We start from the raw sequence: 72,089 nt of genomic DNA, 5'->3' as shown, positions 1-72,089 counted from the left end.
CCCATAGACTTTGCTCTATCCAGTGCGCTCAGCCATTTCTTGATATCACGTGGCGTGAATCAAAGACTGGCTGCTGTGATGGAGGAGGCCGATATGGATCATCCACTCGGCACTTCTGGCAAACGCTTCAGTCTTGTCTTTTGCACTCACATGCTGGGCTCCTCCATCATTGAGTATGGGATATTCATAGAGCCTCCTCCTCCCATTAGTTGTTTAATGTTCCACCACCATTCACCCCTGGACGTGGCAGGACTGCAGAGGTTTGATCTGATCCGTTGATTGTGGGATCGCTTAGTCCTGTCTGTAGTATGCTGCTTTTGCATTTTTTCATGCATGTAGTCCTGTGTTGCAGCTTCTCTTGGTTGGCACCTCAATTTCAGGTACACCTGCTGCTGTTCTTGGCTTGCTCTTCTACACTCCTTATTGAACCAGGGCTTGTCCCCTGGCTTGATGGTAATGGTAGACTGAGGGATATAGCGGACCATGAGGTTACAGATTGTGTTGGAATACAATTCTGCTGCTGCTGATGGCCCACAGCACTTCTTGGATGCCCAGTTTTGAGCTGCTAGATCTGTTCTGAATCAATTCCATTTAGCACGGTAGTAGTGCCACACAACACTATGGAGGGTGCCCTCAGTGTGAAGACAGGACTTCAAATCCACAATGACTGTGCGGTGGTCACTGCTACCAATAATGTCATGGATAGATGCATCTGCGACAGGTAGATTGGTGAGGATGAGGTCAAGTATGTTTTTCCCCCCTGTTGGTTCTCTCACCAACTGTCGCAGGCCCAGACTGGCAGTTATGTCCTTCAGAACTCTGCCAGCTCGGTCACTAATAATGTTACCGAGCCACTCTTGGTGATGGACATTAAAGTCGCCCACCCAGGGAACATTCTGGGCCCTTGCTACTCTCAGTGCTTCTTTCAAGTGGTGTTCAACAGGATGGAGTGCTTATTCATCAGGTCATGGAGGGCGGTAGGTGGGCAGGACATACCCAGGAATGGTAATGGATGAGTTTGAGATATTGGCTGAAAGGTATGTTTCTGTAAGAATGATTATATCAGGCTGTTGCTTGACTAGTCTGTGGGACAGTTCTTCAAATGTTGGCGCAGGTCACCAGATGTTGGTGAGGAAGGCTTTGCAGGGTTGTCTGGGCTGGGTGTGCCATTGCTATGTCCTTAGCCGCTGCCGAGGTCGATGCCAGGTGGTACGTCCAGTTTCAGTTTTATTATTTTGTTTCGTAGCAGTTTTTTATACAACTCAGTGGCTTGCTATGCCATTTCATAGGTCAGTTAAGATTCAGCCACAATGCTGTGCGGCTGTAGTCACATATAGGCCCGACCAGGTTAAAACGACAGATTTCCTTACCTAAAGGACATTAGTGAAGCAGTTGTTTTTTTTACGACAATCTGATAGTTTCATGGTTAGCATTACTTATACTAGCATTTTATTCCAGATTTATTTAATAAGCTGAATTTATATTCCCCAGCTGCCGTGGTGGGATTTTAACTTACGTCTCTGGAGCATTAGTCCAGGGCTCTGGATTACTGGATTGACGTCATGGTACCACCAAACATAGACACAAAATAGCTTCGGGAAATTTGAAGTTGTTAACATGGTTTTAACCTTATCCCCAGGAGCTTCAGCCAATTGAAGGGCGCAATTTTTGGTCTAATTATATTTTTCCTCCCTAATCCTTGCTAAGTTTGTCCTTTGGGACCAGAAACACAGATGACTGGATTGACTCTATGGGCAGCGATCTCCTGTTGCAGTCACTTTGATCTGTCAGCAAATGAGGGAGTTAAATTCAACCTTAGTGGGGGCGCAGAATGGGCGGTGGTAGATCGCCCACCTATTATACAGCCTGTACGATTTGCCTTATTGGAGAAACTGAAACTCTACCCCAGTTACGTATTGTGGTATAAATTCGGCTTGTGGCGCTGCGCAAAATGGGCGATAATGAATTGACATTCCGTTTTGCAGTCCACCCGATTATTATTCCATTGAAGTAAATGCAAAGGGAAATCGGGCATCCGTCGTGCTGTTGACAGTTTATCCGCCTCTTGACTTCACAGCAGTGAGCACAAGGGGATCCCCATTCACTTCCGTTCATTTGAATTGGAGGTCTGAAGACCCGAAATTCTCGACACAGGGATCGCTAGATCTTTGTGCTAAGTATACTTTGGGAAGAGCAGCGAACGCCTTCACTTTGCTGCTGACGGCAAATTAAGGGCCATTTTGTCCTGACTCTGATTTCTGGCTGCATTTGCATTTTAGCTGCAGCGTCCAAGTCGCTACAAGTGCAGTATAAATGCACAATGAGAGGTGAATTTGGATAGTCTGGGCAACAAATTTGGGATGGGAGTGTAAAGTTATTCCACAGTTCTGGTAAGGGCCGTGCCTTTCCCTTTATTTAGAAGCTGTCTTATGTGAATTTGACTATCAGCTGGAACCTCTGAAAGCATCACTTGGAGTGGTTACCAGAAGATGGTAACAGCATAGGAAAACAAAACACAAAATGTTCCATTTTTAATCATACTGATTATTGTCTCGAGTACATTGTGGTTTGTTTATTTCGGAGAAATGGCACCACATCTAATTCATTAAACACTAACGGACTCTCCATGGCGTTACTCACTGAATCAGATATTCTCTAAGAAAAGGTGTCTAATGGAAGTTTTGTAGTTATAGATTCAGCGGCATTCAGGCAGTCCTGGAATCTAAGAGCATCTGGAATATCAGCGTTTCAAAATTATTTGGATGGTGTCTTGCTGTATTTTGAGGATCTCAGAGTCTGACAGCATTGAGAGAGAGCCCAATTATTTCAGAAACACGAGACAGCATCTGGCAATATTGGTGCAGAACCTATCATACAGTGATCACTGTGAGATGGATTTTGGGTTTCACTCAAATGGGGGCGTTTCAAGGATCAGGGAGAGTTCAAAATCTGTTTGCAGGTTCTGGGAGCAGTGAGAGTGGGTCTCAATATCTTAGAGTGTGGTCAGACGCCCCGACCAATTAAATACATACTTTGGTTCTGTCTTCACAAAGGAGTACACAAATAACCTCCCAGAGAAGTCGGGGAACATAGGGTCTAATGAAAGGGAGGAACTGATAGAAATCAGTATTTGTAGGGAAATGGTGTTGAATGGAAATTGACGGGATTGAAGGCCGATAAATCCCCAGGGCCTGATAATCTACATCCTAGGATAGTTAAGGAAGTGGCCCTAGAAATAGTAGATGAATTGCTAGCCATCTTCCAAAATTCTATGGACTCTGTAAAAGTACCCATGGATTGGCAGGTAGCTAATGTTACCCCACTATTCAAAAAAGTTGGTAGAGAGAAAACGGGGAATTACAGACCGGTAAGCCTGACATCGGTAGTGGGGGAAATGCTAGAGTCCATGATAAAAGATGTAATAGCAGAGCACTTGGAAAGCAGTGACCAGATCGGAAAAGTCAAAATGGATTTACAAAAGGTAAATTGTGCTTGACTAATCTACTGGAATTTTTTGAGGTTGTAACTTGTAAAATAGATAAGGGAGAACTAGTGGATGTGGTGTATTTGGAGTTTCAAAAGGCTTTCGATAAGGTCCCACATAAGAGATTAGCGTGTAAAGTTAAGGCACATGGGATTGGGGCCAAGGTATTGACTTGGATAGAGAACTGGTTGGCAAGCAGAAAGCAAAGAGTTGGAATAAACGGCTCTTTTTCGAAGTGGCAGGCAGTGAGTAGTGGGGTACCGGAGGGATTGGTCCTTGGACCCCAGCTATTCACAATATATATTAATGATCTGGACGAGGGAACTAGATGTAATATCTCCAAGTTTGCAGATAACACGAAGCTGGGTGGGCGTGTGTGCTGTGAGGAGGATGCCGAGAAACTCTAGTATGATTTGGACAGGTTGGGTGATTGTGCAGAAGCATGGCAGATGCAATATAAAGTGGATAAATGCGAGGTTATCCAATTTGGTGCAAAAACAGGAAGGCAGATTATTATCTGAATGGCAATAGATTGGGAGAAGGGGAAGTGCACCGAGTCCTGGGCGTTCTTGTGCACCAGTCGCTGAACGTATATATGCAGGGGCAGCAGGTGGTTAAGAATGCAAATGTTGGCCTTCGTAGCGAGAGGGTTTGAATACAGGAACAAGGATGTCTTGCTGCAGTTGTACAGGGCCTTGGTGAGACCGCATCTTGAGTATTGTGTGCAGTTTTGGTCGCCTTATCTGAGGAAGGATGATCTTGCCATGGAATGAGTGCAGCGAAGATTCACTAGGCTGATACCTGGGATGGCAGGAATGACGTATGAGGAGGGATTGGGTCGATTGGGCTTGTACTCGCTGTAGTTTAGCAGAATGAGAGGGGATCTCATTGAAACTTATACAATTTTAACAGGACTAGACAGACTAAATGCAGGTAGGATGTTCCTGATGGTCGGGGAGTCCAGAACCAGGGGTCACAGTCTAAGGATAAGGGGTAAGCCATTTAGGATAGAGATGAGGAGGAATTTCTTCACCCAGAGAGTGGTGAACCTGTGGAATTCTCTACAAAAGATGGCACTAGAGGCCAATTCATTAACTTTTTAAAAAAGGAGTTAGATATATTTCTTAAGGCTAAATGGATCAAGGGATATGGAGAGAAGGCAGGAACAGGGTACTGAATTTGTATGATCAGCCATGATCTCATTGAATGGCGGAGCAGTCTCGAGAGGCCGAATGGCCTGCTCCTGCTCCTATCTTCTATCTTTCTATGTTAATGGGGAACCGTAAGCTCCAGCAGAGGTTTGGGAGCATTGGAGGAACAGACCTGGGCATTATTGGATGCTTTTGAGAGCTGGCAGCAATATGGAGCAAGTTCTAGCAGCCGTGTAGGAGATGGGGGCCCAGAGGAATAGGACCTAAACTGCCCTTGTTCCATTTCAAACCAACATATTACAACTTACCACTATCGTTCTGGCTTTTAGTCTGCTCTATCAACAAAACTACATGGGCTAGATTTTCAGTTGCTTGCGCCAGCAGTTAGCGCCTTAAGAGAAGTGATTTTCGGGCGCTATTCGTGTAGCGCCCGGGCGCAGCGCAGTTTGCGCCCCGCCCCAAATTAAGTTGCCCGTTAGCGCCGGTGCAAAGTTTAGCGGCCGCCCGGATGCGCGCGCAGAAAATGACGTCACATCCTCGTGCAACGCCCTTTGGCCGCCCCGAATCCAAACTTCAGTCGGACTGCCCCATTCTGCGGCTGGCGTCCAGAGCGCTTGTAAAATGGAACGCAACACACCCTGGGGAGCGCAAATTAAAGGGCACTCCTCCTGCACTATAAACGGCAGTCTGCATGTGTTGTGTGCAAGGATCCAGTGTGTTGTTGTGAACGGTGTATTTATGTTTCCGTCCTCCTCCTCCTCCTCCTCCTCCTCCTCCTCCTCCTCCTCCTCCTCCTCCTCCTCCTCCTAAAAAAACACATGCACCCTTCCCCTTTAAGAGCTCACTGGCACCAGAGTGTCTGCCGTGCGCTGCGCCCGAGCTCGGGCACTGCGCTCTGCACCGTCGGCTTAGCGCCTAAAGATAGTAGTGGAACGCCTCTTTTAGCGCTCCACCAACCTCTTAGGGCGAAGCCACTGAATTTCCGGCAACGGGGCGCTACTTTGGGGCGGGCGCTAAGGTTAGCGCCCCAAAACTGTCTATACTGAAAATCTAGCCCCATGTCTTTGCGTATCCTTAGTTACCCAGTACCATTTTCCCTGTTGTAAGCCGGTATCTGCCTTAAAGCATCTAAATATACCTTTTCTGCTTCTTACAAGGCACCATGAAACAGAGGTGCACAATTTCACATGATTCTCTCTTAGCCTATGCCCGAAGCAAAAGCGTGAAAAGTTTTTCCTTTAGTGTATATGCCAATTTACAAGCAATGAAATTTCACTTCGATTGTCCCAGTCTTTCAGCCATTTAACACCATTTCTCTAAGCTTTTTGCCAGGCTATTGCAGAAACAAGATCGGAGGTGGATGAAAGGAGGGCCCGAGAGCGAGAGAGCTGAGTTAAGCGAGATGGGAGACATTTAAAAGGAGGACTCGAGAGCGAGATAGCTGAGCTAAGCACAGGCAGAAACTCGAAAGTGGTGTCACAGGTAGGTACTTGGTTGGTGAGCCTTACCTTTGTCTTTTCCTCTCTAAGTTAGGGGAGTGGATTAAAATAAGAAGTTTAGTTATTGGTCTAATAAAGACTTGCATGACAGGGCACTTCAGTTCCATCCAACCTGGATAAGAGATTAATAAGCAGGACCTCAAATGTTGTAATCTTCTTATTACTCCTGCTGCCACACAGTAGTGAGTACAGAAATAGAAGGATAGAGCAGATGAATGTGTGGCAGGTGAAATGGTGCAGGTTGGAGTGATTTAGATTCTTGAAGCATTGGGGCCAGTTCTGGCATGTTTAGGACCTGTACAAGCCAGATGAGTTGCAGCTCATCAGGGTTGGGACCAATATACATGCGAGGTTTGGGGGTGGGGTGTGGGGGTGTTGCTCATGCTGTTGGGGAGGTTTCAACTTGCCTTGCAAAAGGCTGGGAACCTGATCATAGATTCAGAAGGGAGAGAAGCAAAGCTGGAAACGGCTGGCTGAAAAAATAGTAAGTGAGTTTCGGATGCAGAGGAATCAAAAGCTAAAAAATAGAGAACAAGGGAGTTCGGCCTAATGGTATATACTTCAATGCAAGGAGTGTAGCGAATACGGGAGATGAGTTGAGGGCACAGTTCAAAGTGGAAGTGGAATTTAGATATCATAGCTATTCCTGAAACATGACTTAATGGAGGGCAGGAATGGCAGCTCAACATTCCTGATTACAGCGTGTTCAGATGAGATAGAGAGGGGGATAAAAAAGGAGGGGGGGTTTGCAATATTGGATAAACAAACAATTACAGCTGTGAGGCGGGCTGATATGTTAGAAGTATCATTAAATGGGTAGAACTGAAGAACAAAAGAGGGGCAATCACACTGCTGGTAGTGTACTATAGACCCCCAAACAGTCAGAGGGTGATAGAAGAGCAAATGTGTAGGCACATTTCTGAGAAATGCAAGAAACATAGGGCAGTGATAGAACGTTATTTGTAACACCCAATTATATCCACTAAGATAGAATCAATGTAAAAAGGTTTGGAGGACGTAGGATTCTTAAAATGCATTCATGCGAAGTTTTCTTAGGCAGTACGTAGCAAGCACAACAAGAGAGGAGGCAATTCTGGATGTCGTTTTAGGGAATGAAGCTGGGCAGGTGGAAGGGGTATCAGTGGGAGAAGGTTTTGGTGTAATGATCATAATTTAGTTAGACTTAGCGTAGTGATGAAAAAGGACAAAGGTAGACCAGGAGTAAGAATTCTCAATTGGAGAAACGCCAATTTTCTAAGCTGAGATGTGATTTAGCAAAAGTGGGCTGGAAACAACTACTTGTAGGTAAATCAATGTCAGAACAGTGGGATGCACGCAAGGAGGAGGTATTTCAGAGCAAATATGTTCCCACAAAGATAAAGGATGTGACTCCCAAATCTAGAGACCCCTGGATGTCAAGGGGCAAACAGGGTAGGATAAGGAAAAAAGGGAAGCTTTGTCAGCTCCAAGAGCTCAGTACTGCAGAAAGCTTAGAGGAGTACAGAAAGTGCAGGGGTGAAATTAAAAGCCAAATTAGGAAAGCAAATAGGGCATGAAAAAATATTGGCAATTAAAATCAAGGTAAATCCAAAGATGTTTTATAAATACATAAGGAGCCACTGGATAACTAAGGAAAGAGTAGCGCTTTTTAGAGACCAAAGAGGTACCTGTGTGTGGAGGCACAAGACATGGTTATGGTTCTCAATGAATACCTTGTGTCTGTTTTCACAAAAGAGAGGGATGATGCAGATATTAGAGTTAAGGATGAAGAGTGTGAAATATTAGATGTGATAAACAGAGTGAGAGAGAAAATATTAATCGTTTAGCATCTTTGAAAGTAGATAAATCGCCAGGCCCGGATGAAATATATCCCAGTTTATAAGAGAAGCAAGAGAGGAAATGGGAAGGCTCTGACCATCATTTTCCAACCCTGTCTGGCTACAGCTGTGGTACTGGAGCACTGGATGACTGGTAAAATTGTACCATTGTTTAAAAAGGGAGAAAGGAATAGACCGAGAAATTACAGATCAGTCAGCCTAACCTCAGTGTTGGACAAATTATTGGAACAAATTTTGAGTGACTGTATTAATCATCATTTAGAAAGGCAAGGATTAATCAAGGACATTCAGCATGGATTTGTTAAGGGAAGATAGTGTCTGACTGACTTGATTTAATTTTTTGAGGAGTTAACAAGTAGGGTCGATGAGGTTAACACATTTGATGTAGTTTACAATGATTTTAGCAAGGCTTTTCATAAGGTTCCACATAGCAGACTGGTCAGAAAAGTAAAAGTCCAGGGGATCCAAGGGAAAGTGGCAAGTTGGATCCAAAATTGGATAGGCTGGGGTTGTTGTTTTTTGGAACAGAGGAGGCTGCGGGGAGATTTAATTGCTATATCTATATATATAAAAGGATACTTCTGTCTGTCATTCCGTCTGTCTGTCTGTCTTGAATAAACTCGAAAGTTATAGAGCGTACTTATACGTGCTTTACGTCGAAAGAAAGCTGATGATTCCAGAACCGTCATAAGTGTATTTACTTTTCGGTCGGACTAAAATTGTTCACGCGTTAGGCAAAAAACCTTCAAAATTAAACTCATTATCTGCTAATAGCATTGATTGACTGACATCAAGGTCGACCAATCCTGTGCCATCACGATTGACCAATCCTACAGTTCAGTCGCCTGATGGTTGGCCAATCACTGCGTCTGTGGGTGGGACTAATGCTTTTCAACTCAGGCATCGGGAAGCCATTGCTTCACTACTTCCAGCTCAAAATCTGCTAATCCAGCTTCGAAAAAGTTAGTATCTCTTTTAAAAATAACATCACATTTACCAAAAACGTTTTACAAGTACTTTCACTTTCATCTTTGAAGCTATTAAAAGGTAGAAATGATGCCCGGCAGCAGATTCACAGAGGGACACAGAGACAGGCCCCAAAGCCTGGGACTCAATTTAAAACATTGCCCGGCAGCAGATTCACACAGGGACAGACAGACAGGCCCCAAAGCCTGGGACTCGATTTAAATCACCCGGCCCAAAACAGCCCTGGCAATGCTGGGCCCCCCCAGCTAGTATATATATAATTATAAGAGGCCCAGAAAAAATGGATAGTTAAGGGCCTATCTCTCTCAGCAGAGAGTTCAATAACCAGAGGGCATAGATTTAAAATAATTATTAGAAGGACTAGAGGGGAGTTGAGGAGAAGTTTTTACACCCAGAAGTGGATGAGGATCTGGAACTCATTACATGAAAGGGTAGAAGAGGCAGAAACCCACATCGCATTTAAAAAGTACTTGACAATGTACTTGAAGTGCCGTAACCTACAAGGCTATGGACAAAGAGTTGGAAGTGGAATTAGGCTGAATAGCTCCTTTTTGGCCGGGTCAGACACGCCGAATGGCGTCCTTATGTGCAGAAAATTTCTATGGTGGCTTGATTCTAAGTTAAAGCTGATCAGGAAAAAGGCAACTGAATTTGATGGGATGCTTAATGGGCGTAAAATTTTGGTTGTGGATACCACAGTCACAATGTTACTACTCACGTGGCCTGTCCCTCACTTGTGCTGCCTAAGCAGTTCATAACAGAGAACATATCTTAATAAATGTCGTCACTTTCATGAAATAAATATTGACAATTCAATCTCAAATTCATTTCAGTCTTTTGGAAAAACCATCGCAATTCTCAAACCCTTAGGACTCAAGGGACATATCCTCTACCCACCAGTTCCTATTGATGCACAGGCAGTAAGTTGGGATATTCTACACACTGGGACTGCTCCAAATACATAAACTGCATGCTGTAAAATTCTGTAAATTACAGAAACTGGGAATGAACAGATGCGGTTGAACGCCCCCTCCAACTGCTATGTGCTAAACACACATCCAGTTGAAGTCTAAGCTTTTGAGAAAGGTTGAGACCTTGAAGCAACAGTGGTAGGAAAAATAATGGAATCACTACTAAAGGAGAAAATAGAAGAACATCTAGAAAACAAAAATTTAATAAGCAATACTCAGCATGGGTTTCAAAATAGAAAGTCTTGCTTGCCCTACCTTATTGAATTTTTTGAAGAGGTAACAGAGAGAGTAGACAATTGTATTGCAGTAAATGTAATTTATCTAGATTTTTAGAAGGCCTTCGATAAGGTACCCCATACTAGATTGATGAACATGGTCAGAGAAAGCGGAGTCCGGGGACAAGTCACAGAATGGATAGTTGGCTGGCTTCAAGACAGAAAGCAGAGAGTAGGGATAAAAGGGTAGTCATTCACAGTGGCAGAAGATGGGTAGCGGTGTTCCACAAGGATCAGTGCTGGGACCACTGTTGTTCACAATTTACATTAACAATTTAGACTTTGGTATCGAAAACCCAATTTATAAATTTGTGGATGATATCTAATTATTTTTTTGGGGGGGTAATAGTCAATACTGAGGAGGACTGCAACAAATTACAGGAGGACGTTAATAAACTTGCAGAATGGGCATACAATTGGCAAATGAAGTTCAACACAGATAAATGTGAGGTATTGGGCTAGATTTTCAGTCGCTTGCACCAGCAGTTAGCGCCTTAAGAGAAGTGATTTCCGGGCACTATGCGTGTAGCGCCCGGGCGCAGCGCAGTTTGCGCCACGCCCCAAATTAAGTTGCGCGTTAGCGCCAGCGCAAAGTTTAGCGCCCGCCCGGGTGCGCACGCAGAAAATGACGTCACATCCTCGTGCAACGCCCTTTGGCCGCCCCGATTACAAACTTCAGTCGGACCGCTCCATTGTGCGGCGGGCGGCCGGAGCGTTTGGAAAAAGGAACGCAACACAACCAGCGCGGGCCCCGGGGGGCGCTAATTAAAGGGAACGTCCTCTCCAGTATAAAGGCCAGCCTTTTTTCAGAAAACAGTCTTGTGCAACGCATTTCTGGAGACACAACAAGGAGGATAGCTAACTGGTTTCAAGCAGCAAGAGCCAGGTATTTTTGGACTCAGGCCATAGCGCTGCAAGTGGCCATTTGGAATTTAGACTGTTTGCCAGGATTTGATGGGGGCTGCATGGGGTGCCAACGCGGAGCTGCAGCGCCATGTCCGTAGGGCTCGCAGATGCATTGTGAGAGGGGCAGCCCTGGCTAGAGGCAGAGGGGGCTACAGGCATCGGCCACGTAGGCCTTACCCAGTCAGGCTATACCGCCAGCAGCGCTCCTACCTAAACATGAGTGCCGCGCGATGTGTTAGAAGGCTCTGATTCCGAAAGGAGGTGATTGCAGAGATCTGCCACCTGCTTCGCCGAGATCTGCGGCCAAAGCTCAGGTGCAGGACGTCTCTGTCGGTGGAAGTGAAGGTGACGGTGGCATTGAACTTCTATGCCACTGGCTCCTTCCAATACGCTGCTGGGGACATAGCAAACATCTCCCAGTATGGCGCGCATCGCTGCATCCGCCACGTGACCGAAGCACTGTTCAGAAGGAGAAGCCAATTCATCTCCTTCCCCATGGCCCTCGAGAGCCAGCATCAGCGTGCATTGGGATTTGCCAGACTCGGGGAATTCCCCTTGGTGCAGGGCGCCATTGACTGTACGCATGTGGCTTTGCGGGCCCCTCTGGAGCATGGCGAGCAGTATCGCAACAGGAAGGGCTACCATTCTCTGAATGTGCAGCTGGTATGTGACCACAAGCAGCGCATCATGGCAGTCAATGCCAGCTTCCCAGGCAGCAGCCACGATGCCTTTATCCTGCAGCAGAGTACTGTGCATGACATGTTCCAGGCACAGCCTCCCCCAAGAGGATGGCTCATCGGGGACAAAGGCTATCCTTTGTGCACCTGGCTCATGAACCCGCTCCGCGCGCCCAGGACCGCTGCTGAAGAGGCCTACAACGAGAGCCATCAAACCACCCGCAACATCATCGAGCTAACTATTGGGGTCCTCAAGCAGCGGTTCCGCTGCCTTGATCGCTCCGGAGGAACTCTCCAGTATTCGCTGGACCGGGTCTCCCAATTTGTGGTGGTTTGCTGCATGCTACACAACCTGGCTATCCACAGGACTCAGGCACTGCCACCTGACATTGGACCAGCACCTCAGGAGGAGGAGCAGGAGGAGCATGAGGAGGAGGAGGAGGAGGAGGAGCAGGAGTACGTTCCCAGGAGGGAGCGACCAGGGCCAAGGGCCGCACGACGCCACCTTATTACACGGTACTTCTAAGCCCCCTGTCAGGGAATGGCCAGGGGCCATGAGGGAAGATGAATGCAGCTGCTCCGCAAGCCCTCAGCCGGCGAAGCCAACAAACACTAAGAAGAACAACCATGGAGACTGCATGAATAAAGATAATGTTTTATTGCACAAAAATGAAAAGCCCTTCCCACATGAATCCCCAAAAACAATAAACGGGCCCCACAAAAAGCCCAACAAACGACTCACTCCCACAAACTGGGGAGGAGTCACTCCACCTTTCTTCAAACCGGGCCTCAACGTCGGCCTAACGCAAAAATAAGCCCTCCAAAAGCACAACCATGGGCAAAATAAAGATGGCCACCGCCATATTAAAGGAAAGCTGCCCACACCCTCTACTGAGTGGCCCGCGAGGGCGAGACCTTGGCCAGCCTTTTGCCTCCCCTGCCCGGCCTGCTGCTTCTTCGCAAGCTCTGCCCAGTGGCTGCTGCGAGGCTGGGGGAAGGCGCCTGAGGCTCAGATGCCCTTCCGCCAGATGCCGCTGGGGGGTGGCCTACACGGCGTTTGGGCCTCGAGGGGCCGTCTGCTGAGTGGCGCACCTGAGCCTGGCCACCATCAGCTGCAGCCGCTTGCCCTTGACGCCCCAGTGGGGGAATGGCAGCGACGGATGGCGCAATGTGGGCCAGCTGGCGTCTGGGATGCGCTGGCTGGTGCTGTGGCGCGGTGGCACTCGGCCGGGCCCGCACTGCAGGATCCTCAGCAATCAGCCGAGGGGCGGCTTGCTGGGATAGTCCAGCACGGTGGCTGCCCTGGCGATGCCTGCCTAAGACAGCGCGTGTGGCAGCAGTGAGTGCCCCTGTGGTCCTGGTGTGCGCGCGCATCACATCCGCCAGGGTCTTGATGGCATCAGTCAGCATGCGGCCACTCACGGCAGTTGCTGCCCCGAACTCGCGCACACTGGTCACCAGCGACTCGATGGCCTCAGGCATGCGCCCCACCATGCTCATGAGCTCTGTCTGGCGCCGGTCCGAGTCATCGGCCATCTTATCCAGCTTCCGCACCTCCTCCGAAGTGAAGGTGTCCGGACTGGAGTCGCGACTCTCCCGCTGGGGAGGAGGGGGCCGAACTAGGGCACCCTTGCCGCGTTGGTGATGGCGAGTGTGCCGAGCAGCAGCACTCCCCTCTGATCCTTCCCCCCTTTGGGGGGAAGGCCGCGGGCCACGCGCACGGCTGCTGGGTGGCTGGACGCCACTGGTCCCAGAAGCTGCATTGCCCTGCGACAGTTCCTCCAGGCACTCGTCCAGTGAGGAGGTGTCAAGCATTTCCTCCTCTCCTGCGGGACGTGACTGTTCCCCCAAAGGTCCGGCTTGCTCCTCCTCCTCCTCCTCCTGGTTGGAGGTGCTGTCACTGGCAGCTTCAGGGTCCTGGTCGTCACCAGCTGAAAGCAGGAATGCACAAGAGTGGCTTCAGAGTGAGGAGACGGCGTCAGCGAGGGAGTTAGGACTGGTGGGATTCAGCGCATTGGTGGGACAATGGCAAAGGAGATAGCTCGGATGGGCCAGTGCGACACGAGAGGGCCAAAAGGCGAGGTCCTTACCATTGCCGGGCAGTGGAGGGTCGGATACACCGCACGCTGTGGGGACAATCACACGGGCTCCCATGAGCACCCACACGCGCTCCTCCAGCCGAGTGAGCTTCTGCAGCTTGACGCGGCCACCCCTGGCATGGGCCTGGCGATTAAACGCTACTTTAGCCTGCAAGAGAAAGGACGGACTGTAAGTGCGCAGTGAAGCCCTGATGTAGTGTGCACTGCCTCCCATGGTGGAATAGCTTGGACAGAGTGAAGCCCTGATGTAGAGTGCACTGCCTCCCATGGTGGAATAGCTTGGACAGGGTGAAGCCCTGATGTAGAGTGCACTGCCTCCCATGGTGGAATAGCTTGGACAGAGTGAAGCCCTGATGTACTGTGCACTGCCTCCCATGGTGGAATAGCTTGGACAGAGTGAAGCCCTGATGTACTGTGCACTGCCTCCCATGGTGGAATAGCTTGGACAGAGTGAAGCCCTGATGTACTGTGCACTGCCTCCCATGGTGGAATAGCTTGGCCAAAGTGTAGAGTGCCGAATGGCCATTTGATGCTCATGACTGTCCCAATGCTGCTGGCTGAGGGCTGGCCAATAAGACTTTCAGCTCCCTTTGCCCATCATGTCAGGTGTACATGCAAGAATGAGGAGGAGACTGGAAAGGCTACTCACCTTCACAATCCTGGTCAGATCGTTGTATTTTTTACGACATTGTTTGTGGGTCCTGGGGGCATCGCCGGTGAACGTCACCCTCTGGGCGATCTGCTTCCAGGCTTTGGTGTAGTCATGGTGGGTTGGATTCCTCCCACTCTCTGGAAACAAGATCTTGCGCCTCACCTCCAGAGCTGTGACCATTATGTCCAGATCACCCTCTGAGAAGCGCAGGGCACGCTGACGGGCCTTCTCTGGCGTTGCCATGACTCCCTGGGGCTGAGCAGCAGTGTTGAGGCCTCTTTGCAAGGCTGCAGTGTGCAGGGCGTGTCAGCAGACCAATTCGTCCCTTCCCCCTTTAACAGCTGGTCGGCACCACGGGGTCTGCTGTCAGTGCAAAAATGACCGCACCCGCGCTGCGCCCCGCCTGGGTGCTATCCCTCTGGACCGTCGGCTTAGTGCCTAAAGGTAGGAGTGGAACGCCTCTTTTAGCGCTCCACCACTCTCTTAGGGCGAAGCCACTGAATTTCCGGCAACGGGGCGCTACTTTGGGGCGGGCGCTAACTTCGGGCGGGCGCTAAGGTTAGCGCCCCAAAACTGTCTATACTGAAAATCTAGCCCATTATATTTTGGTAGGAAGAATAGGGAGGTCACTTATTACTTAGAGGGTGCGAGTCTAGGAGGGGCAGAGGAATAAAGAGATCTCGGAGAACAAATCCACAAATCACTAAATGTTGCGGCATAGGTTAGCAAGGCCATATAAAAAGCAAACCAAGCAGAAGATTTATTTCTAGATGGATAGAATTGAAAAGTAGGGAACTTATGCTAAACCTGTATCGAACGTTGGTTAGGCCACATTTAGAGTACAGTTCTGGTCGCCATTTTATAAAAAGGATATAGAGGCAGTGGAGAGGGTGCATGGAAGATTTACAAGGATGATACCAGAAATACGAGGGTATATATGTCAGGAAAGGATGAACAGGTTGGGTCTCATTTCTCTTGAAAAAAGAAGGCAGAGCAGTGACCTGATAGAGGTCTTTAAAATTATGAAAGGTGTTGATAGAGTGGATAGAGAGAGAATGTTTCCACTTGTGGGGAACAGCATAACTAGAGGCCATCAATATAAGATAGTCTTGATGAAATCCAATAGGGAATTCAAAAGAAACATCTTTACCACGGGGAGTGGTTGAAGCGAATAGTATGGATGCATTTAAGGGGACACTATACAAGCATATGAGGGAGAAGGGAATAGCGGGTTATGCTGATAGATTTAGATAAGGAAAGACGAGAGGAATCTAGACTGGAACATAAACGCTGGCATGGACTGGTTGGGCCGAATGGCCTATTTCAGTGCCGTATATCATATGTAATCCGGTCGGAAAATACGGCCCATTGTTTTTTTATGTGCGATGTTGAGCCTAACATTGTCCTCTCTCAAGATCCACTTGTGTGCACCTTCCAACAGGAATTATGGGCCATTGTTGAAGGTTTATCTTCCTCTTTAGCCCAGGGGCACTGAGGCTAGTTTTACCATTAACCCTCCCCCCACCCCCAGTTGAGGTCAGCTAACTTTTCAAAAACTGTCAGTCTATCCGAGTATTTGCCTGGTTGGTCAGTACGGCTCAATTACATGTTGGTCCAAATCTTGATGGAGCAGGGCATCTCGTGGCATGCGCCAGTGGTTAGATTTTTTCCCTGCACCATTCAGCTCACATTTTGTGCCCGATAAGTTGCTGGAAGTGTGAGCTGAAATTAGGACATTTGGGAACTTGGTGAACGACAGGCACAGTAGTCTATCTCCTTAACCAATGAGATGTAAGGATTGAGAAAGATATATAGAAATGACTGAGAAGGAGGTTGAATTAGAGTGGGTGAATTAGAGTCAAATCAGGTACAGAAAGGAAAAAAAAGATTGGATTATGAGAGAAAAGAGACAAAGGAAAAGAGTTTTAAAATCTCATGCACGAATGAAGCTCAGTAGTTTAAATTGTTCTTTGTGGGCTGGAGAGATTGGTTGGCATTGTGTTGTCATCCCATTGTTAAAGGGGTACTTGAGCTTTTAAGTACGAGCCCTGACTTTCTGCAGTGAGATTAATGCGCAATTGCAGCAAGTTGTTGAAAATAACGGGGATGTTGAGGGTGAGCTGCTGTCTGTGCGAGGCAAAAGACAGAGCGGTGTAAAGTGACCAAGTTATGACGATACACAACTCACGGCATGTCTCCTCTTTGCCTGAATTTTTTGGCCGATTTGCGCATTAAGATTATGAAAGGTTTTGATATGGTAGACGTAGAGAAGTTGTATCCACTTAGGAAGGAGACCAAAACTAGGGCCGATAAAATATAAGGGAGTCACTAATAAATCCAATAGGGAATGCAGGGAAGTTCTGAATGTTTCTAATGATCCTGTGTTTGACTACAGCCCTGTTTGCAGTGCCGAAGAATTACAAGCTGGTTGCTGCACCGTTATTTGTGCTTTATGAAAATGCTCCTGATTATGGACCCATCGTCTCCAGCCTTCCTCAGCTTCTGAGCAGGTAAGAAAGGAATATAATAATTCAGTAATACCTGCATACTCATTGAGACCTCCAGGTGGTTTAACACTTACATGGTTGGGTATAGATTGTTGGGGACGGGGTTTAGCGCTGATAATTTTTCATTGTGGAGTGGGAAGCTTTGAAACTGCTTAGTATGGCAATGGGCTTAACAGGCCTGTGGGTAATAAATGTGCCTTTATAAATGGAAGAAGTAAGTCCTGAAACTGATCTACACTGGCTTGTGTGGCTCCGAATGTGTGCTATTTATTTCACCTGTTCAAAGTCAGACTTGGGTGGGAGTGGGGGGTGGGCTTACCTGGAACAGTGTTAGCAACATATTACAGTTCCATCACTTTGCCAACATCTTTTCCTTGTTTACGGCTTAGCAGTTTTCTTGGGCAAACTGAAAACTGTCTTTATTCTTTGCCCTACTTGGATTAATCTAGATGAAGAGTAAGAATTAACTCTGATTGAAGTAACTTGGCTACTGGAGAATATGTAGAGTGCTCATGTTTGTTAATACACTGAGGACAGAATATATTCTGCTTCCAGATCACTTCTTTAAATTGATGTTCTGAATTTATTTATACATGAAGTTAAGTATATGGGCAACGTAAATAGCACAGTACTGATGACCAAGGGTGAATATGCCCTTATTTTTAAACAAGCTGTATATACCGTTGCTTGTAAGGTAACTATTCCTTCAGATGATTCAGCAGAGTCTTTTCTTGGTACACAGTCTGTAGTCTTTCAGGATACAATGGCACGCTTGGAGTGAGAGCTTTGGCTCCCAGGCTCTGAGCTAAAGAGACCAGAACTTAAGCTAGCAGTCAGCAATGGAATATTGATCCTGTGAACTAGCTTTGATTTAAAGCTAATTCTATTTGAATTGGTCAAGCAAGTGAACTATTAAGTCTTTGCATCCTGGTAACTAATGCCTTGATGGCCTTCTACAGTTATTCCTTTTGGCAATTCCCCCCGCCACCTGCCTGTTTTCTTATGGATCACAACAGAAATCAGTGCATTCATAACATTTTAACAGTGCTGGCCCTGCCATCAACGGAAGTTTCCTTTATCTGATCACTTGACTTAGTTCACGTGAAGCTGTCTGTCTTCCATTTGTATCTAAAGGAAGAGAGCTACTTCCATTTCAACCCTATTATCCCAACCTAAACTTCTCCGCCTCACTACCTCTCGTTCCTCCTTTAAGACCTCTTTAAAACCTACCTCTTTGACCAAGCTTTTGGTCACCTGCCCTAATTTCTCCTTATGTGGCTCCGTGTCAATTTGTTTCTTTTAATACTCATGTGAAGCGCCTTGTGACGTTTTACTGCGTTAAAGGCGGTATATAAATACTGGTTGTTGTTATTAGTCGAACTTATGTACTCCTGAGGATACAAATTCTGATTTGGGATGCTACCTTCCCTATTAAATCACCCAGACACTTACTGTAGACACAATGGGCTGGAATTTGCTGAAGCAGGGCATCTCGCAGCATGCCCAGTTAATTAGACTTTTTCCTGCACACTTCAGCTCAATTTTTTGGTGTTGCAAGTTGCTGGAAGTGCAAGCTGGTAACTGTGCAGCGATGGCAACAGGGCATCTGGGGCCTTGGTCAACAACAGGACCAAGCATATCTCTTTAACCAATGAGATTTAAGGATTGAGAAGTAAATAGAGGAAGGACTGAAAAGGAGGATGAACTGGAATGGGTGATTCAATGTCAAATCGTACTGTAAGTGAATTGAGAGGGAAAGAAAGATTGGATTGAGATCGACAGGAGACAAAGAAAAGTAGGGGGAGAATAATATAAAATGTGACTTTTTTAAACCTTTAACAATTCACTACCTGAAGGAATGCGATGGCATGCTTTATAATTCACTTTCTGGGCTAGAGAGGTTGATTGGCAGTCATTAACAATTATTCAATCATTAATCGTGAACGAAAGCATAACAGTAATGTCACTGGACTAGTAATCCAGTAGGCCTGGAATAATGATCCAGAGGTGTGAGTTCAAATCCCACCACGGCAGCTGGGGAACTTAAATTCAGTTAATTAAATAAATCTGGAATAAAAAGCTAGTATCAGTAATGGTAACCACAAAACTATCGGATTCTAGTAAAAACCCATCTGGTTCACTAATGTCCTTTAGGGAAGGAAATCTGCTGTCCTTACCTGGTCTGGCCTGTATGTGACTCCAGACCCACAGCAATGTGGTTGACTCTTAACTGCCCTCTAAAATGGCCTAGCAAGTCACTCAGTTGTAACTAACCGCTATGAAACAAAATAATATGAATGAAACTGGACGGACCACCCGGCATCGACCTCAGCACCAGCTACGTATATGGCAATGGCACACCCAGCCCAGTCAACCCTGAAAAGTCCTTCTCACCAACATCTGGGAACTTGTGCCAAAATTGGGAGAGCTGTCCCACAGACTAGTCAAGAAATAGCCTGACATAGTCATAATCTCAGAATCATGCCTTTCAGCCAATGTCCCAAACTCCTTCATTACCATCCCTGGGAATGTCCTGTCCGACCTCGCCCTCACAAATCTACCTGTCACAGATGCATCTGCCCAGAACAGCATTGGCAGCAGTGACCACCGCACAGTCATTGTGGAGACGAAGTCCCGTCTTCACACTGATGGCACCCATCATCGTGGCACTACCACCGTACTAAATGGGATGGATTTAGAGCAGATCTAGCAGCTCAAAACATCCATGAGGCGCTGTGGGCCATCAGCAGCAGCAGAATTGTATTCCACCACAATCTGTCACCTCATGGCCCGGCATTACCCTCACTCTACCATTACTACCAAGCCAGGGGACCAACCCTGGTTCAAAAACGAGTGTAGAAGAGCATGCCAGGAGCAGCAACAGGCGTACCTAAAAATTAGGTGCCAACCTGGCGAGGCTGCAACACAGGACTACATGCATGTTAAAAAGCAGAAGCAGCATGCTATAGACAGGGCTAAGCAACCAACAATCAACGGAACAGATCAAAGCTCTGCAGTCCTGCCACATCCAGTGGTGAATGGTGGTGGACCATTAAAAAACTAACGGGAGGAGGAGGCGCCAAGAATATCCCCATCCTCAATGATGGTGGAGCCCAGCATGTGAGTGCAAAAGACAAGGCTGAAACGTTTGCAACCAACTTGAGCCAGAAGTGCCGAGTGGATGAACCATATCAGTCAACTCCCAAGTTCCCCACCATCACAGAAGCCATTCTTCAGCCAATTCGATTCACTCCACGTGATATCAAGAAACGGCTGAGCTCATTGGATGCAGCAAAGCTATGGGCACAGACAGGATCCCGGCTATCGTGCTGAAGACTTATCCTCCAGAACTAGCTGCGCCTCTAGCTAAGCTGTTCAAGTACAGCTACAACACTGGCATCTATCCAACAATGTGGAAAACTGCTCAGGTATGTGTTGTCCGCAAAAAGCAAGACTAATCCAACCCGACCAATTACCGCCCCATTGGTCTACTCTCAACCATCAGCAAAGTGATGGAAGTTGTCATCGACAGTGCTATCAAGTGCCACTTACTCACCAATAACCTGCTCACTGATGCCCAGTTTGGGTTCCGCCAAGACCACTCAGCTCCCCACCTCATTACAGCCTGGGTCCAAACATGGACAAAGGAGCTGAATTCCAGAGGTGAGGTGAGAGTGACTGCCCTTGACATCAATGCAGCATTTGACTGAGTCTGGCATCAAGGAGCCCTAGTAAAATGGGAAACAGGGGGAAAACGCTCCACTGGCTGGAGTGATACCTAGCACAAAGGAAGATGGTTGTGGTAGTTGAAGGTCAATCATCACAGCCCCAGGACATCGCTGCAGGAGTTCCTCAGGGCAGTGTCCTAGGCCCAGCCATCTTCAGCTGCTACAACAATATCCTTTCCTTCAACATAAGGTCAGAACTGGGGAAGTTCGCTGATGACTGCACAGTGTTCAGCACCATTCGCAACTCCACAGATAATGAAGCAGTCCATGCCCGCATGCAGCAAGACGTGGATGACGTTCAGGCATGGGCTGATAATTGTCAGGTAACATACGCACCACAGAAGTGCCAGGCAATGACTCTCCAACAAGCGAGAGTCCAACCACCTCCCCTTGACTTTCAATGGCATTACCATCGCCGAATCCCCCACCATCAACATCCTGGGAGTCACCATTAACCAGACGCTTAACTGGACCAGCCACATAAATACTGTGGCAACAAGAGCAGGCCAGAGGCTAAGTATTCTGCAGTGAGTGTCTCACCTCCTGACCCCACAAAGCCTTTCCAAGGCACAAGTAAGGAGTGTGATGGAATACTCTCCACTTGCCTGGATAAGTGCAGCTCCAACAACACTCAAGAAGCTCGACACCATCCAGGACAAAGCAGCCTGCTTGATTGGCACCCTATCCACCACCATAAACATTCACTCCCTCCACCACCAGCGTACCATGTCTGCAGTGTGTACCATCTACAAGATGCACTGCAGCAACTCAGCAAGGCTTCTTCGGTAGCACCTCCGAAACCCGCGACCTCTTTAACCTAGAAGCACAAGGGCAGCCGGCACATGGGAACACCACCACCTCCAAGTTCCCCTCCAAGTCACACATCATTGTGACTTAGAAGGATATCGTCGATCCTTCATCGTCGCTGGGTCAATCTCCTGGAACTCCCCACCTAACAGCACTATGGGAGTACCATCGCCACACAGACTGCAGCATTTGAAGAAGGCAGCTCATCACCACCTTCGCAAGAGCAACTAGGGATGGGCAATAAATGCTGGCATTGCCAGCGACGCCCTAAACCCATATACGAAAAAAACCTAAAAAATAGTGTACTTGCACTATTAATTACTAGACTTAACTTTCTGTGGTACATTTAATGAGCAATTAATGTGCAAAGGCAAAATCACGAAACACAAGGGGAAGTTAAAGGGCGAGATGCTGTTTTTCCCAGAGCTAGTGACAGATTGGTGCAAATCGTCCAGCAACTTGTGGTGGGTAAGGGGATCCTAGGTGCAGTGCTGGAGGAGCCTCAGCCTTTGCCCTTGCCCAACAGGTATGAGGTTCTTGCTGCCTGTGAGGATGTGGGTAAATTCAGCAGGGTGGATGAGCAAACTGATGAGGGCACTATTGTACAGGAGGCCATTCAAGTGGGAGGAGTGAAAAGGAATGTTGTAGTGGTAGTGGAGGGTATAGTCAATGGGATAGATAATGTTCTCTGCAGCTGTAAGCGGGACTTCCGAAGGCTGTGTTGCATGCCCGGTGCCAGGGTTAAGGATATCTCCTCATGGCTGGAGAAGAATTTGGAGTGGGACGGGGAGGATCCAGTGGTCGTGGTCCAAGTAGGAACAACGACAGAGGTAGAATTAGGAATTAAATTCTGCTGAGAGTTTGAGGAGCTAGCGTCCAAATTAAAAAGTAGAACCTCAAAGGTAATAATCTCTGGATTGTTACCTGTGCCACGTGCAATTTGGCATTGGGGCAAGCAGATCAGAGAGATCAATGCGAGGCTCAGACTGGCGTGGGAGGAAGGGGTTTCCAATCATGGGGCACTGGCACCAATACTGGGGAAAGAAGGAGCTGGTTTGTTGGGACCATCTCCATTTAAACTGGGCCGTGTCCTGGCAAATCAAATACCTAGGGCTACAGATAGGGCTTTAAACTTTAAAGGGCGGGTTGGAGGTGTCATGTGAGGGGAAATTAGAAATCAAAAGACAAAAGTCCAGAAAATGGAGCAGTGTAGCGATTTGGGTAAAGATAAGCCGACTGTGACAGGAAGGGACAGAGTTTAACAGTAAAAGTGCACCAGCGAGTAAGGTGAAAGCAGGAAATAATGGTAAAAAGTTAGAATTAAAGGCTCCATCTGAATGCACGATGCATTTATAACAAGCTACACTAATTACATAAGAACATAAGAACATAAGAAATAGGAGCAGGAGTAGGCCATTCGGTCCTTCGAGCCTGCTCTACCATTCAATGTGATCATGGCTGATCTTCTGCCTCGACTCCATTCAACGGACCTATCATCATATCCCTTGATGCCCTTACTAGTCAGAAATCTATCGATTTCTGTTTTGAATATAGGCAATGACTGAACCTCCAAAGCCCTCTGGGGTAGAGAATTCCAAAATTTCACCACCCTCTGTGTGAAGAAGTCTCTTCTCATCTCAGCCCTGAATGGCCTACACTTTATGCGGAGGCTGTGGCCCCTGGTTCTGGATTCCCTAGCCAAGGGAAACATTCTCCCAGCATCCACTCTATCAAGCCATGTAATAAATTTGTATGCTTCAATGAGGTCCCCTCTCATTCTTCTGAATTCAAGAGAATACAGGCCTAGTTTACTCAATTTCTTTTCAGACAACAGTCCCGCCACCCCAGGAATCAATCTCGTGAACGTTTGTTGCATTCCCTCTGTGGCAAGTATATCCTTCCTTAGGTAAGGAGACTAAAATTGTACACAGTACTCCAGGTGTGGTTACACCAAGGCCCTATATAATTGGAGTAAGACTTCTTTGCTCCTGTAGTCAAATCCTCTCGTAATGAAGGGCAGCATACCATTCGTCTCCTAATGGCTTGCTGCACCTGCACATTCACTTTCAGTGACTCATGTAGAAGGACACCCAGATCCTTTTGAGCATCTGCATTCCCCAATCTTTCACCATTTAGGAAATAATCTGCCTTTCTGTTTTTTCTACCAAACTGGATAACTTCACATTTATCCACGTTATATTCCATCTGCCATTTTCCCTCTTGAAGCCTCTTCACATCTTGTTCACAACTGCCACTGCCAACTAGCCTTGTATCATCAGCAAATTTGGAAATGTCACCTTTAGTCCTCTCATCCAAATCATTGATATAGATTGTGAATAGCAGGGGCCCAAGAACCGATCGTTGCGGTACCCCGCTAGTCACAGCCTTCCATCTTGAAAATGACCCGTTTTCCCTACTCTTTGTTTTCTGTCTATTAACCAATTCTCAATCCATGCTAGCATATTACCCCCAATTCCATGTGCCCTAATTTTGTTCACCCAGGTCTTGTTCTGGACCTTATCAAAGACCTTCTGAACAAGCAGATACACCACATCTATCAGTTTCCCATTGTCTACTCCACTAGTTACATCCTCAAAGAACGCCAATAGGTTTGGCAAACAGGAATTCCCTTACATAAATCCATGTTGACTCTGCTCAATTTTACTATTAGTTTCTAATTGTCCAGTTATTGCATCCTTTTGAATAGATTCCAACATTTTCCCAACTACTGATGTGAAGCTAACAGGTCTGTAGTTCCGTGTTTTCTCTCTCCCTTCTTTCTTATATAGCGGGGTTACATTTACATTTCCTCCAATCTGCAGGTACCGTTCCAGAATCTATAGAATTTTGGATGATGACAACCAATGCATCCACTATTCCAATGGCCACCTCTTTCAATCCCTAGGATGTAGGTCATCTGGTCCTTGGGATTTATCGAATTTTATACCAATTAATTTTGCTAGTACTGTTTTTTTTACTAATAATCATTTCTTTAAGTTCCTCATTCTCGCCACACCCTTGGTTTTCTCATATTTCTGGGAGGTTTTTTGTGTCTTCCTTCGTGAAGTCAGAAACAAAGCATGTATTTAATTTCTCTGCCATTTCCTCATTCCCCATTATAAATTCTCCCGTCTCTGACCGTAATGGACCTACATTTACCTTCACCAGTCTTTTGCTTTTCACTTACCTATAGAAGCTTTTATAATCCGTTTTTTTATTTTTTGCTAGTTTGTGTTCATATTCCATTTTCCCTTTCTTTATCAATTTCTTGGTCACCATTTGCTGATTTCTAAATAGATCCCAATCCTCAGGCTGGCCTCTTTTTCTGGCAACGTTATAAGCTTCCTCCTTTGACTTAATACTAGCTTTAATTTCTTTTGTTTGCCATGGTTGGATCACTTTCCCTTTTGGATTTTTATGCCCTAGAGTAATATATGTTTGTTGCAAATTATGCGTTATTTGTTTGAATGTTAGCCATTGTATGTCCACATTCATACCTTTTAGTGTAGTCTCTCATTCTACCATGGTAAACTTGTCCCTCATACTCATGTAGTTTCCTCTGTTTAGATTGAAGACCTTAGTTTCAGATTGGACTACATCACGCTCAAACTTAATGCAAAATTCTATGGGCCTAGAAATTGGGTATAGCCCCACCAGCTCGTTTGCGCCGATAATTTTGCGCTCGCCACAGAGCCAGTTGTGCCCGTCCCATATTCACTTTTAGTGCCCAAAAGCGGAACCGGGCACTGCTCCAGGGTGTGCCCGCCCCGCTTGGGGCGCTGAAAGTGAATTTCAGCGCTCCTGGTCCCGCTGCGCCACCCGATGCAGTGCGGCAGGCTGCTGTACTGCAGGCCTCCCCCTTCTCTTAAGGGGGAGGTGCCTGCAATGGCCGGAGCCCCGATTGCGAGTGCCGGCAAAAGAGCCCGGCACAACGGAGAAGTGCCGGGCTCCACGGAAACCAGCCGGCAATGCCGCGGGGGGGGAGGTGGAGGAGGCCGGGGAAGGAGGTGCGGGCAGGCGGCCGCTGAAAAAGCGGCCGGCCGCACTTCCACCTTAAAGCGCCCCGCTAAGGCTGCAGTAAGGACCCGGTCTCCCAATGTTGTTAGCGGCTGCCACGGAAGAGGCGGCCGCTACTGAAGATGGGGATCGGCGTGGTTTCGGGTGGTACCGGGGCACTGCGCACACCGATGATGTCATCGGTGCCGGCGCAGCGCTACCGGCTAACGCTGATGTTAGGGCCCACCTAATTTCGGGCGCTAAAACACTTCCGGCGCAAACCACTCTTTCGCCCCTAAGTGGGCGCTAACGCAACCGAATTTCTAGGCCCATGATATTTTGATCACTTTTCCCTAAAGGCCCCTTTACCACAAGATTATTGATTAGCCCTTTCTCTTTACAGAGTATCAGATCCAGAATAGCCTGTTCCCTGGTTGATTCCTCCCATACAGATCCAGGAAACCATCTTGTATGCAATCCAAGATTTCGTCCCCCACACCCTCAGTGTTAGTTTGATTTTCCCAGTCAATATGTAGATTAAAGTCCCCCATGAGTACCGTATTGCCCTTGTTACTTGGACTTCTAATTTCTTGATTGATACTGTGCCCTACATTACCAATACTGTTTGGTGGCCTATACACAAATCCCTCCAATATTTTCTGCCCTTTGCTGTTTCTTAGCTCCACCCAAACTGATTCCAGTTCTACATCACGATCTGCCGAGCCAAGAACTTTTATCTCTACCATGCTGATTTCATCCCTTATTAACAGTGCTACGCCACCTCCTTTTCCTTTTTGTCTGTCCTTCCTAAATGTTGAGTACCCTGGAACATTCAGTTCCCAGGTTTGATTACCCTGCAACCATGTCTCTGTAATGGCAATTACATCATACCCATTTCCTTCTATTTGTGCGATTAATTCATCCACCTTTTTGCGAATGCTACATGCATTTAGATAAAGTGCCTTCTAGTTTGCCTGTTTAATATTTTTCTGCACTTTGACCCTCTTTACCGTTGGCCTTTTTTTCTGCTCCCTGCTAGTTTTGCTGACTACTTTTCTAACTTTCACTTCCAGCTTTGTTTCTCTCCATTCTGGGCCCACACGTAGGTTCCCAGCCCCCTGACAAACTAGTTTAAATCCTTCCCAACAGTCCTAGCAAACCCCCAGCGAGGATGTTGGTCCCGTTTCTGCTGAGGTGTAACCCATCCAGCTTGTACAGGTCCCACCTTCCCCAGAATCGTTCCCAATACATCAGGAATGTAAATCCCTCCCTCCTACACCATTTCTCCAGCCATGCATTCATCTGATCCATTCTCCTATTTCTGCTCCCGCTAGCACGTGGCACTGGGTGTAGTCCTGAGATTACTACCTTTGAGGTCCTGCTTTTTAATTTATTATCTAGCTCCCTATATTCTGCTTGCAGGGCCTCATCCATCTTTCTACCTATGTAGTTGGCACCAATATGGAACATGACCTCTGGCTGTTCACCATCCCCCTTCAGAATGTCCTGCAGCCGCTCAGTAACATCCTTGACTCTGGCACCAGGGAGTCAACATACCATCCTGGCTTCACATCTGCGGCTACAGAAACGTCTATCTGTTACCCTGACGATAGAATCCCCTATCATTATTGCTCTCCTACCTTTTTCCTCCGCTCCTGTGCAGCTGAGCCACTCCTAGTGCCACAGACTTGGCTGTTGCTGCATTCCCCTGAGAAACCATCTCCCTCGCCATATGCAAAACAGAAAATCTGTTGGAGAGGGATATGGATGCAAAGGACTCCTGCATTACCGTCCTACTTCTTTTACTCTGTTTGGCGTTCACCATTCCCTTTGTGCCAGTTCTCTTTTTAACTGTGGTGTGACCACCTCATTAAACCTGCTATTCATATAGCTCTCAGCCTAGTGGATGCTCCACAGTGACTCCAGCCACTGCTCCAGATCTTAAATGCGGATTTTAAGTAGCTGCAGCTGGAGACACTTCCTGCATACGTGTTCGCCCTGGACACCAGGATTGTCCCTGACTTCGCACATAGCACAGGAGGAGCACACCACGCTGCCGAGCTGCCCTGCCATGTCCCACCCTTGATTGACTCCCTTTACTTTCTCTAAATGAAAGAATATTAATTACACTAGGGACCTTACTTCACTTTAAACACTACTTACTCTAAACTAGAGACCGTACATTTACTTTAATGACTGGGCTGTAGAAATACTCAGCAGGTCCTTCTTACCAATCAGCTCCTTCCCTGGTTGTGACGTCACTTTAGCGGTTTTGCAGTTGTTGTTGTTGTTTGACTGCTCCCACTCTCTGACTCTTTCCTTGGGGTAAAGTAAGAACCAATTCCTACAGAGTGAAAAGTTAGGGAAGGCAAAGGCGAAGCAAGGGAGCTCCTCCTTCCACTCCTCACCCACCTAACTCCCTCAATCACCCCAACTCTCAGCACTCAGTGCAGATCGCACTGTGAAGCCTGCTTTTATAGACCTAGTTTCCCTAATTAACTGCATTCAGCTGCTCTGAATTATCCTCTGCCTTCTCATGTGCTGTCGACTCCTTTCAGGTCCGCTGTCCTCGGCCTCACGCACTCTTTATCCTCTGCCTTCTCTGGGGCTGCCAACTCCTTGCAGGTCCACAAATAATGGCACAAAGAGAGATAAATGGTTTTGATCTAAAAGCTGTTACAGAGACGCAGTTGCAAGGTGACCAAGGTTCGCAGCTAAATATTCCAGGGTACTTGACCTTTACAAAAGACAGGCAGAATGGATAAGGAGGGGCTATATCTGATAAAGAAGACATAAGGACAGTCGAGAGAAAGGGGCTTCGCTCAGAAGATCAGGAATTAGAATAAGTATGGGTGGAGGAAAGAAATAACAAGGGGCAGAAAATTCTGGTGAGAGTATTACTCAACAAATAACAGGAGCTTGTAACAAAGATAATACAATGATCATGTGTGATGTGAATCTTTATGTAGACTCGGCAAATTAAATTGGCAAAGGTAGTCTGGAGGATAAGTTCATGGAATGCATTCGGGACAGTTTCCTAGAACAATACTTCAGGGAACCAACCAGGGAACAGGCTATGTTATATCTTGTCTTGTGTAATGAGACAGGGTTAATTAGTAATCTCTTAGTAAAGGATCATCTGGGGAAGAGTGATCATAATACGATAACATTACACATTGAGTTTGAGAGTGAAATACTTCACTCGGAAACAAGCTTCTTAAACTTAAAACATAGGTATGAGGGGCAAGTTAGCTAAAGGTAGATTGGGAAATTAGATTAAAAGGTATGATGGTAGATAAGCAGTGCAAACATTTAAAGAAATATTCCAACATTCTCAACAAATATGCATTCCATTGAGAAATTAACACTCGATGGGAAAAGTAATCCATCCGTGGTTAACTAAAGCAGTTAAGAATAGTATTAAATTGAAAGAGGAGGCTTATAATGTTGTGAAGAATAGTAGTAAGCCTAAGGATTGGAAGAGCTTTAGGATGACCAAAAATTGATAAAAAGGGAGAATATAGAATGGTAAAAAGGGAGAACATATAATGAGAGTAAACTAGCAAGAAATATAAAAATAGATTGTAAGATCTTCAAGTATGTAAAAAGCAAGAGTCGCAAAAGTAAGCATTTTTCCCTTAGAGGCTGAGACAGGTACAAATATAAATGGGAACAAGGAAACGGCAGAGATTTAAACAAATATTTTGAATCTGTCTTCATAGTAGAAGACACAAAAAGCATACCAACAATAATGGGGTACCAAGGGGCTGATGAGTGAGGAACTTAAAGTAATTAATATCAGTAGAGAAAAAGTACTTGAGAAACTAATGGGACTAAAAGCTGACAAATTCTGGCCTACTTCTTAGGGTTCTAAAAGAGGTGGCTGCAGACATAGTGGATGCTTAGGTTGTGATTTCCAAAATTACCTAGAATATAGAACGGTCCCAGTGGATTGCAAGGTAACAAATGTAAACCCGCTTTTTAAGAAAGGAGGGAGAGCAAACTGGTAACTACAAGCCAGTTAGCCTGACATCAGTCATCGGGAAAAGGCTGGAATCCATTATTAAGGAAGTGGTAACGGGACACTTAAAACCACGTTGAATCTGCCGAATCATATTATGATTTATGAAACGGAAATAGTGTTTAACAAGTTTGAGTTTTTTTGAGGATGTAACTAATAAGGTAGATAAAGGGAACCAGTGGAAGTATTACATTTGGCTTTCCAAAACGCATTCGATAAGGTGCTACAGAAGTTTGCCGCGCAAGATTATGGCTGATTGGGTTGGGACTAATATATTAGCGTGGCTAGAGGATTGGTTAACAGACAAAAAAGCGAGTAGGGATAAACTGGTCATTTTCATGTAAATGGTGGGGTGCCACAAGGATTAGTGCTTGGGCTTCAGTTATTTACAATCTATATTAATGACTTAGATGAAGGGATCGAGTGGAATGTATCCAGGTTTGCTGATGTTACAAAGTTACGTGGGAAAGTAAGTTTTGAGGAGAACACAAAGAGCCTGCAAAGGGATATAGACAGGTTAAGTGAATGGGCGATAAGGTAGCAGATGGAGTATAAGGTGAGGTTATTCACTTTGCTAGGAAGAGTAGAAAAACAATATTTTTTAATGGTGAGAAACAATTAAATATTGATGTTCAAGAAAGGTTTAGGTGTCCTTGTACAGGAAACACAAAGTTAGCATGCAGGTACAGCAAGCAATTAGGAAGGCAAATGGCATATTGGCCTTTATTGCAAGGGGGTAGGTGTTCAAGAGTAAGGAATGATTACTACAATTGTAATGGGCTTTGAGACCACATCTGGAATACTGTGCACAGTTGGTCTCCTTATCTGAGAAAGGACATGCATGCCTTGGAGGCGGTGCAATGAAGATTCATTAGATTGATCCCTGGGATGAGAGGTTTGTCCTATGAGAAGAGATTGAGTAGATTGGGCCTATACTCGCTGGAGAATGAGAGATTCTCTCATTGAAACATAAGATTATGAGGGAGATTGATGGGGTAGATGCTGAGAGGTTGTTTCCCCTGGCTAGAAAGTCTAGGACTAGGGGTCATTGTCTCAGGATAAGGAGTCAGCCATTTAGGACTGAGATGAAGAGGAATTTCTTCACAGGGTTGTGAATCTTAGGCATGCTCTACTCCAAAGGGATGTGGATGCTGCATTGTTGTGTATATTCAAGGCTGAGATAGACAGTTTTTTGGACTCTAGGGCAAACAAGGGATATGGGGATTGGACGGGAAAGTGGAGTTGAGGTCGAAGATCAGCCATGATCTTATTGAATGGCGGAGCAGGCTTGAGGGGCCATATGGCCTACTCCTGCTCCTAATTCTTATGCTCTTATGATTGACAATTCAAGTGGTATCACTTCCTTGCCACAGGTTGCTGGCCAATTTGCATATTAACAGCGTGTGTTGTTCACACACTGTTATTTTTTCAATAAATTCTGATCCAATAAAGAGTTAGAGATTTTGCAGGAGCTGTATCTGGGAGCGAGGAAGACCTCCAGCAAAGGGTCCCGGCCCCCACCACCTGTTTGTTTCAAGATTTGTTATGCTATGAATTGGATATTGTTTTCTGCCATGAATTAGTTGACACTATTAAATCTTTCCTATCAGCAAAGTGTAACTGACCACGCGGATTTTAATTCAGGTCAGCTTGGCTGCTTCAGTGTATACAATTGGTTAGCCTTGAGCCTGGGACCTAATTCAGCCAATGCAGTCCTTAAAAAGGATTCCATCCTTTATAATACCCTTGGATTTAATTGCATTGTTCATGTTTAAAGGTGAAAACCATATTTATTTCATATTGTAGTGATTGCTCTCATTTTTCAATGTACCTAAAGTTCTCTAACTTTTTTAATTGTAGGTTTAATTTTATTTATAACTGAAGTTGATGGACTTCTCAAAGACAAAAGATCATGATGGCAGTGTAGGTCCAGTTTCCCTGAACATCTCTGAGCCAGTAGCGTGGTTCTTATCAGCCAGGGACTGTAATCAGTTCTTCACACCAAACACAGTGGCATATTGCAGCACCTGCCCTGACTCGGCTGGTGCTCAATTGGGATTCTGTTCAACTCTACAACAATAATGACGCCTACATCAATAATGCAGCCAAAGAGCTTAACTGGCGTTTTTTTTAAAGACATTTTTATTTCTGCTCGTGTGTAATTGTTTGTATTTTTTATTTTATTAAATGGACAAATGCCTTTATTTTTGAGCGTTTTAATGGCTGTAGTTTTTGTATTTTGTTTTATTTCACCATGTTCACCTTGACTTCTACTCTATTTTGTAATTGGATGTAGCACTCAAAACCTAGTTGAGGGATTGATAAAAAAAATTCACTGAACCGATTCTACTACTTCAGTTTGTATGGTAGAAACGTAAAGTGCTTTTACCTCTCATCTTTGGATTCGTAATTTTCTAGTCCAACTCCAGCCTCGTGTACAGTTTTGGTCTGGTTTATGATCAGATCTGGAACTCTGACCCTTGGAATTATACTTTGTTTGGGATGTTAACTCCTGCCTGTTTTACACAAACACTAATGCTTTCTTTTAGCTATATGCTTTGTACCATGTCATTTTAAGTATGTAAGCGATCTGACTGGTTTATGGGCCAGTCCAATTTGTTGTGCGTTTGCTCAGTGTAATTTAGATTTTCTGTATGTAAGTAACATAATCTTCTGCAGCAAATTGAAATGTTCACAATTGGTGTGTAGTACGGTAAGTGTCAGATTGCAGGCAGTCATAATGCTGTATGTGAATCTTTAGGAACTTGTGTCAAAATGTATTCAAAGAATATTGGGGTGGACGGGTGGTGGAGGGTAGTGAATACTTGAAGCCGCAAAGGAAAAGATTCAGTTTGAACTGGACTAAATTTATTCAAAAATTGGCCTGCGGGGATATAAATCTTTCTCGAGATGATCTTGACACCTGTGGGTCTCGGTTTCTTTGGGCTATGGTTCATCCCACCTTCAGCCTTTAGCTTTAATTCTGAAGTTCTTCTAACTTTGGAAATGTCTGCTTTAATTGTTTATATTGAATACTGCAAGCTGGAAGTATTAGATATTTATTTCCTGCTTTCAGAAAATGCATTGAAAATGAGTTAAGAGTTCCTTCTTGGCAAATCTGAGGTGAGTTAGAATGGGGGAGGACCATCATTCGGTAGGACTGGAGCAATTCAAGAAGACCCATCATCGCCTTCTCAGGGCACCAAATGTGACCTTGCCTGTGCCATTCACATCCAAAGAAGGAATTTTAAAAAATGTCTTTCTGTACTGAGTACTTTGCAGAGATTTTTAGAAATCTGGCCTTTTTTGATGCTGTCCATCATTGTAGCATTGCACTTCTGGCAGATGCTGGGCGCAATATAGAAGTGCTGTCATTAGGATTGCTGTAGGCATGCATAATTCATAGTGGATCTAGCTGCACTGAAATTGCTGCATGCAAATAAACAGTCATTCGTTTTGCTATCCAAAGCTAGTCGGTGCACAGTGGCTCTGTCGCTGGTGGGAGTGATGCTGAGAAGATGAACTTGTATTACATAATTAGTGCAAAGCACGTTGGTTTCAATACGGTGTCCCTGACATTCCATAAGGCTATCACTGGTCTCCCGCTGTAACTTTGGCAACCCGAGGGAAATGACAAACTCCTACTTGCGCTGTTTCTTTGTGGTTGCCCCCTGGTCTGCTGAAGTTTTAGCGGGATTGATCGTAGTATCTCTGTGGAATTTCAGAGCCAGTGTTTCTCCACCATCCCCCTACCCTCTTGTACATTGGTACCAATATACGTGATAGCTTCGTGTCTGCACCACTCCATCACACAGACTTGTACTGTAGTGGTACCGATACTCTACCTGCTGACAACAGTTCATGTAAATGTTGGCCAGACTTTATATCCTATTTATAAAGTAGAGTTGACCATCTCTCCAAATGTGATCTTGAACAGAAGTACACATTTTTGTTGAAAAGCCTTTTATGAAACCTCTACTCTGCTCATAGGGGATATAAAACCTGTGCACATGTCTTTTGTCTTTCTGACCTATTTGTGTACCCGAAACTGATTTACAATGCTGGGATCATGGTGTACCTTCGAGTTGAGTCCTGTTCTGCTATAGTTCCCCTTCACTAACTAACTTACAACGAAATCGCATTGGGCTCGGCTAGCTGGCGCGTTTTGCGACACCACACTGAAAACTACACAAGCCCGGACCACAGCCAGAGTCCATGTTAGCTGCGCTGTCTGTCACCCGGTTGGATCCAATTGAGTTGTGCTTCTCTTGGAGCTGGAAGAAATAAATTGCTTCTATATTTCAATAGTTGCTGTCTGTACTGTACTCTCGAACTAGGTTCGCTTCATGTGACGGTCGGGGAGGGGAAGCACAGTAGGTACCATATTTAATTTTTCATTTTGATTTTGATACTATTTTGCTTTAAATTTTGTTTAAAATTGTTTGGGTGAACTAGCCTCTGATATTTTAGTGATGTTGCCCCTTTGACTAGGACTTAATTTGTGTACCTGTGGGGGGTTAGGCTCGTCTGCCCCTGGATTTTAACTCGGCTACTTCAAGATAGGATCCTAGAATCATTTAGGAAACATTTCGTTGTTATGGTATGGGTACATTGGCCTATCTGCTCCCTCTAGCCTGTGACCGAAAGATCACAGTACAGGTAGAATTCGCAGCAAATAATTGCTGTCGCCTAAAGCATTTTAAAAGACAAATGTTATAATTTGTTAATGTAAATAAATATTCATTTTAAAGAAACGTTGAGTCGATTAGCACTTTATTAGACTGCAAGGGACTCCTTATGAATCCCTGTGATCTCAAGCATGCCAGAAAAATTTTAAGAGCCATCGCAAGCTGACATTGCAAAATTTCGATGACAACCGGTTGATAACATCACGCACATTACATTGTGCAAACTTGAAATCCAGAACACATGGGCCGAGGTAGATTTTCAGCTTGCAGCCCGCGTAAAACTGGCGTTGCGGACTCTGCCCTCGCCATGGAAAGCACGCGATAGAGGGCTGGTTGTATAATGGGCCGGCGACGAAATCCGCCAGTTTACCGCCTCAACACTGAAGGTGAAAATTGCCACTTCACCTGCCTCCTCATCCACCCCACCACCCCCACCGCCACACACACAAAATGTGTGATGATCCAGGACGTCACTCCTTCGTCTGGCTGCAATAAATGAAAACAGTGATAGACACACATCTTATGGTTTATAATGGAATACCCCGGGCCTGCACTCATTAATAGCCCACATCTTCGGACTGCATTCCGGTTCTCAGCTTATCTCTTTGTTTCTCACGTTTACTTCTGCGTACACAGCCCTCTTGTCTTGGTGTTTCGATTTTGATGTTTTCTTTGAATCAGCAAGCTGCAGAGCGGCGTAAGTCAGCTTGTTGTCTCCGCCTCTTTGTTTAGTCTGTGAAAATAACATTTAGTAGCAGCCGTTAGTCCATTAGCCACTTATTGCTTGAAGAAATCAAGCTTTAAGAAAGGCTGTGGGGAAATTTCCTCTCATCAATTAACAAATTCAGATTGGAACCGATTTATTCAGATTTTGCACTGATTTTATTTACTCTCCAGTTTCTCCTTGCTCTGCAAACAACGATTCCTGTTGGGTTCCAATTCCAGGAGAATCTGCTGCCCCCTCCCGCCTCAGTGTCCATTCTTGGGCCCGAAAGAAATCTTGTGAGTATTCGGGTTTAACGTTCATATAAAATTAGTTCTTCTGCTGTTGTAACCCATTTAACTAAGCAAGTTAATACTTCAATTACAATAGCAGTCAAAGGAATGTCATACCCGTCTGTTAAGTATATCTCATATCGCAATGTACCGTTTTAAGGTGTCTGTGTGACCTGCTGATCCCATGCCGGTGGCTCCAAGATTGAACCTGCCCACGCATCTGCACTTTTCAGCCCCCACCCCCGCCCCGCGCCACTGCCGATCCGAGACACGTTGTCAATTATGATGAACCTTGGCTGAGATCAGCCGACACAGCACACTTGGTAGATTAAACCTGGGATCTTTCTACTTCCTGTGGCTCAGTACCGTACCGTAGAACATTGATCGTGTTTCAATGAATGACCTGAGCTGTACCTGGGTATACACCGTGCTCTCCTCTTTCTGTCTGGCTTTCGCGTTTTTCGTGGTGTTGGTTACGAGAGCGGCGTAGGTCAGTCTGTCGCCTGTTCCTTGCTTCGTCTGTAACAGAAATATTTGCCAGCCTGATCATGTGAGTTTCTTATTTTGCAATTTGTCGTTCAGAGCAATCATTATCACCTCCAGAGCCGAAAAAGACACACACGGATAATTTGACTGTGATAGTGCGACATGGGCCCGAGCCCGTTTTACATCTCACCCGATTGTATTTCCATTGAAGACAGTGGGAGAGATGCCGTTTCGCTATCACCGTTTTACACTGTCGCACAAAGTCAAAATTACCCCCATGTTTCTGTATAGATTGTTAACATTGCCTCTCTTATCACAGAATGTTGATTTTGTATGGAAATGGTTTGGGTATTATTGGCGCCAATCCCTCCGCTCTACATGGAGGCTGGAGAGGGTACAAAGACATTTTACAAGGATGATACCAGAAATGCGAGGGCATATATATCAGGAAAGGATGAACAGGCTGGGTCTGTTTTCTCTTGAAAAAAGAAGGCTGAGGGATGACCTAATAGAGGTCTTTTAAATTTATGAAAAGTTTTGATAGAGTGGATACAGAGAGAATGTTTCCACTTGTGGGGAAGGGCAAAACTAGAGGCCATCAATATAAGATAGTCACCACGAAATCCAATAGTGAATTCAGAAGAAACTTCTTTAACCAAAGAGTGGTGAGAATGTGGAACTCGCTACCACAGGGAGTGGTTGAAGCAAATAGTATAGATGCATTTAAGGGAAGGCTGGACAAACATATGAGGGAGAAGGGAATAGAGGGTTAAGCTGATATATTTAGATGAGGAAAGACGGGAGGATGCTCTGTGGAGCATAAACGTCGGCATGGACTGGTTGGGCCGAGTGGCCTGTTTCTGTGCCGTTTATCCGATGTAATCTTAAGTACCTGGGAATAGACGGTGTGCTCTTTCTCCTGTCTCCGTTTGGGAGGTCTTCTGTCGTGTCTCAAGTTTAGAGTAGCGTAAGCGGCAATCTTTTCAATTGGTCCTTGTCTAACCTGTAAAAGTAAGACATGAAATACTGATAGCGGAGAGTCTGATACAGCTGCCAGCTACCATCAATTGGAACTGAGTCTGAAAGTGTAAATATACACACAGTAAACGATAGATTAGGGCACGATTACATTCTGTCCCACTCAATGATTTTATCCAATATCTCATCCATAAGGTGTTGAGTAATGTTCTAAATATGAAGCTCATAGCGCACAAATTATTTACATATACATTTAAAATCAGGATGATTCGGAGCCCAGCTAATAACTATCCTATGGATACCACACATTAATCATTTCCCACTTTCTTCCCCAATTAAATCTTTCTCTCCCTACTCTCCTGAAGGTTTTCACCCCTGCTGGGGCGTCGGCCACATTCCTGTTCCTCGGCCAGCCCAGCCTATTGGAGGATCTTACAACTGGGATTGTTCTCTTTAGAGCAGAGAAGGTTAAGGGGAGATTTAATAGAGGTGTTCAAAATTCGGACGGGTTTTTGATGAAGTAAATAAGGAGAAACTGTTTCCACTGATGGGTGGGTTGGTATCCAAAGGGCACAGATTTAAGATAATTGGCAAAAGAACCAGAGGGAGGATGTGGAGAATTTTTTATGCAGCCGGCTGTTATGATCTGGAGCGCACTGCCTGGAAGGTTGGTGGAAGCAGATTCAGTAGGAACTTTCAAATTGGGACGAAAACAATTGCAGGACTCTGGGTAAAGAGGGGGGGTGGGGGGTTGATGACACTAATTGGATAACTCTTTCAAAGAGCCGGAACAGGCACGGCGGCTTCCTTCTGTGCTGTAAGAATTTGTGATTCTATGAAATATAAGTAGTACCTTCTCGGCTGAATGTATACATTGGGGTGCTATTCCCCCCTGCCCCTTCTTTTCTGGAACATACAGAACATTGTCACCCTACCGGCACTTCACTCTGGCCCGCTTCCGTAGAATTTATGTTAATGCCTAAAGGAAAGGAAAAAAATCCATCTTGAATAACTTAATCTGTGTGCCAGCAAAACCAACATGATTTGATGTTGGTCACATTTACTTTGCAAATTAATGAGATCTGAAGCGACCGAGCTGCTTGACGGTGTTTAGAAGTGTCAGTCCTTAGTGTATTATACTGTTCATGACCTTCTCATACCCCGTCGTGGCGCTGCACCCAATGGAGCAGACATTGGCCCAGTAATTCCTCTCTGAACGCGTGAGTACGGCCGGGGTACTCACGGGTCTGGCCGGAGGAAATGCCCGTGTTCAGCATGCACAGCGCATGCGGGGAAAACCGGCATTTCCAGTCCTCTGAACGAAGGGGTTCAGAGGCACAGCGCGTGCGACTGCACAGGCAGCGCTTGCGCAGTGAACTTCCTCGATTTCATTCATGGATTCAGTGAGGGTAAGTCCTTACAAGTTACACTTGTAAAAAGCATGTGTAAAGTTGCTCCAAGGCTGCGGAGGAAGATATATTTTATCGTGGAGCTTCTGAAAGGCAATATTTTTGTTTGGGAAAGGGAGGAAAGTTATTTTAAGAAATGCTGAGGTAAGTTTTAAAGTTTAATTTTTTTTTTTTAAACTGGTTTTCAGTACGGTAGGTAGAAGGAGCAATTGTGGCTGTGTGAATTGAATGTGAGAATGAGTGTTCTAAAATGAGTAATGTAACATTTCCAACACTTTTAAGAAAGAAACTTTTCATCAGTAATAAGTAATTATGTATGTATGTCCGCATATATTCCTTTACGTATATGTATGTATGTTTTATATTCCTTTACTTATGTGTATGAATGTATGTTTTTAATTATGATTTTCCAATAAGTTACTTTCTCTGAAAGTCATAATTAAATACATACACTCATACACATAATTAAAGAAATATATACATACACGCAAAGGAATATATACAGACATACATACATAATTACTTAAAAGAATATATTACTGATGAAAAGTTTCTTTCTTAAAAATGTTGGAGTCATTTTCACATTTAATAAACACAGCAAATTCAATTCACATAGCCACAATTGATCCTTCTACCTACAGTACTGGAAACCCATTTTAAAAAACAAAAATAAACTTTAAAACTTACCTCAGCATTTCTTAAATAACTTTCCTCCCTTTCCCAAACAAAAATATTGCCTTTCAGAAGCTCCACGATAAGAAATATCTTCCTCCGCAGCCTCTGGAGCAACTGTACTCATGCTTTGTTCATGTGTAAGTTGTAAGGACTTGACCTCACTGAAAGCATGAATGAAAGTGGCGAATTTTACTGCGCACGCGCTGCCTGTACAGTCGCACGCGTTCTGCCTCTGAACCCCTTCGTTCAGAGGACAGGAAATGCCAGTTTTCCCTGCATGCGCTGTGCATGCTGAAAACCGGCATTTCCTCCGGCCAGACGCGTAAGTACCCCGACCGTACTCGCGTGTTTGGAAGGGAATTACTGGGCCAACATTTTACATGTCAATAAAATGAAAAATTTAACAATTGCACGATTTGCCCCCTCGCATCTGCGACTGAGGGTCCAAGGAGGTGCATTGCGCAAGAGGTCATCGTCGTACGTATCCTCACACTGTTCCCTTTTGGCAACTGTATGAAGTGGTGGAAGGATTTCTGGCCACGTTAACACTCCTTCCGTGACCATAACCATCTTCATACCAGCCATTAGGGTGGTTAGTCCTATGGTGTGAGGGTTTTACGGGCTCCCACAACCCATCTGAGGGGGGGGCCACCCACACCCGCAGAAGCAAGTATCCCGCTGGATGTCCACCCAGAATTTAAAGTTGGAGCTCTGACTCCACTTGCCGGGTCAGTCTGGAGCGGGGTTCAAAACCCTACTCCTTCTGGCCCAGCGGTGGGGATGCTTACCGCTATGCAAAAGGCCCACTCTGCGCAAAAGGTGACACCCATACGTTTCCTGCGCCTTTTCCCTCCCTGTGACTGGAGCCCTATGCTGCCACTTGAAAGACCAAGCTATCATCTGTCCTTTTTGCAGCGCCTTTGACTTCTCATTACCAATGATGAGCAGGCGCTGCGCCTCCACCTCATTGAGGAGATTGCTGAGGTCATCATCAGTTCAATTGTGAGTTCTTTTAATGCCGTGAATTGTGCTAATTCCAGCCATTTCACGTTGCTAATCGGATTGGGCCTTTGGCGTAGCAGTAGGATCCCCGCCGCTGGGCCAGACGGGGTAGGGTTTCGAACCCTGCTCCAGACAGTCCCGGCAAGTGGAGTCAGAGCTCCGGCTCTAAATTCTGGGTTGACATCCAGTGGGATATTTGCATGTGTGGGTGGTCCCCCCTCCTTGTATAGCTTGTGGGAGCCCGTAAAACCCTCCCACCATAGGACTAACCACCCTAATGGCTGGTTCAAAGATGGTTACGGTCACGGAATGAGCGTTAATCACGGCCATAAATCCTTCCACCACTTCATACAGTTCCCCAAAGGGAACAGTGTGAAGACACGTATGACGACGACATTGCTAAATAAATAAATGCAATAAAAAAAATTATTTTAAAAGTCTTTAAATTGCTTTAATTCTGTTTAAAACTACTTCAGAGTCTTCAAAATAATGTAAACGTTTTTAAAAGTTTATAAAAGTTACCAAAAGCTTCATAAAAATACCAAAAACCTATTTAAAATGCTGCTTTGCATGTAAAAATGCTTAGCAGCGTGTGAGAAACATTGGGGGCGGGTCCTATTAAACTGAGACCTCAAGGGGCGTGTGTCAATTGCACAGCGCGCTACAGGCTTCGCACTGGCTGCACTCCTGGGCGGCGTGACGTCAGACGCTGCCCGGGAGTCAACATTTTAAAACAGCAATCCCAGGCGTCCCTGAAGCTCAACGGCCGGCGGGTCGGGTAAGTACAGATCGAGGGCTTGCACGCGCGGCAAGCCCCCGACCCGAATTTCTGGGCCATTGACTTTGTGCGATAGTGTAAAACGGGTGATAGTGAGACGGCAGCCCATTTTACACCTCTCCCAGTGGCACACACACAGGGAAATAGAAATCGGGAGAGATGTAAAACAGTCTGCCAATTCGCTGTCATCTGTTTTACACTATCGCAAAAAGTCAATACCTACCTCAAAGTGTTTACGCTTCAAGACCTGGACCCGCACTGATACTAAAACTTTGTAGAGCATTAAGGATTCCGGGTATTGCAAGATGGAAGTGTATAAGTTGAGTAAATAGTTCGAATGGGAAGGTGAGATATTTACATTTCAAGATCGGGTTTACATTGCCATATTCAACTAGTGCCAACCACATAACGCTCTTGTGGTAGTAACTTCATTCTTTAAAGATGCGGGCAGTTAAGGGCACGTTATTCCTCTACAAGCAATCCCTATTCACCTGCCCGTTCGGTTTTGTAACAATACAACTGGACCGCAGAAAATAAAAGTATTCGGCGAAATAACAAATGTTCTTACCGTCTGATGCCTGCAATCTGAGTCTCGTCAAAATTATTATCAACAGTAAAATTGCGAATGCGCCCCCTGCACAACCAAATATCAGTGTAAATTTGTCATCAGCACCTACAGGGTCAACAGATAATTGACAAAAGAAACTGTAGAGCTTGGAGAGATATACACACAGGGAATCATAGGTCCGGCATGGGAGGGCGAGTCCCAAAGGTGTCTCTCGAGATGATGGCGTCCACTGACTGTCAGAGTGGCTCGATCACTTTATTTCTATGGGTAGTAGCTGTACAAGGATTATAACGTGTACCAAACGACATCAACTGCAACTCAGTGATGCAATTTAGGGAGAAAACAAATCCCATTATATAAAGGCCCAGGAAGCTTCTCTCTGCACACGACGGTTGTTAATTAAGAGTAAAGAGAGTTTCATGTTTTACCTAGCCATGCAACACCGGACTGATGGGCACCGGCTGCAAAAAGTGGCAAAGTCGCTCGTTCTCCAGTGCTGCCACCGCTCACCAGCCTTACCAGAGGACACCTACTGCAACTTTTGGTAGTTAACATGAAGGACTTGCATTTATATAGCGCCTTTAACGTAGTAAACCGTCCTAAAGCACTTCGCAGGAGCGGTATCAAACAACATTTGACACCAAGCCACGCTTGGGACAGGTGGAGGTAGGGTCTAAGGAACGTCTTAAAGAAGGGGAGAGATATATAGAAGAGAGGTTTAGGGCGGGAATTCCAAAGTTTAGGGTCTAGACAGCTGAAGGAACGGTGCACAGAGAACAGATGAACATAATAAGACCATAAGAATTAGGAGCAGGAGTAGACCATATGAACCCTCGAGCCTGCTCCGCCATGCAAGAACATCATGGCTGATCTTCGACCTCAACTCCACTTTCCCACCCTATCCCCACATTCCTTGATTTCCTTAGAGTCCAAAAGTCTATCTACCTCAGCATTGAACGACCCAACCACAGCCATCTGGGGTAGAGAATTCCAAAGATTCACAGCCCTCAGAGTGAAGAAATTCCTCCTAATCTCAGTCCTACATGGCCCACCCCTTATTCTGGGTCTATGCCCCCTAATTCTAGACTCTCCAGCCAGTGGACACAGCCTCTCAGCATCTACCTTGTCAATCCCCCTCAAAATCTTATATCTTTCAATGAGATCACCTCTCATTCTTCTAAACTCCAGAGTATAGGCTCAATCTAGTCAATAACAGTTCCATATATTCCATTTAAAAACACAGGATGTCAAAGTAAATCTGGTAGAATGGATCAATTTGGTGCGTAATTTAATTTTGTTTGGCAAGCATTTGACAAGGAATGATCTTTCAGCTTTTGAGCATTTCGCACATCAACCTCCCGTTGCGGATCTCTTCAGTGAGATATTCTCTCTCCTTCACTTACAAACCATCTGGAATATTTTTATTCCGTTCCCGTTGATGTGACACTGAGAGTAAATATATTTCACATTTACCCTATATCCTCGGGGTTGAACAACTGCCCAGCTACATGTCTAATAAGTAAATACAGGTTGGAGCAGAGTCCCGCTCCCCGCTGTAAAGGTTTCCAACCTTACCTTGATTAAAGGTGTAGCTGACATTGGCGGGCACCAGAAGAGAGACATGAGATACCAGACATGTATAAATAACTCCGCTCTGGGCAGGCTGTGCTTCTTCCAACGAGCTGGAAACCTCAAACAGTCCCCCCGCGTTCCTGTTTTTCACAGTTGCTATTCCGGTCAGATTTTCGACACCATCTCTTCGCCAGGAGATTTCTAAATGCTCCGGGTAAAAGGCAGTCGTTTTACACTCGAGTTTTAGAGAAGTCGCTGAAATCCCTTCAACAAGAGCGATTTTCAGGGTAGTTGGGAGAACTTTAACAGAAAAAAAGCTTTTTTTAATTTAAAGGAACACATTCTCATTTCCCTACTCTCGTTATGCGGTTACAGTCCTAATGTCACAAGAGTTATCCGCGCTGTGTTTTTTTTTCAAACTTCGAGTTTGCATTTATTTTATAAATAGTTTTACGGCGCACAGCAAAATGACGGAATGTATTGGAGACCATACGCAAAGAGGGTGAATCTCCCAGGGCTGCTAACATGCAGGGTGGCACGCGTCACTGTTCTAACTGGAGTATCAGATCTTGGCGAGGGATTGTGGCTGGCAGCAGTGACTCCGAGTGAGGTTCCTGTCCGACGATATCGGAGAGAGTGCAACCCAGTCTGCACGAACAATGGAATCGCTTCTCGATATTCATTGCTAATCTTTGGAGTATTAAACATTTTGTGTGTTTATTTAAGAATTGATCGCTTTTTAGATATTTCATATATTGCAAACATATTTTATATAAACGGTGAATATTGAGAAGAAGAATTCTTACCAATATATCGAAATATCTCTGATGTCTACACAGCTTGTAGACAGGTTGCTGTAATATCTATAGATTAATATTCGTGCATTACAGTTGCTAACTCAGCATTTCAGTGTCTGTAATGGAGATTTCAGATCGTGCAGCTTTCATTAAATGTATTTTGCCCAGAGCGCGAACCGAGGGCTGGAACATTTTTCACGTCATGAATTGGTAATGATGTCTCTCTGTGTAGGTCACCATATCCATACAGTTGAGGGAATCTGAATAGGAACTCCTAACTCAGAGTGCATGTCTTATATAATTCCAGGGGTTTTGGCATTCCCCAAGCCTATTCGGTCTGTTGAACACGTTTTGCCTGAAGAAGATTCTGCTTATACCAGTCCTACAATCGTCTTTTACTAATCTGAAACTTTGTCCGCTAGAGCTACAGTCGCTGTTTAGCTGGAAGTAGAATCCCTTATTAGGTTTGCATTGTTTTGTCAGTTTATTACAAACAATCTCCTTAACATCGTTTCTTCAAATGTTTACTTTTCCGATTTTGTAGTAATAGCAAACATTTAAATCAGGGGTATTATTAACTTGGAAAGTTATTTTATCCTTTATTCCCAGCAACACCGTGTTGATTGCCCAAACAAAGCTCAGAATTCCTCCATTCTTTACCACTGATCTGTTTAGTCATAATATGTAATGCGGTAGAATTTCCGTGGAGGAGGAGAACGAAAGTGTTAACTTAATCTGCTGCCGTAACTTCAGTCTGGGATTGGTAGAATGGAAATGTAAATCATGAATTGCAAATGCGGGAGCCCAGGCGTTTAAAGCAATTTCGGTGATATTCTGCCCGTACTTTACAGGTTGTGAGTGTATGAAAGAAAGTCCATTTGGTGTAAGACAGATGTTCAAACAGGAGCATTGGGTTTCTATACTCTCCTGCAAGGTCTAGGACTTGGGGTGGAATCCAGCATTGAGGGTAAGACCAACACTTCCCTTTCAATGGATTATAAGATTCCTTTTTGAAATGAGATTGGCAGTCTCAAAAAAGTTCTCAATGGAAGCAAGTGCACAGCCTAAACTTCGGATAAAGGAACAGGAGGAAGCCATATAGCCCCTCGAGTCTGCTCCGCCATTCAATTAGATGATGGCTAACCTGTACCTCAAATCAATTTGTCCACTTAACTCCATATCCCTTGATACCCCGACCTAACAAAAATCTATCACTCGCAATCTTGGAAGCTCCAATTGTCCCATCATCCACCGCGGTTTCGGAGAGAGAAGTCCAGATTTTGGGCAATACTATACAGAAAATATTAGATTGGCAATTTCAAGTAGTGGGGCCAAAATCTTCCCTGGTGTGTGCAATAACCACGATTGCAGCATGGCATTGTTCTATTGAGTTTCTGATGAAGGCCTTTCATGAAGTAAAAAATGCCTGACCTCGGAGGTGTTAACATTGTCGCTCCTTGGCACCGCTATTTTGGGGAGAAGGAATTTGGCTATCTAATCCCAGTTATTAATTTCAAGCCAAGATTTAAACATGTATACCATTTCAGTATCTTCCCTCCTTAATAATTGTAACTGCACTTCCAAAAGAACTCATTGGATGCAAAGCACTTTGGAATGTCATGCGGAATATGAAGGGGTGAAGTTGATCTGGGGCAGTAGCGCAAACCGGGCGCTAGAGAATCGGTGGGCCGTTGTATACCGGGGTCAATGGAAAAGAAAATCGGGAGAAATGTAAAACGAATTTGCTATCACCTGGTTTTCGTCAAGTGATAAAAGTTCAAATTACCCCCACTATTGAGTATTTACATAGATCGCACACTGCTGAGAATCTCCCACACCCCGCCCGAATGGCACTTACCGTACACAGTAAGCTGGGAGCCACTTCCATCTCCAATAGATTTTTGATGATGTTTTACTTTACAGTAATACACTCCGGAGTCGGCGACACTCACATTCAGGACATCAAATGACCCACTTCCCTTTTTTACATTAAATTGCTTTCTGCTGTCTGGCTCCAGAAACGTCTCCTCGCCCCGTCTCCGCCAATAAACATCGGGAGCATCTTGGAATATGGGAAATGTGCAGAACATGGAAACATTTGTACTCCTGGCAACCTTAATATATTTGGGGAATTGATCCACTTTGATCGAAGTTACTTCAGCGGCTATCAGAAAATAAACAAAAATGCTGACTTAATAGTTTGCATACTTTAGAAAAACACCAAACATAAAATGACTTAGAAATTTTAAAAAACACAAGAAAATTAACCACATTCATAACATAATAAGAAAAATGGAAGAAAGAAATGTGCGCAAAATATGACAAATTGTTTTAACATTAGCTTTTTTCGATAAGCATGGAGCGTTAAGATAAACAAACACACCTCTGTATAGAACTCCCACCAAAGATACGCATAAAAGCGCGGGGCTCACCGCCATTCTGAGTGACGAACATTCGAATGGTCATAAGCTGCAAGGAGCCACTAAGCTCCTGGGGCTTTGGAAGCCAGGGGTTTGCACGTGATCTAGAGTGGCGTGTAACATCACGTGCCTAAATGTACAATTTCATTTGATGCCTTTCCTTTGATAAGGCAGTATTGTGGGTGGAGAGTCGTACAGACTCAGGGTTTAGTGCACCCAGTTATAAGATCTAGGATACTTAGGCGTATTGCAGTTACTCGTGTAACTCACTTACGCAAAAATGCGCCATCTTGAAAGCCATGTAACTTGTTTGCCTCCAGATTGCACTTCTCGCTTGGCGGAAACGTGGAGAGAACTCCGGACTGTGAGTGCTCCTTTCTTGTTTTTGTGGTGATAAAGCGTTATTGCTAGTACTGGTGTATTTTGCTCCGCCTATTCCTACAGCAAACCCTGATCAGTGTAAAAGTCTGTGCATTGAATGACCGTGCGCCTTTACACTAACTAATCGAGTTCTCCATGATAATGAGCTTAAATGCATATGTCAAAATCCAGCGACTCACATTCTTCTGTAAATAGGAGGAGCCTATTTGTCTGATACACGGTTGTGCAAATGTAACAACAGGCTTGACTTCAGCTGTGATGGTGAAATGTCGGATGAACTGACTGGCCTACTTCATCCCTATTAACCTTCTGGTCTTATTTCCGATGAACGTTGAAACTAACAAAGGAGAAAACAAGAGTGAAAGTGGAACGCCAGGTCGTGTGGACTATATTTATTTTGTCGGTTATAGTGAATCCCCTCATCCTGTTGCCCGATCATAGCCCCCAGATCCACCTGAATTCACAAATGCTGCCCTGGTGGCTTTAATTAAATGATTGCATTTTCTACCATAGCATATGAGTATCCCTTTAGCACCATCCACCGATCATATACGCCGGTGTGAGTTTGGTTTCCATATGTACGTTCAGTGAACATTCATGCTGACAAATCCATTCACTATATATCTGTATTGTTTCAGATTGCATGCTTGCTTACCATGACCTGGTCGCTTATTTGGTGAAGCCATCGTCCTTGGAGTCTTCTGTATTAGGTGACCGCAGAGACAACTATTACAGTAGTGGTATGCTTGAGATAAGTGCCCCTGCACTGGAGAGAATAGTAATCAATTAGGCTTAGGTTGTCATCCAAACCTGAAGCAGCCAACTGAAATGAAGTTTTGTATGTCGGCCAATGTCCGCAGTGTAATTAATAAGGTTGTTGACTTGCAGGCTCAAATTGCTGCGTGGGATTAGGACGTGGTCGTATTAATAGAGACCTGGCTAAAACAAGGCCAGGAATTGGTTCTTAATATTCCTGGTTAACAGGCATTCAGGAATGATAGATAAGGATAAACAGCAGGTGGCGTGGCAGCATTGATTAAATATGATGTTACAGTTCTAAGTCGAAAGTATACACTGGATGATAAAAGGACTGGTTTGATTTGGGTTGAGTTGAGGAACAGAGGGGGAGCGGATAAAGTGCTGGAAACTTTTTTATAGAGCTCCAAACAGTGGGAAGGATATAGATGAGCATATTTGTCGGCAAATTGCAAAGGCGTGTAAAAAATATAGGAGTTACATTAGGAGACTTTAATTACCCTAATATAGATTGGGGAAAACATAGTGCTGAGTGTAGGGAAGGAGAGGAATTTCTGATATGTGTACAGGAGATCGTTCTCGATCAATATGTCTCCAGTCCAACAAGGAAGGAAGCAGTGTTGGATCTGGTTCTGGGAAATGAAGTAGGGCAAGTGGTGTGTGTTACCGTAGAAGATCATCTAACTAGAAGTGACCACAACATAATTCGTTTTAAAATAAGTATGGAAAGAGACCAGAAAATATCGAAGGCAAAAGTGCTCAACTAGGGAAGATCAAATTTCAGTGATTTAAGGAGGCACCCAGCACAAATAGATTGTAAAAGGCGATTGCAGGGTAAAGCAGTAACGGAGCAATGGAAGGCATTCAGGGAAAAGATAGTTTAGGTGCAAACTAATTCGATTCCTTTGAAGGGAAAAGGTAGAGCATCCAAAGTTAATGCGCCCTGGATGACAAAGAAAATACAAGTTAACATAAAACAGAACAAGGAGGCTTATGATAAATACAATAGCAAAATACTGCGGATGCTGGAAATCTGAAATAACAACAGAAAATGCTGGAAATACTCAGCAGCCCAGGCAGCATCCGTGGAGAGAGAAACAGAGTAAACGTTCCAGGTCTGGGACCCTTCATCAGAACTGGAAAAAGCTGGCGATGTAACAGATATTAAGCAGGTGCCGAGACAGGGGGGGGGGGGGATGGCTAGGAGGGGAGGAAGGAACTAAACAAAATCCTGTACTTTTGTAAGAGGCAGGAAAGATCAAATGTTCCAAATGGGAGTGGCAAAAATCATACAGCGTGAAAAATGGGGGCAGGGATTTACTTGTGCTTCTTGCAATTTAATATACTGTATTAGCTGCTCACGATGCGGTCTCCTCTACATTGGGGAGACCAAAAGCAAATTGCGCGACAGCTTTGCAGAACACCTCCGTTCTGTCCGGAACGGTGACCCTGAGCTTCCAGTCGCCTGTCACATTAATTCTCCGCGTCACTCCCACTCTGATCTCTCTGTCCTCGGCCTATTACATTGTTCCAATGAAGCTCAATGTAAGCTCGAGGAACAGCACCTCATCTTTCGATTAGGCACTTTAACAGCCTGCCGGACTCAACATCGAGTTCAACAATTTGAGATAATAATCCCTGCCCCCATTTTTCATGCTGTATGATTTTTGACACTCCCATTTGCAACATTTTATTTTTCCTGCCTCTTACAAAAGTACAGGATGTTCTTATTTCCTTCCTCCCCTCCTAACCACGCCCCCCCCTGTCTCTGCACCTGCGCAATATCTGTTACACCTCCAGCTTTTTCCAGTTTTGGTGAAGGGCCCCTGACCTGAAACGTTAACTCTGTGTCTCTCTCCACGGATGCTGCCTGGCCTGCTGAGTATTTCCAGCATTTTCTGTTGTTATTTCGGCTTATGATACATTTCAGGAACAATGATTAACCAGGAAGAGTATGGTAAGTGCAGGAGGGAATTAAAAAATTGAATTCGTTAGTCAAAGAGAGGTTACGAGAAATGATTAGCAAGCAATACTAAATTGAAGCCTAAAACATTTTATAAACATATAAAGCATAAATAGTTAGCTAAGGACAAAGTTGCGCTTTTAATAGCCCAGAGGGGACTCTTCATGTCGAGGCAGAGAACAAGGTTAAACTATTAAGTGCATACTTTTCATCTGTCTTCACAAAGGAAGATGGAATGCATCCTAGGTTGCTGAAAGAAGCAAAGGTAGAAATAGCAGAGGCATTGGTCACAATCATTTAATTCTCATTGGATACAGGAGTAGTGCCAGAGGACTAGAGAGTTGCTAATGTTATACCACTATTCAAGTTAGGGGAGAGGGATAAACCAGGAAACTGCAGGCCAGTCAGCCTAACATCGGAAGTGGAGAAGTTAATAGAAACCATTACCAGGGGCAAAATAAACTTTCATTTGGAAAGGTATGCGTTAATCAAGGAGATTCAGCATGGATTTACAAAAGGCAAATCTTGTTGACTAACTTGATTGAATTCTTTGACGAGGTAAGAGAGAAGGTTGATCAAGGTAGTGCAGTAGATGTGGTATGAATTGATTTTTGACAGGTATTGGACAAATTGCGCACAGGAGGCTTATTAAAAGATGGAAGTCCATCGAATTAAGGGGAAAGTGGCGGTATTGACACAAAATTGGCTCCGTGACAGGAAGCAATTGGTAGTGGTGGATAGATGTTTTTCAGATTTGGAGGTGGTTTGCTGTGGTGTTCCCATAGGATCAGTTTTGGGTTCATTACTCTTTTCAATTTTAATAAACGGCCTAGACTCGACTGTAGGGGGCAGATATTTGCAGGTGATGCGGAACTTGGTAAAGTAATCGATAGAGATGAGGATTGTTGTAGGCTTCGAGATGACAGACAGGATGGTGAAATGGGAAGAAGAATGGCAGATGGAGTTCAATGTGGAGAAATCTGAAGTGATGCACTTTGGGAGGACTTATATGGAAAGAATGTATACTGAAAATGGCACGATTTTGAAAAGTGCAGATGAGCAGAGAGACCTTGGTATCATTTTACACAAATCCCTAAATGATGCAGGGCAACTTGATAAGAAGGTTAAAAAATCATATTGGCTACTTGGCTTTATAAATCGAGGAATAGAATATAAAAAGCAAAGAGATCATGGCAAAACTTTACAATCACTGCTTAGGCCTCAGCTGGAGTATTGTGGACAATTCTGGACACCACACTACATGAAAGATGTAAACGTCTTAGAAAGGATACAGAGGAGGATTACTAGGATATAACCAGGGATGAGAGACTTCAGTTATGAGGAGAAGTTGAACAAGGTATGACTGTTCTCCTTGGAGCAGGGAAGGTTAAGAGGTGACCTAATAGAGGTGTTCAAGATGATGAGAGGTTTTGATAGATCAGAGAAAAACTATACCCTCTGGCGAGTGGTGCAATAACTACAGGCCTTAGGTTTAAAATCATTGATAAAAGATCTATAGGGGCGATGAGGAGTTTTATTCACTCGAAGATGGTGCAAACTGATTCTGTAAATAATTTTAAAAGGTTGTTGGACAGGTACTTGAGGATGAGAAACTTATATTGTTACGGACAAAAAGCAGGGATGCGGGAATTATCACGGATGCTTTTCCATAGTGCCAACACTTTCAGGACGGGCCGAGTCGCCCCCTCCTGTGCTGTAAGTTTCTGTGATTCTACGATCCTTGTGTATAAAATAGGATTGTAAAGGTAATTCGGGAATACGACTGACAGCTAAGCAGTGATTGTAGGACAAGTTGACACAAGTGCAAACGAGCAGAAGTTAAATTTTAGACTGATATCAGGAAGATTTATTTTCACACAGAAGAGGTCACCATGTGGAAGGAACTTCCAGTTAGAGTAATGGAGATAAAAAAGGATCCATGGAATAATTACAAGAACAATTGGATACTCTGTATGGAATCTGTAGCATCTTTCATGCCGCACGGCACAAATTGATTTTCTCACCTGTATCTGCACTGGTGACGCCTGCTACGAGGTGTGTGTTTATGCGTGCATGTCCCCTATGGCCCAATTCTGGCTCCATTTCCATGTTTCACTCCCAGTCACCATTGAGACTGACACATGGAGAATGGTCATTTGTGTGAGGGTGAATGGTACAGGAGGGCTAATTGTGCAAATGGACGCTTATCTGATTCATTTTCAGGAGCAGAAGAGAATGGGCAGGAAAGTAGGCAACATTGTTTTAAATTGCTTCTGCATTTTCGAAAGCAGGGAAACTAGTTTAAATATAAGTGATTTGTGGCGTTTACAGACTAAGTTTTCTTCTTTATTTCTAAGTGGTTTTGGACTCATCCCTTGGAGATGCGAATGTGATGGTGCCAGCTCTTCTCATTGAAGGTTTTATTAAAAAAAACTGGATGGCCTGCTAGGCCTTTTCAGAGTACAGTTCAGATTGAACCACATTGGTGCGAGACTGGAGACACATATAGGCCGGGTACCAGTTTTCATTCCTTAAAGAGTGAACCGTTAATTGATCATTAGTCAATAGTTAACCGTTGGGTTTTTTACAACAATCTAACAGCTTGATTGCCAATTTTACTGCTACCAGATCTTTACTCCTTCAATCACATCCATAAAGAGATTTATCTGAAACATTTTTTATTATCATGCTTTTTATTTTCAAACTGAATTAAAATTCTCAAACTGCTATGCTAAAATTTTAACTCATGCTCTCTGGATTACAAATCCAGTAACATAACCACTACACTACCGTACACATTGCATTTCCCCCTTCAGAAAACAGCAGGTTAATGTTCCGTGGGTCACATAATCTCGAATCATAAGGCTGTGATTATGTTTCCTCTTGGGAACACCACAGATCAACCCCAATTCACCTATTTAATTTTATTGGGATTATTACCATTTGACATACAGCACATTCATATATAAAGAGTACATGATGTACTACATTCGGTATATTTTGGTAGTGAGGTTTACTGCGTGGCTTAATATTAACACCTGCATTAATGCAACCGAAGCTTCCCGAGTAGAAATAACTCGAGTATTTGGTTAAGTTGAAAGGACCATAAACAGCCTATCGCCGCCGCACAGCCGTATTAATCACATTGCGAAACATTCGCCCTGTCACTGCAACAGGTTGACGGAGATAAATTTAACACCGTATTTTGCACGTTCGCTTACTCATTTTGCATCATTCAAATCAAAAGATCAGCAATGATTGGCCTAACGTTAGCAGTGAAAGGTCAAGCTAGCCTGCTTTGTTTCAGTAACGAATTACCACCACGGCTATTTCTAATTTCTTATATGTTATTTAAACCGTTTAAACTTTTTGTTGTAACCTGTCATATTTTCAATCAGGTTACTTTCTAATTTATGATTTTTTATTTTACATGCATATACGCAATTTGGAAAGCCGTTCAAGCATAATTCCCAGAATCAAATATAAAGTTAAGGGCCTAGAAATTCAGTCGCACCACTTTTGGGGCGCTAAAGTCGGGCGGTCACTAAAGTTAGCGCCCGCCGGAAAGTGTAGGCCACTTCGCCGAAATTCAGTAGATTTGGCCAAGGAGTTTGGGCGAGCGCTGAAACTGGTGTTGCACTCCTATCTTTAGGTGCTAAGCCGGCGGTGCGGAATGATAACGCCGAGGCCGTGCGCAGCGCAGGTGCGGTCATGTTTTGATTGACAGCAGACACCCTGACGCCGGCCAGCTCTTAAAGGGGGAAGGGTCGACTTTGTCTGCTGCCACGCCCTGGATAGTGGAGCCCTGCAGCTAGGCCTCAACACTGCTGGTGGACCCAAATAGCGCCTGAAGCCATGCAGAAGGCCCGTGAACGAGCGCAGCGCTTCTCAGAGCCTGCTTTGTGGGTGCTGCTTAAGGGTTTGGAAAAGAGAAGAGAGATCTTGTGCCCGGACAGTGGCAAGAAGGCTCCCAAGAGGCACTTTAGGAGAGCCTGGAGGGAAATCGCCCACAGGGTGTCAGCCACCAGCGATGTCCCCAGGACTGGTGACCAATGCCGCAAGAAGTACAACGACCTCACTCGGTTGGTCAAGGTGAGTAGCCTTCCAGTGTCCTCCTCATCCTTGCATGTGCACCTCTCATTATGGGCAAAGGGACCTCAAAGGCTTAATGGCCATCCCTCCTCCCACAGCTATGGCACTGGCATGATCATCAATAGCACTTTCTGCACTTTACACACTGGCCAAGCTATTCGACCATGGGAGGCAGTGCACACAACAACAGGGCACCACACTGTACTTAGAGGCCGTCCTTTCTCTTGCAGGCCAAGCTGGCCCAGAATATGAAGAGCCGGAATGTCACCGGGGGAGGCCGTGCCCTGTTCCAGGAGCTCAGTGAGCTGGAGGAGCGCGTGGCTCGACTCATGCGTGGCCGGGTGGTTGGCCCCGTTGCTATTGGTGATGCGGACCCTGTGCTCGGCCCCAATGGTAAGGACATGGCCGTTTGGACCTCTCTCGTTCCCCTTGCGCTTCAGATCTACATCCTTTGCCACTGTCCGACCAATGCGCATAATGCCACCACTCATGCCTCCCTCGCTGACGCCCTGTCCTCACTCTAAAGCTACACTTGTGCCTTCCTGCTTTCAGCTGGTGAGGAGGAGGTCCATGAAGCTGAGAGTGCCAGTCCCTCAGAAGAGGAGGACGACGAGGACCAAGAGGAAGGCGGCACATTGGGGGAACCCTCATCCGCGCCAGGGGATGGCAATGGAGGGGCGACGTCTTGCCTGGAGGAGAGCCAGGGGGAAGTGTTGCAGGGGGGTGTAGCTCCTGGGCCCAGTGGCGTCCAGGCATGCGGGAAGGGTCGGGCAGCACGGCTGCCTTCTCCCCAGAGGGGGGAAGTGTTGCAGGGGAGGGCAGTTGCTGGGCCCAGTGGCGTCCAGGCACACGGGAAGGGTCGGGCAGCTCGGCGGCCTTCTCCCCAGAGGGGGGAAGTGTTGCAGGGGAGGGCAGTTGCTGGGCCCAGTGGCGTCCAGGCACGCGGGAAGGGTCGGGCAGCTCAGCGGCCTTCTCCCCAGAGACGGAGACGGTCCTCACCCAGGAGGTGCGCCCCCTTGATGAAATGTCCGTGGCCTCGGAGCGGCGCCACAACGAGTTCATGGGGGTTGTGGGACAGATGCCTCAGGCCATTGAGTCCCTGGCTGATAGTGTGGCCGCTTTCGGGGACTCACAGGCCAGGGGTGTCGACCAACTCGCGGCAGCACAGGCCAGGGGTGTCGACCAACTCGCGGCAGCACAGGAAGTGAGTAGCGAGTTCATGAGTGGTGCCGTGCAGACACTGGCTGATCTGATGTGGGCACAGACCAGGGCAGTTCGGGCACTCACTTCTGCCACACTCGCGGTGTCACGGAAGCATCGCCAGGGCACCCGCCGCCCTGCTGCAGCACTGCGGTCTGGCCTCCACCAGATTGCTGCACTTGCTGCAGTGCCAGGCCGGCCGAGTGCCAGTGTCTCTGGTGACCAGCGAGCACCTGGCATCAGCCAGCTTGCCCCCATTGCTGCAGCTGCCACTGCCACTCCCCCAGCCAAGGTGCGACGAGCTGATGCAGAGACTGATGCTGCCCAGCCACAGCTGCAGCAGTCAGCAGCCGGCCCCTCCAGGGCCGGACCTCGTCTAGGCCGACCCCCAAGGGCATCTGCTGTCATGCAGTGTGCCCCTCAGGAGCCTTCCCCCAGCCTTGCCACACCCACAGGGCCCAGGTTGAGGCGGAGCAACAGGTCGGGCAGGGGCCGGAGAAGCCTGCACAAGGACTCGCCCTCTCGGCGCACTAAGTAGAGTGTGTTGCCAACTGTTTTTTTTATATGGGGGTGTTTGTGTTCTGGTGGGGGGGGGCTTATTTTGGGAAGGCCGAGGATGAAGGCAAATGTTATTGACAAGTTTTGTTATTCCTCCCCAGGTTGTGGGAGTGAGATATGTTTTTGACTGTTTTTTGGGGGTCTTGTCTGTTTCTCTGTTTCATGTGGGAAGGGCACTGAGTTTGTTAAATAAAGCTTTTTATTTATTCAGCTTGTCCAGGTGTCATGTTTCAAGCGGTTGTTGCATTAACCGGCTGAGGGCTTGCGGAGCGGCTGCATTCAGGTGCGTTCATTGCCACAAGCCATTCCCTGACAGGGGGCCGAGAAGTGCCGTTCAGTAAGCCGCCGGCGGACGGCCCTTGGACCTTGTGGCTCCCTCCTGGGCTGGTACTCCTCCTCCTCCTCCTCCTCCTCATGGTCCTCCTGCTCGTCCTCCTGAGGTGGTGGTCCAACGTGAGGTGGCAGTGCCTGAGTCCTGCGGATAGCCAGGTTGTGCAGCATGCAGCAAACGACGATGAACTGGGAGACTCTATCCGGCGAATACTGTAGAGATCCGCCGGAACGATCCAGGCAGCGGAACCGTTGCTTGAGGATGCCAATCGTTTGCTCTATGATGTTCCTTGTGGCTTGATGGCTTTCGTTGTATGCCTCCTCCGCAGGGGTCCTGGGCGCGCGGAGCGGGGTCATGAGCCATGTACACAAAGGGTAGCCCTTGTCCCCAATAAGCCATCCCCTTGGTGGAGGCTGTGCCTCGAACATGTCAGTCACAGTAGTCTGGCGCAGGATAAATGCATCGTGGCTGCTTCCTGGAAAGCGGGCATTGACAGCTAGGATGCGCTGCCTGTGGTCACACACCAGCTGTACATTGAGGGAATGGTAGCCCTTCCGGTTGCGGTAATCCTCGGCATTGTCGATAGGTGCCCGCATAGCCACATGCGTGCAGTCAATGGCGCCCTGCACCATGGGGAAGTCGGCGATCCTGGCAAATCTGACTGCACGCTGCTCCTGCCTCTCTAGGGTCATGGGGAAGGAGATGAATTGGTGTCTCCTTGCGAAAAGGGCATCGGTGACCTGCCGGATGCAGCGATGCACGGCGAACTGGGAAATGTTCGCTATATCCCCAGCAGCGGCTTGGAATGATCCGCTTGCATAAAAGCTCAGAGCCACCGTGACCTTCACTTCCACCGACAGAGATGTCCTGCACATCAGCTGTGGACGCAGATCTCTGTGAAGCAGCTGGCAGATCTCTGCAACCACCTCCCTTCTGAAGCGCAGCCTGTTAACACAATGCGCGGCAGTCATGGTGAGATAGGACACCTGCTGCCGGTATTGCCTGAGTGGGTAAGGCCTACATTGCCGACGCCTGATGGCCCCTCTGTGTCTAGGCATGGCTGGCCCTCTCACACAGCGTCTGCGAGCCGTTCGCACATAATGCTGGAACTGAGGGTTGGAACCCCATGCAGCCCCCATAATAAACTTGCAAACAGTGAAATCACAATGAGTGAAAGTTCCAAGCTCTGGCCAGAAGCCAAAAATACCTCTCCTATGTTGTCCCAAATCAGGAAGGTCTGTTCCTTGGTCTCTGTCCAGAAATCCAAAGCACTAAAGTCATTGCAGCAAAATGGCTGGCCTTTATAGTTCAGTGTAAGTGCCCTTTAATTAGTGCTCCCCGAGGCCCGCAGGGCCTCTGCTGCGTTCCACTTCACAGTTCTTAACAGCGCCACGCCCACATTGGGCGGGCACCACTGAATTTCCGGTTTGGGGTGCACAAACAGCGTTGCACGACGAAATGACGTCATAAGCTGCGCGCGCAGCTGAGTGGGCGCAAACACTTTGCGTCAGCGCTAAATGTCAACTGAAGTTGGGCGTAGGCGCAGATCGACCTGCGCCCGGGCGCTAAGTGCCTTGCGCTGGAAATCTACCCCTCTTATGGCGCTAACGGCGGGCGGACGCAACTGAATTTCTAGGCCTTAAGGTCTGAGACACCTCTCAGTATCGATCGCTCGAACCTAGACCAGCGAGAAAATGGTGTACGTTATATCGGGGTATTGGACAGTGCCTAGATTTTTGCAAATGGTTTAACGGGCTGGGATAAATATGTAAGCATCTGCTTTATTTATCAACAATTAATCAATTTTAAGAAGACACTCAGATTGACATCAAGGCGGTCCTTTTCATTAAGGCATCTCTGTTCTAGATAAGATAGGTAAGGTGCTGTGAGGGAGTCAACACACGATGAGTCATGTCGTGTAGGTGAACTGGGACTGAGACTTAAACTAGAAGCTCAATTGGAGAATAAATAATGCACAGAGAGACACAACAAGGACCAAATATACAAATCTTAGCCATTTCTGTGTATCGATTCATTTCTAGTTCATAACGAATCATTTAAACAATTTATACAGAGCAATAAATAAACGATATTATGCAACGTGAAGCTTCGGTGGAGCAATAACATTACAACTAAATAAAATAGAATTTAAATATGTATCTTAGGTGACAATAATCTTGTTCCATGTATACATTCTTTGTTTAACTGCTCCTGATTCTATCCTTCACCGAGGTACATATGTTAATGTATTTGAGATGTTCAGTTAATGTTCAGATTCACCCGCACAAGTTCATTCCTCATGAGTTGCCCATTACATGGACTGTATATAAAAAACACATTGTATAAATCGTCATAATTCTTTCGCTCCTTCTTTTCGTTCTTCGGTTTAATCCCATGCAGGAACCTGCGTATCCAATTAAATGAGTTTTAAAACATACATTGCTATCCCAGATACACATCTACTCTTTATTTAGTTACATGACCAGAAGATATTTAATTGAAAAGTTGTGTAATAGATATTACATTACATTCTCGCAATTTCTACAAAGGTTATAATTGCTGTTTGGCAATATATAATTTTCGAATGCATTTTCCAGTGGGTATTTAGTGTGTGCCTACCAGCAATTTAGTAATCAATTCAGTTTGCTGCCAGTCTTTTCATCTGGTCAGAGATAAAACATATTGAAATTTGTTGTTGCTAGTGGTCTTCAGACATTTGATTCTGACTTTTATGCCTTCAGTTTCCTTCCCTGTTCTCCGAAGGTGTTGAGTTATGTTTGAATATAAACACACGGCTGCCGGTTACAATCTACACGCTCACCCAAGTGGCCTAGAGTGGTGGTAGACTTTTCGATTGTGAGGGATAACATAGCTGAAATCCATCCTATCCCCTCACGGTATCCGCTCAGGAGCACTTTCTAGCAGAGGGTAAGGATGAACATTGGAAATACAGGTTGATAATTTTTCCTTTATAAACCGATTTTTAGCCTCCCTGTCATTTCTCCAGCTGATAAATGGACAGCAGAACGGAAAGGAATATCGCCAGTGGGAACGAGAGATGTTTGACCTTGCAGTGAAGTTGAGAACTCAAAGTTGACGTCCGGTCCAATATTTCAATTAGATATACTTAGTGTAAAGTGATTAAAGGCGCTTTCAGCCATGCAGGCAAGAACAATGCATTCTTTTAATAAAGTGGTGTTAGTGATAGCAGCTGCTTGATTTGGCTTTATCACTGATTCAAATAGGGTCTAGAAAATTAGGCAGTATTTGGGTAATGAATAATACACCATAGCTCTCAATTGGAAAGTACCAGGATTATAGTTCTATCTGATGTTCGGTCATTACTGCCACATAAAACTATTCGACACAGGATAATAACATTTCTCAAATCCAACCCCATCCATCAACGTGATTTGTAGAAATACGCTCTGAGGTTACTCCCTGAGAACAATTTAGGTATTATCCGCAATTTGTCTCTCCCCTCTTTTAGAGGAGGCGTTTGCCGTTCTGTTTTAAATGGATTAGTGCATTCAGTGAAATGAGGAAGAGAGACATTTTGGACCACAGCATTCCGAGTTACAAAGCTACTGTCTCACAGCATAACTAGAGACCCAGCTATTTATGGGCGATTGAATAAGGCCCTTGAATTTATGCAGTGCAACATTCAGTTAGGAATTCTTAAGAATTCATAACAACTTCTTCAGGCGGTTACTTCGACACAGACATTAACCACTTTACTTCAAAATAGTTGATGCCTCCAGTAAAATAATGGGCAGGGGATTCAATACACTCACCTTCAGCGATCCTGTGTTAATATCACACAGGGCAATTTTCAGACTACAAGCTTATTTAAATTGGAAGGAATCTTATTGTGAGGGTGCCAGTCAGTTCTGTTGGTAACCTCTAGATGGCACCTTCACCTTGTTTGTTTTCTGTGTTAATTGTTCCTAGCCCTGTGTTAATTCTTAATGGCCTGTTAGCTGTTCATGGGTTTCACCTGGTTTCTTGGTATATAAGTTCTATGGCTGTTTCACTCAGTGCTCAGTCCTCACTAGGGTGGACCAGGGAGTTAGTCTTGACAATGTCCTCTGTCTTGACTAGGTGCTCTGTGTGACTAGCCTTTACTCTATGGCAGCTTGCCTTCACAAGCTGGCTGCCATAGTTCTCTCGAGCTATGTATCTAAGTCTGTGTTCTTGTCTCTGGATTTAAAATGTATTTAAGTCTGTTGTTCTGTTAAGTTGCTTGTCTTGGTCAGGTGCTGTTTGGACAAGCGTGTTGCTATGTGGGAGCCGTTGGGAGCTTGTCTTGAGCTTTGCATTGATAAGCCGATTACCCTGGGGGTAGCTTGTCTGGAGTTTTGCCTCGGCAAGCCATTGGCCCCTTGTGGTAGCTTGTCACAAGCTCAGTATAGACAAGTGGGCTTCCTCATGGAAGCTGTCCTGAGTTCCTATCTTGACTAGCTGTCTTGTAACTTGTCTCTAGTTCTTATGTATGCTTGTTGTGTTTCTGTCTCGAGTTCTCTTGTCTCTAGTTCTTATGTATATTGCTGTGTCCCATGTGTTAATCCAGTTATGTGTGAATCTAGTAAAGTTCAAACAAAGTACGGTATATTTGTCTCTTGTCTGGTTTCTGCACTTGGGTCCAGAACCTACCTTGCCCGGAGAGCACGGCCTCGTATCTATACGGCCCCGTGGCTCCCCAACCCTGACACTTATCTTATTGCAGCATCTCTATGTGACTTTAGCTCTTGTGTGCGTCTGATGCGGTTTGTATACAACCAATGTAATCATCGGTGGCAAATTTACAAATTCGATATAACAGGACTGTTTGCACCTAACTCCTTGTTTTGGGGATTTTTTGTCTTTCTGTTCTGGACGTTTTGTGAAAGGCACAGAACCCGTGTGCGTTTTCAGGAAGGTGAAATATGAATACAGCTAAATATTGCTTCATCTCAAAGTCTCAAACAGCTGTATCTAGCGTATACTGGTAACTTTCCTGTTTCTGATTCATTCTGATCCGAAATAACTGTACCTGTGAGCAATACAGAAGCTCAATAGTAAATAAACTACTTACAGCCAATTAAACTGAAACGCAATTTTCAAAGTAAGACAACTGACTGATAACTAGCAATGGTGCTCGCTCGAACTACAGCTTATAACTAAAAGGAGAGCGATCATGTTGCTGTTAAGTTGTAGGTATATATTTGAGACTAAAAGCCGCTTAGAACATTAAAGGGCTGCAGCTGCACACTGTTCGCTGGTCAGGCAAAGCGGAGATTGTCCTGAATGTCCTGAATGGGCTGATAAGTGGCAGGTAACATTTGCACAATACAAGTGCCAGGCAATGAGTATCTCCAACAAGCGCGCATCAAACCACCGCCCCTTGACATTCAACGGCATTACCATCGCCGAACTCCCATTCATCAACATCCGGGGAGGTCCCCATTGACCAGAAACGTAACTGGACTATTGTATCCGTGTGTTAATGAAGACACGGAATGCAGGAGTTGGTTTACAGGTGTTTACTGGACAAAGTCTGGAGGTGAACTAACAGATACAAGACAATATATAGGCTTATATAGCCTGAGTGGCCATTACCAGCATTACAGTACACAGGGGGCTCTTAAAGGCACATACACCACAATTCCTCCCCTTTTAGACAACCAGTACATAATATTTTAAGTAATCATTAATTAACATGTTACAAGAACAATAATCTACACATTGCTGCAGTTAATCAATTATAAGTCAGTCTCTCTGGAGGCTTCCTGACTTGGTCCGGATAACGGCTCTGTGGTGTAGTAGTTTCTGGTGGTGTAGTAGGTTCTTTTGGCAAGGCTGATTCAGCTTGAATGCCAGTGTTGGGTTCATCTGGTTCCAGTATCACCGGATCGGAGGTAGATACTATGGGTATCTCTACTTCATCATTAGGCGTATAGAGTTGTGGTGTAGGTTGTCCCTTTTTGGATGAATCTATGATCTGGTCAGCATGGCGCCTTATTATGCTTTCTCCAATGTCCACGGTATATATCAGCGGTCCTAGTCATGTGCAAATAGTTCCAGGCTGCCATTTCTCGGTACGGTAGTCCCGGGCCAAAACTTGTTGACCTATCTGGAAGGTTCTAGTTGGCCTTTCATTCGTGCTTTGAAATTGCCGGTTCTTCATGTCCCTTCTGATGTTTGGCTTGATCAAATCCAGCCGGCATCTTAGGCTTCTATTGAAGAACATCATGGCGGGAGTTTGGTTTGTAACCACATGTGTTGCATTCCTGTATGCAAACAAGAAGTTATCTACCTTATGCTGAAGTTTTATGTCTTCATTACCCATGGCCTTTATGGCCTTCTTGAAGGTCTGGACAAACCTTTCAGCCAATCCATTGGTGGCGGGATGGTGTAGGGCGGACGTGTAGTGCTTAAGCCCATTGTTTTTTAAGAACTTCCTGAATTCTTCAGACACAAATTGCGGTCCATTATCAGAACAGATCTGTTCAGGCAGCCCATTGCTGGCAAATATGGTCCTTAATACTGTGATGGTTTTTTCCGTGGTGGTGGAGGACATCTTTATTACCTCCAGCCACTTGGAGTGTGCATCAACTGCGATTAAGAACATTGAGTCCATAAATGGACCAGCAAAGTCGATGTGTACCCTTTGCCATGGAGATGAGGGCCACGCCCATGGATGTAGAGGGGCTTGTGGTGGGGCGTTTTGGACCTTCTGGCATCCTAGGCAGCTCTTGGTCATTTCTTCGATGTCTCCATCGATACCTAGCCACCACACAAACGCTCTGGCTAGGTTCTTCATTTTCACTCCACCCAGATGCCCCTCGTGAAGCTCATTTAGCACTTTATCCTGGAGTTTGGGTGGAATCACCACTCTGGATCCACACATCAAGGTTCCTCGGCACACTGACAGCTGTTCTCTTCTTTGCGAGAATGCTGCCAACAGTGGCTCGCCATGTGCTGGCCATCCCTTCACCATTAAATGGTAGACTCGTGAGAGAGTCGGGTCATTTCTCGTTTCCTTTTCAATGGCAGAATTTGTTACTGATAGACATTCCACTATGGTTGAGTGGAACATCTCCACTGGGTCTACTGTAGGTGCCTCTTCTACCGTTGGCAACGGTAGGTACGATTAACTGTCAGCATTCCCATGCTGTTTTGATCCTTTGTATTCTATATCATATTGGTGTGCCCCTAGGAAAAGGGACAATCTCTGTAGCCTTTGCGCTGTCATAATGGGAACACGCTTTTTAGGGTTGAATATGGAGATGAGGGGTTGATGGTCAGTCAACAAGGTAAATTTTTGTCCGTGTAGGTAACGGTTGAATTTCTTCACTCCCCATACCAGGCTGAGTGCTTCCCTGTCGATCTGGGCATAGTTACGCTCAGCTGAGTTCAATGAGCATGACGCAAAAGCTATCAGCCGTTCTGAGCCATCAGGGAATCTATGTGATAATACTGCTCCTACGCCATAAGGGGATGCAATGCACGCCAGTCTGATTGGCAGTGATGGGTTGTAATGAGCCAAAACTTCCTTGGACGTGATCAAGCCTTTACATTTATGAAAGGGACGTTTACAGTCCTTGCTCCATTCCCAAATTACTCCCATTTGTAGCAGTTCGTTAAGAGGGTGCAGAACAGTTGACAAGTTCGGTAAAAATTTATGGTAGTAATTTATCAATCCCAGGAATGACCTTAATTGTGAGACATTTTCAGGTGCTGGTGCTTTTATGACCGCTTCAATTTTCTCAGGGGACTTATGCAACCCTTCTTCATTAATTATGTGGCCACAATATGATATTTGTTTCTGGAAAAATTCACACTTGGGGCGGTTTGCTCATAGGCCCCGTTCTCTCAGCCTAGTGAGCACCTTCTCCAAATTGGCAAGGTGTTCGTTTTCGTTTTCTCCTGTTAGAAGGGTGTCATCTAGGTAGCATTGAGTCCCAGGAATCCCTTGCAGGACTTGTTCCATAGCTCTTTGCCAGATAGCTGGAGCTGATGCTATTCCGAAAACCAGTCGATTGTACTGGTACAGGCCTTTGTGTGTGTTTATTGTGAGATAATTTTTAGAGGCTTCCTCAACCTCCATCTGTAGATATTATGCCTGTGCCAAGTCAATTTTTGTGAAACGTTTCCCTCCGGATAGTGAGGTGAAAATATCTTCCTTCCTTGGAAGAGGATACTGTACCATGTGAAGGACTGGGTTTACAGTCACCTTGAAGTCCCCACAGATGCAAATTTTTCTCTGTTCTTCAGATTTATCATTATTTAACATTTTCTTCATGACCGGGACGATGGGTGTTGCCCACTCGCTCCAATCTATCTTGGATAACACGCCTGTATTTTCCAAATTCTCCAGCTCTGCCTCGACTGCTGGACGAATTGCGTATGGCACCGGCCTTGCCTTAAAAAACTTGGGATTTGCCGCATCTTCCACCTTTATTGAGGCGGTGGTGCCTTTCAAGGTTCCTAGTTCCTTTTGGAACACTTCTTTGGCGTTGGCCAAGGTGTCTTTTATTCGTTCAGGTATGATGTCATCATCATTTTTTTTCTTACTGGTCACCATCAGTGCCTGAATGGAGTGCCAGTCCAAACGTATCTTCCTGATCCATTCACGTCCCAACAGCGGTGGACCACCACCTTGCAGAGCGTATAAATACAACTTCTCCATTTCCTTGCCGTTGTATACAACAGGCACCTTTATTTTCCCTTTGGGGTATACTTTCTGCCCCGTATATGTTTTCAAGATAATGGATGTGTCTTTCAAAGGTATATGTGGAAATAGCCACTCGTAATCCCATCTACTTATGACGGTCAGAGCTGATCCTGTATCTAGCTCCATTTTAACTGGGGACCCCTCTATCCTGAGGGTAACCCAAATGGTCTGGTAATCTTCTTTGGCAATTACATTATGTAATTTGAGAGTGCTTAATCTCTTGTTTCCGGAGTCCCTATCACTCTTCTGGTCTTCGGAGCTACTGTCCATCATCATTTGTACCTTTCTGTACTTTTCTTTATTGATTTTTTTTCTCTCAGTGGATTTTTTGTTTCCAGATCGGCATACACGTGTAATGTGTCCCATCTTTCCGCATTGCCTGCATGCTTTGTCCTTGAACCAGCAGTCCCTCTGGTCATGGGTGGATCTGCCACAGCGATAACATCGCTCGACACCCCGTGTCATTTCATGGGTGCCGAAGTCCTGTGGCTTTTGCTGTATCTCTGCAGCTCCTCTTGCTGCTGCTTCGTATGATACAGCTACACTGAAAGCCTTGTCCAGTGTCAAATCTTTCTCAGAAAGTAGCCTTTTTTGTGTTCCTTCACTTAGGAGACCGCAGACGAATTTGTCTCGTAGAGCATCTGCCAGTCATGCCCCGAATTGGCAGTGTAGGGTATCAACAATCTCTTTAAAATTCTTGTCCATCGGTTTGGCTGGAGTGATTACGTTTCGCAACAGCCTGTACGTCCTTGCGCCCATTAGATTTAGAAGTACCGATGCCTTTTTATCATCCTTTATTTCATTTGCTGTGCAATATACTTCCACTCTTTCCACATATGTGGCCCAATCCTCTACATCATTATCGAAAGTAGTAATGTTGCCAGTCTTAGGCATCCTAAAAAAAAATGGCGCCTCCCGCACTTTCCTTTCTTCCTTGCTGAAAAAAAATGGCGCCTCCCGCGCTTTCCCGCCGCTGTTGCTGCTGACAACGCTGTTCTCCGCTGTTTTTATTTATACAAATATTTTTAATATTCGGAGACTTGTTCCCGCCGGACTCTCTGGGACTTTCCCCGCCCTCTGCGTGGTCCGAACGCCGACCTGCATTGCAGAGCTGGCCGTTTCCCGAGTGTTCCACCCTTCGTATTTGTTTGCCTGTGCCTTCACTGCTTGGCCCCGCTGTAGAGCCAGCCGATCGAGCCCCAGCCCACCGCCCAGGAAGGATTATTGCAGTACCTGCCACCAGCCTGGCTAGCTGGTGAAACCACCGTTTTTTTTCTTTTTTTTCTTCTTCCTTCATCTGAGGCATTGATCTCCTTGAGGTGCTGCCGAATTGCAGGTAAGTCCGTTTCCAATTCGTCGCCACTGTTGTATCCATGTGTTAATGAAGACACGGAATGCAGGAGTTGGTTTACAGGTGTTTACTGGACAAAGTCTGGAGGTGAACTAACAGATACAAGACAATATACAGGCTTATATAGCCCGAGTGGCCATTACCGGCATTACAGTACACAGGGGGCTCTTAAAGGCACATACACCAGATGGACCAGCCACATAAATACTGTGGCAACAAGCACAGGTCAGAGGCTGGGTATTCTGCGGTGAGTGTCTCACATCCTGAGTCCCCAAAGCCTTGCCACCATCTACAAGGCACAAATCAGGAGTGTGATAAAATAATCTACAGTTGCCTGGATGAGTGCATCTCCAAAAACACTCAAGAAGCTCTAAACCATTCAGGAAAAATCAGCCCATTTGATTGGCACCCCATCCACCACCTTAAACATTCACTCCCTGCACCACTGATGTACCGTGGCTACAGTGTGTAACATCTACAAGATGCACTGCAGCAACTCGCCAAGGTTTCTTCGGCAGCACCTCCCAAACCTCTTCCACCTAGAAGGACAAGGACAGCAGTCGCATGGGAACACCACCCCCTAGAAGTTCCCTTCCAAGTCACATGCCATCCTGACTTGGAAGTATATCACCAATCCATCATCGTCGCTGGGTCAAAATCCTGGAAATCCCTCCTTAACAGCACTGTGGGAGTACCATCACCACACGGTCTGCAGCAATTCAAGAAGATGGTACACCACCACTTTCTCAAGGACTATTAGGAATGGGCAATAAATGCTGGCATTGTCAGCGACGCCCTGATCCCATGAACAAATAAAGAAAAGGCATTGTTAGGGAGGCCCGGTGTTTGGGGACCACTATTTGAAGAGGCTGATGGTTGCATCGATGAAACAACTTTCTGAATGGTTTACTTCAAATTTTCAGCATTTGCCTCGGCCGTGATTGATCAGCCCTGCACTCTGGTTCGGAACCCCCTGTCAAACATAACGACTTTAACCGCTGACCCTCCTCCAAACCCGCCCTTTAAGTGCTGGCAAAATTCTGGCCTGTGTTTAGGCTGCAAGTATGTGGTGTTCACTTTATATCCACTGTCACCTGCATTGCTAGATTTCAAAGGTGCACGTACCCTTCACTGTGCCATCTCAAATTGTCAAGACACATATGGCAACGATGTCAATCCTTCATTCAATGTAAATTTAATCCAATATAAGAAAAGAACAGAAACTTCACAATTAAATCTATCAGAACACACAAATGAGTACCCTTGTGCTTATTTACGTGTCATCTGTCTCTTACGCATAATTCTACATTATGCTCCCCCTGTGGCTTCAGCAAATGTAGAGACAGCCTGTTCACCTCCCTGCAGCGCCTGCTTAGACGTCTTTGGCGTCGTCTTCTGGGCTTTGGAGCCTGTGAAGGCCCCGCCAATGTCTGCTCCTCCTGTGGCTGCACAGGGGAAAACTCGGCCATCACTGCTTGGGTGCTTATCTGGGGCTCTGACCGAGGGGTTGACAATGGGATGGAAGTTGGAGTGCTTGGAGAGGAGCCCTCACACTCATGTACCCTACCCCATCATCCCTCTCATGGGCCACCCGCACCTCTCAGCTATCAAGTAGCTAGATAGCACCTTGCTGCACATGAGTTGCACCATGTGCACCCATCTCTGTACTGACAGTCCACATAACGGGGACATCCATATACCTCTGGTTCCTCTCCATGATAGATGCCCTTCTATCCTCCATAGCTAACCACCTACCTAGAAGCGTCACCATGTTGATTTGATTCTGGTGAATGATGTCCTCCATGGAGGTTGCCTTCCTTTCCATTGCAGAACCCACGTTCACCATTGCGTGTGCAATTGCATTACTCATGTTTGAGATGGACTCCTTTATTCTCTGCACACTCGCAGTCACTGTGCTTGCAAAGCCAGTAATGGCCCCCTACACGTGTTCCTGAAGCTCCAGTACTGCTCTCCTTCTGGACGGCCCAGAGGCTCAGCATCTGCATGCAGCTGAGCAGAGCTTGGGGCGCCCTGTGGCCTCTGACGAGGATTCTCTACTGCTGTCCCTGTCTCCACCATCTGCTCTTGCTCACTTGTGAGTTGTGAAACGCCAGGTGACAATATTACTCTATGTCTCAAACTACCCACCGAGGTGTGCGTCTCTGCGTTGGTGCTGGGTGCACTCTTTTCTGCTGTGGATGCTCCTCAGAGGATGGAGATTCTGCTGAAGAGGCTTCCTGCTCGTCTTCCAGGACAGTAGGCAGGGTGGCTCTTGATGGTCCTGTGGGAGAGTAAAGACATGAGTTACACATGTGATATGTAGTTTGCATGCATATGATTATGTCTACATTTATATGAATATCAGATTCCATATTCGTCACTGATGAATGCCAAATCAGATATCTGGGAAATAATTCTGTCTCCAGGTTGCTCTACTGAGCCTCTCCCTCCGTCCCCCACTTCAAGCTCCTCAGGACTTCCAGTAATGTCTAGAGCTGCCTACTCAGCGTTGGTCAGCTGCACCACAGATGGTGGTCCTTTTCCTTTTCTCCCCCTCTCCCTCTTATTGTGGGCTCTTTTCTCCTGCAATGAGGGAAGGATTTGGATTTTCAGTGAGAGTGATGGAATGAGTGTATAGCGTGGATGGGATAGGTGTTTGGAGGGAGACTACGATGGAGTGGGTTCCCATTACCAAGTTCCCTCCTTTTGAGTTGCTAGTTGTTTTCATTGCATGACCATGAAAGTGGGTGTGAGGGGTGCAAAATTAGATGGGGGTAGTGATTCTGTACATAGGGAAAGAGGGAAGGTTGATGGTGATGGTGATGCAAGTGATGCTGGGTTGTATGAGGATGTACAGTGGTAGGGTTGACAATGCAGAGTGATGGGGATGTGATGACAGGCACAGCAGAATTAAGGAAATTGTGCTTTTATACTCACTTTTCATGGGCGCAGGAGATCAATTAACCTCACCCTGCATTGAATCCAGGTGCGTGTTCCTCTTTTGGTAAATCCAGGTGCGTGTTACGATTGACCTGGCATTGACTTCCCCAGGTATTCGCAGCCAGGCTGCCTTCATCTGCTGAGGAGGTTTCCTTCTTCCATCTCCCATGTACAGAACCTCAGGAGCTCTGACTCCCTCAGCATGAACATGCAGGAATTCCACATTGAACAGGGGAGCTGCCTGCTTTCCCTCTGCAGACATATTGCGCACCAGCAGCAGTCAAGAGCAGCATAATCGACTTCAGATGTAACTGTGGAATGGTCCCCTTAATTACTCCGGCTGCACACGCGTCAGCTGAGCAGCTAAACAGACCCGCATCTTGTGATGAGGGGGGTGGGGGGGAACCCACAGGGCGGGCTCAATTAGCCCAATTTAACAAAAATTGTGTCAAAAGGCCGGCTGGAGCTGACTGCGGGTCCGCAACTCGCCAAGCTCGGTTCCCGACGCCAACCCGCCTCCACGAGCAGAATCGCGGCCGAACACCACCAACGGGAATAGAAGGCAATGAGTTCCGAGTTCGTTTTCAGTCTAGCGGGCATATTTATATGTCCAAAATCATACCCTAATTATGTTGTTTATTGGAATCGTAGTACCACCAAATATACACACAAAATAGTTTCGGGAAATTTGAAGTGGTTAAAATGGGTTTATCCTTAACCCCAGCCAATAAGTGCACAATTTTAGATCCAATTATATATTTTCCTCCCTAATCCTTGCTCAATTTGCCCTTTGGGATGAAAACCACAGAAGACTGGATTGAATCTGTGGGCTGCGATCTACTGCAGCAGTCACTTTGATCCGACAGCAACTGAGGGAGTGAAATCCAAACTTAGTGGGGGAGCAAAATATGTGGTGATAGGTCGCGCACCTATTACACACCCTGTACGATTTTTCTTATTGTAGAAACTAAAAATGCACCCAGTGACGAATTGGGGTATAAATTTGGCTTGTGCCGCTGCGCAAATTCGGCAGAAGTGAATCGACATTCCATTTTGATTATTATTCCATTGAAGTAAATGCAAAGGAAAATCGGGCAGATTGCAAAATGGGCAGCTGTCGAGCTTTCAGCCGTTTATTCGCTACCGCAGAAGAAGAATTTATACCATTGGCCAAGAATTTGACTTTCCTATTTTGGCGAACTGGCAGCATTCGCCCTCATTCCGCTTACAAACTGGTGCAGCTTTGGGATTTGGCGAAGTTGCCGTCAGCCATTCACAGCTCCGAAACTGCCAGTGCTGTGACTCCCCCCGCCCCCACCCCCCCCCCCATAGATCCGGCAATTTTTGTAATCAGCCAAATCAGGGAAATCGATGAAAACTTTGGCTCATCCGCAGTAAATACGCTGTTAAATTCCCCACTAAATGTTAAGCCTAAAGGGATGAGGTGCAACTGGGGTTTTAACAGCATTATTAATGCTAAACAAATGTTAAAGCCTGAAAAACTGATTTTAATGTTGTGCAGTGTGAAATGTTTCCATATTAATAAAAATAAAAATGTTAAAGAAATTTTCCAAGAAATATTTTCAAAATGATTTTTAAAGTTTGTCTATCTTTATTTCAGGTTCGCCTTTTCCCCATTTGAGAGCCACAATCTTTGTTTTGCTCTCTCTAAAATGTTTAAAAAGCTGGAATTTTAAGAGCTTGCTCACTTCCTTGTTCGCTGTCAAAGAATCATAGAATCATAGCATGGTTACAGCACAGAAGGAGGCCCGTCAAGCTCATGCCAGCTCTCTGCGAGAGCACTTAAGCTAGTCTCATAGCCCCGCCCTTTCCCCCGCAGTCTTGCAAATGTTTTTTCTTAAGATACTTATCCAATTCCCTTTTGTAAGCCACAATTGAATCTGCTTCCTCCACCCTTTCAGGCAGTGAATTCCAGATACTAACCACTCGCTGCGTAAAAAAGCTTTTGCTCATGTCGCCTTTGGTTCTTCTGCCAATCACCTTAATCCTGTCAGAATTCTACGTTTTGATTGGGTGGTTAGAAAGCCTCTTGACGTCACAGCAGTTAGCACAAGGGGATCCCCATTAACCTCCGTTGATTTGAATTGAAGGTCGGAAGACCCGAAGTTCCCGACAAAAGGATCGTGAGATCTTAACGCTAAGTGTACTTTGGGGCCAGCAACGAACGCCTTCACTTTGCTGCTGGCTGCAAATTAAGGGTTCTGAATCTGATTTCCGGCTGCATTTGTATTTTAACTGCAGCGTGCATGTCGCTACAAGTGTAATGGCCCGTATTTTCAGATGTCTACGGGTGTGTACGAGGTGTGTTCACCTCCGTAGGGACATCGGGAATGCCGGTTTCAGGCATGTGAAGCACATGCGCTGAAAACTGGCATTTCCGATCTGTCAAGAATTCTCTTGACAGATCGAATGCCTGCCCTGGAGAAGGGCTCAGCTGGCGCAGAGTTCAGCTTTCTGCGGAACCTCCGCCCGCTGAAATCACTTAAAAATCTTGCGCCTGGTAAAATCAGGTGTAAGGCCTGCTTTTACCAGCATAAGAGTTTAAAAAGGTAAAATAAAATGTTTTCACTCATTTATAATTTAAAAATATTTTTAAAAAGATAAGTTTATTTTTAGCCCTGTAAAAACTTTATTTATTTTTTCAAAAAATTATATTTTTGTTTAAAGTATTTACTTTAATGTCATTTTAACTCATTTTAAAAACGCGATGGTTTTTAAAAAAAATTTAGCATCTTTTTTCAGTGATCCCCATTCATACTTTCGACAGATCTATCTGTCAAAAGTATGAAGGTGGATTCCCTTCTTTCGTTTGCTCACCTGGCCCACGTGATTCCAAGGACGTTCCGAACAGCATGCGCCCCTGGGATACGTGGGCCCTGCGCATTTCGTGGTGGTGAGGCCCAGGATCGGAAATGGTTGGACCTCGGGAGCCCTCAGGAGCCCTCAGGTAAATGTAAGAAGTCACACAGCACCAGGTTATAGTCCAACAGCTTCATTTGAAATCACAAGCTTTTGGAGCGCTGCTCCTTCATCAGGTGTTGGACTATAACCTGGTGTTGTGTGACTTCTTACATTTGTCCACCCCAGTCCAACACCGGCATCTCCACATCATGCCCTCAGGTAAGGGCATAGATTTTTTTCCCGATAGGAGGCAACCACACGCAGGAAGCCTCCTATCGGAAATTACAGGCCAACATAAATGTACCATAAGAGGTGACTTTGAACAGTCTGGGCAACAAATTTGGGATGGGAGTGTAAAGTTATTCCACAGTTCTGTTAAGTGCAGCGCCTGTCCATTTATTTAGAAGTTGTCTTACGTGAATTTGACTCAATCAACTGGAAATTCCGTAAGCATCAATAGGATTGGTTGCCAAAATATGGTAATAGCATACGAAAACAAAACACCACAAGGCAGAAATTCCGTTCCCTACGGGTGTGTACGCGCTGTGTACTCACCCGTAGGGCCAACGGAAATGCCGGTTTCATGCATGCACTGCGCATGCGCTCGAAACCGGCATATCCGATCTGTCAAGAAAGCTCTTGACAGATCTTCCGGCTGTGCTGCACACCGGCCTCTGCGGGTGGAGAGTTCCATTTTTTGGAGACCCTCCGCCCGCACCAAGCACGTACAATTCTTGCACCTGTAAAAGCAGGCGCAAGGCTTGCGTTTACCAGGCTAAGAGTTGAAGAAAGTAAATAAAAAACATTTTTTCCACTGATTTATCATTTTTAAATACTTTAAAGAAAGGTAAGTTTATTTTTAGCCCCGTTAAAAACTTTAATTATCTTTTTCAAAAATCAAAATTATTGTTT

General features: G+C 45.5%; 1 protein-coding gene across 1 annotated transcript; it reads right to left on the bottom strand.

Annotated features, from left to right (window-relative positions):
- Positions 1–34,878: 34,878 nt before the first annotated feature.
- Positions 34,879–67,185, bottom strand: LOC147116256 (tyrosine-protein phosphatase non-receptor type substrate 1-like). The gene is made up of 8 exons (XM_085992031.1): positions 67,071–67,185; positions 45,406–45,711; positions 42,754–43,050; positions 41,179–41,283; positions 37,682–37,725; positions 36,661–36,771; positions 35,697–35,801; positions 34,879–35,019 (listed from the first exon to the last, which is right to left on the bottom strand). Exons 1-8 carry the CDS (start codon positions 67,183–67,185, stop codon positions 34,879–34,881), a joined length of 1,224 nt encoding a protein of 407 aa, XP_085848157.1.
- Between the last annotated feature and the right edge of the window lie 4,904 nt (positions 67,186–72,089).

This window comes from Somniosus microcephalus, chromosome 6, assembly GCF_052327205.1.
Source record: "Somniosus microcephalus isolate GS21.2 chromosome 6, FLI_Smic_1.0, whole genome shotgun sequence".
NCBI classification, from domain to species: domain Eukaryota; kingdom Metazoa; phylum Chordata; class Chondrichthyes; order Squaliformes; family Somniosidae; genus Somniosus; species Somniosus microcephalus.
The sequence above is the reverse complement of the archived record's forward strand: the minus strand, read 5'-3'. Positions and strand labels throughout refer to the sequence as shown.

Bases quoted from the DNA above. Each gene is read 5' to 3' on its own strand.
- LOC147116256 (XM_085992031.1), bottom strand. From the start codon at position 67,185: ATGAGTAATGCAATTGCACACGCAATGGTGAACGTGGGTTCTGCAATG. The intron at 41,284-42,753 runs GTAAGGTTGGAA...TTGACCCTGTAG, and splicing joins CAGCTACACCTTTAATCAAG to GTGCTGATGACAAATTTACA. The intron at 35,020-35,696 runs GTACAGCTCAGG...TTATTTTCACAG, and splicing joins AGAGCACGGTGTATACCCAG to ACTAAACAAAGAGGCGGAGA.